The sequence below is a fragment of the Corylus avellana genome, chromosome 7 (assembly GCF_965113065.1).
Source record: "Corylus avellana chromosome 7, dhCorAvel1.hap1.2, whole genome shotgun sequence".
Classification (NCBI taxonomy): Eukaryota; Viridiplantae; Streptophyta; class Magnoliopsida; order Fagales; family Betulaceae; genus Corylus; species Corylus avellana.
The window spans coordinates 5,825,412-5,897,500 of NC_142496.1; the positions used below are offsets into that span (position 1 = coordinate 5,825,412).

At 34.2% G+C, this 72,089-nt stretch overlaps 2 protein-coding genes and 1 long non-coding RNA gene across 4 annotated transcripts; 2 read left to right on the forward strand and 1 right to left on the reverse strand.

The window, feature by feature from the left end:
* Positions 1-22,696: 22,696 nt before the first annotated feature.
* Positions 22,697-24,240, reverse strand: LOC132185739 (uncharacterized). Of its 2 annotated transcripts, none has more exons than XR_015912919.1 (3): positions 24,169-24,240; positions 23,720-23,823; positions 22,697-22,993 (listed from the first exon to the last, which is right to left on the reverse strand). It is a non-coding gene; the product is annotated as an uncharacterized LOC132185739 (long non-coding RNA). The 2 variants fall into 2 exon arrangements; XR_015912920.1 differs by lacking the exon at positions 22,697-22,993 and adding an exon at positions 23,012-23,163.
* A 5,241-nt stretch (positions 24,241-29,481) lies between these two features.
* On the forward strand, positions 29,482-33,861 carry LOC132185392 (wall-associated receptor kinase 2-like). The gene is made up of 3 exons (XM_088517984.1): positions 29,482-30,417; positions 31,172-31,336; positions 32,538-33,861. Exons 1-3 carry the CDS (start codon positions 29,547-29,549, stop codon positions 33,755-33,757), a joined length of 2,256 nt encoding a protein of 751 aa, XP_088374110.1. The 5' UTR covers positions 29,482-29,546; the 3' UTR covers positions 33,758-33,861.
* Positions 33,862-54,758: 20,897 nt separating this feature from the next.
* LOC148584377 (uncharacterized) lies at positions 54,759-55,295 on the forward strand. The gene has a single exon (XM_088518419.1). The coding sequence runs from the start codon at positions 54,759-54,761 to the stop codon at positions 55,293-55,295; it is 537 nt and encodes a 178-aa protein (XP_088374545.1).
* Positions 55,296-72,089: the final 16,794 nt, after the last annotated feature.

The window sequence follows — 72,089 nt, forward strand, 5'->3', positions numbered from 1 at the left end:
GAGAGTCGACCCTAATAGTTAGGCATTAGGGTCGACAAAAGTCGACCCTAAAGAGTGCGTAGAAGAATTAAAAAAAAATTAAAAAAAAAATTTGATGACCAATAGCGTCCACTAAGAGTGGACGCTATTGACCTATTATTAGGGTCGACTTTGAGAGTCGACCCTAATAGTTAGGCATTAGGGTTGACAAAAGTCGACCCTCAAGAGTGCGTAGAAGAATTAAAAAAAAAAATTAAAAAAATAAATTTGATGACCAATAGCGTCCACTAAGAGTGGACGCTATTGACCTATTATTAGGGTCGACTTTGAGAGTCGACCCTAATAGTTAGGCATTAGGGTCGACAAAAGTCGACCCTAAATAGTGCGTAGAAGAATTAAAAAAAAAATTTGATGACCAATAGCGTCCACTAAGAGTGGACGCTATTGACCTATTATTAGGGTCGACTTTGAGAGTCGACCCTAATAGTTAGGCATTAAGGTCGACAAAAGTCGAGCCTAAAGAGTGCGTAGAAGAATTAAAAAAAAATTAAAAAAATAAATTTGATGACCAATAGCGTCCACTACGAGTGGACGCTATTGACCTATTATTAGGGTCGACTTTAAGAGTCGACCCTAATAGTTAGGCATTAGGGTCGACAAAAGTCGACCCTAAAGAGTGCGTAGAAGAATTAAAAAAAAATTAAAAAAATAATATTGATGGCTGATAGCGTCCACTTTTAGTGGACGCTGAAGACATATTATTAGGGTCGACTTTCAAAGTCGACCCTAAAGAGTACGTAGAAGAATTAAAAAAAAATTAAAAAAATAATATTGATGGCCAATAGCGTCCACTTTTAGTGGACGCTGAAGACATATTATTAGGGTCGACTTTCAAAGTCGACCCTAATAGTTAGGTATTAGGGGCAACTTTGTCGACCCTAAAGAGTACGTAGAAGAATATACGATCGATCGATCGCACCCAAAGTGCGATCGATCGCAGTCACAAAATATACGAAGGTGTACATCCTGTGACTGCGATCGATCGCACCCAATGTGCGATCGATCACAGTCACAGAATGTTAAAAGATATTACACACACACACACACACACACACACACACACACACACACATATATATATATATATATATATATATATATATATATATATATATATATTTTATTTTTATTTTATTTTAATTTTTATTGCATAATGTACAACAACTTTGATAGTGATACAATGAAATGATAGGATCAAGTGACAATCAAAATTGAAACAATTGAAATTAAAGGTTCGTTCAAACATCTGTTTGATCATAGTACATTTGTTCAATCAATCATGATAGGATCAAATGATCGATTAAACTTGAAACAATTAAAATTGAAGGTTTGATCGAATATCCGATCAATTATAATGAATTAGTTCGATTGATCGTGATAAGATCAAATAATTGAAACAATTGAAATTGAAGGTTTGATCAAATATCCGATTGGTGCTACCTAGTGCATTCGTTCGATCGATCGTGATAAGATCAAATGATCGAACAAAATTCAAACAAATTAAATGTTTGATCGAACATTGAATTGAAGTCTAAGCATTTTATATTATATTAGTGCATTACTTAAATTGATCGGGATACAATCAATAAAACTTGACATGATTGAAGGTTCAATCGAACATCTGATAAAATCAATTCCGATCGATACTATTACATATTAGTCTGATCGATCGTAATGGGATCAAATGTTCGATCAAACATCCGATCGATCATAATGAATTAGTTCGGTTGATCGTGATATGATTAAATGATCAATCAAACATCCGATCGATCCTAATAGATTAGTTCGATTGATCGTGATAGGATCAATCGTTTGATCAAACATCTGATCGATCATAATGAATTAGTTCGATTGATCATGATAGAATCAAATGTCCGATCGATCCTACTGAATTAGTTCGATTGATCGTGATAGGATTAAATGTTTAATCGAACATCCGATCAATCCTAGTCAATTAGTTTGATTTATTGTGATAGGATCAAATGATCAATCAAACTTGAAAAAATTGATGGCTCGATCGAACATCTGATCGATCCTAGTGAATTAGTTTGATTGATTGTGATAAGATTAATTGATCGATCCAACCGTATACAATTGAAGGTTCAATCGAACATGTGCATCTTACATGTTCAATAAATACATGTAATTTTTATAGATTAGGTGAAAAGAAATTCTTCCAACCCATTTTGGAGAAAAACTTTGTATATATATATATATGTGTGTGTGTGTGTGTGTGAGAAAACTACAAAATGATGTATATATATTAACAAATAACAAATAGAAAACTTTACTAATTATGACCCAAAAAATTAGATTATTTTTTTTTTCAATCAATTTTGACTTAAAATAAAATTAATAAGCTAATATAATTGTCTAAATAAGTTCAAATAAAAAAAAATTAAAAAGTGGACAATCAGCGTCAACATTATAGGTTGACGCTGATAGTATGGTTATCAGCGTCGACTAAGTCGACGCTGATATAAAACTATGTCAGTTTCGTACAAATTAGAAGGCGGGATCCATTGGCGCGGCGGGTGAAATTTTCGGAAAATTTGTGTTGTATCTCCCCCTTTTTTCTTCTTCGCCTCTCTAACCCATTCTTCTCATGTTATCCCCTACCTTCTGCTTGCCTTCTGCAGTTCTGCACAATACCAGGAGAGAGAGCTAGAGCGAGAGAGAGAGATCGACACAAGAGAGAGAGAGAGAGTGACGGACAAACGGAGAGAGACAAATGAGACTGCGAGAGAGAAAGAGAGATGCGATTCAAAGTTGCAGACGCACAACCATGTATTTTCTCCTTCTAGTTGCAGACGCATAGCCAGGTTCTCTCTCATTCGGTCCTCTTTCTCGCTCTCCTCTCTCTCTCTCTCTCTCTCTATATATATATTTGTAGGAGGATTGCCAGGTGCTTGTGTTATGGTTTATTTTCCATCGATGAAACGAACACCTTTTTTTAAAAGAAAGAAAATTACTTATCTTCATTTTTTTCCTCCCTATTTAGGGTATCCCATGTATCTTTTAGGTTGCTGCTGGTTCTTATCCATCTCTAGCTTGTCCTCAATTATAATGGAGTTGAGCTTACTCATAATAACCCTGTGTTTTGAGATCATTGTTTGATTGGATGCCTGCCCTAGAAAGTCTTGCTTTTTTTTCTTTTTTTTCGGACTTCCTTGACCTTTTGGAATTTTCGATTGTAACTTTTGGGAGAATTTTGTACAATCTCCATGTACTTGAGTGCTCTCTTTTTATCTTAGTAAATGTATTACTTATAAACAGAGTAAGTCCATTTGTGATGCAACTTATTAACTAATTGTTTTTGTTTTCTCAATTCAAAAGAAGAAGAAGAAAATGCTTGTGAGTATGATTTTGGTATGCGCTGGTTTTGAAATAAGCCAAAGAATCAATTAAACCTCTCAATAAAAGATTAAGAAGTATCAAATTTTGTGATTATATTATGTCAGTCGTGTTTAGTAGAGTTGTTTCCTTCCAAGTAATTTTGACTTTAGGTATCTGGTATAATGCTGATATCATTCATATGAACTACTCTTTTTGTTTGTTTGTTTGTTTTTTTATTTTTTATTTTTTTTCAGTATTTGGATGACCTTGGGATGTGTATATTTTTGCAATTTCAACTTCAAGTACCACAAACAGTTTTCCTCGTTGAAACTTTCCTTTATCTCTCTAATGGTATTTTGTAGTGATTGTTTTCATTTGCCTTTTAGTATCATCATCCTGAGGATGCAAGGTCTAAGTGTTTGTGGGAAATAGTAACATGATAAAATTGATCAACAATCAGAAGATTTGAAGCAAAGGGTAAAATTAAAAGAGTGGCGGTTCTGTATAAGGAGATGTCAGCATTGCATAGGAACAAGAGGAAAAAGAGAATGAAGAAGAAAAAGAAGAGAGTAGTGGAGAGGAAGCAAAAAAAGAGGGTGAGTTTTACTTTCATTATTTTTTAAGAGAATTTTTGTGTCTATCTTTAGATGGATCATGCATTTGAGCTGTAAATATGGCTACTTCATTTTATTCATGTGTGGTTGTTAGTAAGTTTGTAGTTCATATTTTTTTCAAAATTGTTCTTCTTGTTGCCATGTAAACCTGATAGAGTGGGTATGCTGCCAGTATTTGGGATGCAAGGAGAACCTTCATATTCTTGCAACTAAACAACTCCTACTGATTTTGAATTGCATGGAAGGGGATAAAGCTGTATTTCTTTTGGTTGCACTGTCACATGTGATAGATGGATGGCCCACAAAATTAAACATCATCGGTTCTGTGGTAAACTTGAGGTGGGAATGAAAGTTATTCTTTATGTCATTATTAATCAATTGTGACTGTGGCAATTCATATGCTAAGTTGAGAACTAAAGAAGTTGAATAGACTCCTAGTAGACACCTTTCGCCGCACATTGTATATTCTTGTGTCTAAAAAATTTACCAAAAGAGTTTAAGAATCATTCATACGGCAATTCACAATAAGCTAAAGAAATGTTTCAGAACGCAATGCAATTTTGTTTTCAATATGTGGTGTATATATATAATGCATTTGCAACTTAGAGGTTTATGCTTATATAGTAATTTGCGTCCAAGAATAAAATGCATCTTTCAACTTATATATATATATAAAAGCAAATGCATCTTTTAGTATAATTACATTGATTTATTGATTACAAAGTCCAAATACAATACTAAGACAAAGTAGAATGTGTGTTCCCTCTGCTACAGCTACTGAGGCAGATTTGAAGGACCATAAAAAAAATGAGAGAGAGAGAGAGAGAAAGAAAGAGAAGATTTAATCTAGGAAATGTGCTGAAATTGGTGAAATCAAAGGGCATTACTTGAATGTTGGTGGTAACAAGTTGCTTTGATTCAAAATCTGATTAGCTGTTCTCCAATTACTATAATTAGAACATTCCTACCTGTTTCTATTAGTATTTTATGTGCAGAATTGACTACACTTTCTAAACTTTATTGAGCTAATTCAGTTATTGGACAAATGGAATTCAATTAGAAAATATGAATGTTATCTTCTGTCTTGTGGTGGATAAATTTCAAATAAGGGTTCGATTTTATTCTTGAGCCTTGAATTGATAAATTTCAAATAAGCATTTTCATACTTCAGCCTTTAAATTTTGGTCGATCAGCTCTTTTTGGCATTTAGATGTATATATATATATGTAAATATCTAAATGCCAAAAAGATATATATATATATGTTACTCATACCAATGTTCCCTGGTTCTGCGATCGATCGCACTCCAAGTGCGATCGATCGCAGTACCAGAGGGTTTTCTAAGTGCGATCGATCTCAAAATCTCAAAAACCTACTGACGTTGCGATCGATCGCACTTGGAGTGCGATCGATCGCATAATTTTTTTTTTTTTTTGATTTTTTAGGACCATTAGGGTCGACTTTTTGGACGCTAATGGTTAAACTATCAGCGTCCACTTTGGTTTGGACGCTGATAGTTATTATTATTATATTTTTTTAAAGGACCATTAGGGTCGACAAAGTGGACACTAATGGTTAACTAATAGTGGACGCTAATGCTTGACTATCAGCGTCGACTAATTCTTTCGTTTACATCATCTTTAGGGTCAAAACATTGCGCCTTTTAGAGTCGATAAAGTGGACACTAAAAGTGATCATTAGGGTCGACTCTAAGTGGACGCTGATAGTTAATTTTTTTAAAAAATTTTTTAGGACCATTAGGGTCGACTTTGTGGACGCTAATGGTTAACTATCAGCGTCCACTTTGGTTTGGACGCTGATAGTTATTATTATTATTTTTTTTAAAAGGACCATTAGGGTCGACAAAGTGGACCCTAATGGTTAACTAAAAGTGGACGCTAATGCTTGATTATTAGGGTCGACTTTCGCTTCCGTTTACATCATCTTTAGGGTCAAAACATTGCGACTTTTAGGGTCGATAAAGTGGACGCTAAAAGTGATCATTAGGGTCGGACTATTAGTGTCGACACCTTTAGGGTCGAAAAGTCGACGCTGTTGGCAACAACGTCCACTTTAGGACCTTTAGGGGCGACTCAAAGTCGCCCCTAAAGACCTAATTTCTTGTAGTGGGAGTCGCCCCTAAAGACCTAGTTTCTTGTAGTGTATGCTAATAGTTTATGCCTACATCTTTTCTTTTCGTGCAAGTAGATAAAAAATTGCACTCCTTATACATCAAAAGCCTTGAGTGGGTCAAAAAAAAAAAAAAAAAAAAAGCCTTGAGTGGGAAGATATGATTTTATAAGAGTGATTAGGCGACTTATAAGAGATATTATTTTTGTACTATTAGCCATGACCAAATGGAAATCCCATGTTTTGCTTATAACTAGACAGATCAGAAATATGTTTACGAAAAAGAAAAATAGATTTTTCTAACCTTTCTGGTTTAGTAGGAAAAGATTGCCAAGTGACTATTTCCATAGTTAATTATAAGGGGTAATTATCTTTTACCCCTATGAACTACAGCGCCTTGACACTTTCTCCTCATGAACTACCAACTGTGATACTTGACTCTATCAAACTACCATCTTATGACAAAAAGCTCAATTTCATTAGTCAAAAAAGTTAAAATTGATAGTCAACGGTCATGTGCAAGTCATGTGACATTTAAAATTTTTTTTCTTCCACTTTTGCCCTCATGAAAAGATATTTTCATGTGTTGGATTAGGGTTTAGGAGGGTATAAGCATCATTTTCTCTGTCTGAAGTGAGGGCAAAAGTGGAAGAAAAAAAATATTTAAAATGGCACATGATTTGCACTTGACCGTTGACCATCAATTTTAATCATTTTGATTGACGGAAGGGGGCCTTTTGTCATAAGATGGTAGTTTGATGGGGTCAAGTGTCATAGTTCGTAGTTCATTGGGAAAAGTGTCAATGTGCTGTAGTTCACGGGAGCAAAAGATAATTACCCCTAATTATAAGATGAAAGGAAGATGAGTATAGCCCACATCGAGAGTTAATGGTATGTTTATAAGAAATGCTCATGGGTACTATATATGTTTCATATTGCTTACTTACTAGGTAAAACTGTGCTTTATTTAGGGAAACTTTAAATTGACTAATCCATTTGGAGTAATAGTAAAGATATAACTAGCGTTTTCTCCTAAATCATTATATATGGTATTAACAGGATTTATGTTTAGGGGGTCAAGATTTTTTTTTTTATTGAATGAAAAAAAAAACCTAAAATTGAATTAAAACTAATTAAAAAATATAACTAAGCACTCCATGTTAAGTTGTTAACTCGGAGCTAGCACTCGAAAGAAAAAACAAGAAAAAAAAGAAAAAGAAAAAGAAAAACAAATAGTACTTGGTGTACGTTAACTCGAAGCTTGAAGAAATTATGACGAAATTTTTATCAACTTGACATTTTGATTAGGTGCGTGATTTTTTATATTTATATTTTCTGTGTTAAAAATTGTGAATATTTCAAAAGAGAATTTGAACTTATATTTGTATGGTTAACTCAAGTTACTGTTGAAAAAATTTGCCCCCTTAAGGATGGGCAACAGAATATATGAAGTAATCCTACGAGAACTAAGTGAACTCTTTGAGAGGTGAGGGGGGCAATTACCACCTCATCGAAGTCACCTTTTTCTTTTTTTCTTTTTTTTTTTTTTTTTGAAAGGAATTGATCATTATCATTGATAATAGATTAGAAGTGGAGCACGAAAGAAACTCTACCAACAATCATGAGATAGAGCTAATTGCTCCATCAAAACAATATCACTAATAAAATTTGTAGTATCCCTCCATATTCTATCACTAGCATGAAAGAAACTCTATCTACAAGCCGGTGAGCTGCCTCATTTGCTTCACGGTGGGCAAAAATACACTTCCATCTTCAAAAGGAAGGAAGAATGCGTCGTGCGTCGCTTATTATGTGACCGAAATGACTCCATGTTCTCGTATGTGAGTTAATAGCCTCTACGACCTGTTTCGCATCTCCCTCTAGTAATATGTTCTGCACACCCACGTCCCTGCAAAGGCAAGCTGCATGATAGGCAGCATAGGCTTCCCCAGTTGTTGGCTCCAACAGACTCATTCGTGTCTTACTCATGGCTGCTATAACCTGCCCTTTCTCCTCTCTTATCACGACACCTATCCCCACCTGTCCATGAGATTTGTCAATTGCTACGTCCCAATTCGCCTTATACCATCCTTGAGAAGGGGCCCTCCACTTTTTAACACAATCCGGATTCCGCATGCTATGTCCAGGTGATCTCTTCTCGTGGAGGTGGGAGTAGTTTGCAATCAGCTCAAAGGATTTCTGAATAATAACATTTGGGCTTGTAAATACTCCATCAAATGCCCACTTGTTTCTACGGAACCAAATCTGTCGAGCTAACTGCACAAAGAGAGCACAATCCTTCGTATCAAATCTCCAGAAAATAATTTCCGAAATTTACATGAAGTTCGAACCTTCCGTAACACATTTTTGGAATATCCTCTTGTTACATCCCCACGCATCCATGGCTGCAACCCCACAAAGCATGAGTGAAAGTTTCCGGCTCCCTCTCACAAGTTGGGCAGAATGGCTCCTTCACCACCTTCTGCCGAAGAAGATTATCCTTTGTAGGCAACAAGTTGTGACAAGCTCGCCAGAAAAAAAACTCTTTGCTACATTTGGAATAGATAATTTCCACATTGTCTTCCATAAAATACTCTCCTCTCTCCTTGTTGAACCCGCTGGACTCTTCCTCATCTCCAACTCTTTTTCTAGGTGATAGGCACTTTTAACCAAGAAAATATCCGAGTTTGTGCACCGCCAAATCTGGAGACCCGGTTGATGCGTTTGGCTAATTCGTTTGGTATTAATGGCGGCTATCTCCTCTGATGTGAAGATGCTCCGCAACAAGTTCTTGTCCCACCCCACCATTTCCTGATCAAAAAGTTGAAACACCTTGCTACTCGGGTCCAACACTTTCGGACGAGATTGGACTCTATATGTTGTTGGGATTTGAATCCAATTATCACCCCAAATATTTATCGATTGACGATTACCAATTCTCCAAATAGTTCCAGCCTCAATAAGATCTCTAGCGCCTTGGATACTTCTCCATGCAAAAGATGGCTTTGTTTCCAACTTTGCGTCCATGAAAGAGGTATTCGGATAATATTTGGCCTTTATTATTGTTGTCGTAAGGCTCTTGGGAGACTGAAACAACCGCCAACATTGTTTTGCCAAAAGAGCCTTATTGAAGCTCACCAAGTCTCTGAAACCCATACCGCCTTTATCTTTGGACAGCCACATTTGACTCCATCTCATCCAATGAATGCGCGAGTCATTTTCTTGATGTCCCCACCCAAATTTTTGCATTAATGAATTGATCTCGGAACATAGGCTCTTTGGAAGAATTGCTTGGAACAAATGCTCATACTATATGTCGGAATTCCTTGGATCTCGAAATTGATCTCAGAACAAATGCTCATACTATATGTCGGAATTGCTTAGATCACTGCTTTCAACAAGATCTCCTTCCCCGCTTGTGACAAAAATTTCAGTTTTCAATCACCAATTCGCCTCCAAACTCTGTCCTTGATACTCTTAAAAGCCTGCTTACGGGATTTATGTTGTTCACAATTACCTACCTAAATTAATAGGCAAATAATTGGATGTTTTACCCGCAAGTGCACGAGGTCAACATAGTAGTATAGTGTGCAAATACTTGGTCATTCCCACGAGGATTGCTGAATCTTGTCTAAAATAAGTTCCCAAATTAAAATAAAACAAAAGATTGGATTTGAGTTGATAATGATAAAAAGGTGGGGCTTTGATATCCACCATTAATTATATTTAGCTAATATATCAATATGCCAATGTTTTGATCATGTTATGAATATCTAATGTTTGTCAACCTAAGAGTATTGGTGTCTACCCCTTAGGCTATTGATTTTCCTAAACAATGAATTAGGTATGTTTGTCTACTCTAATTCTTTTCTTTCTTAAAGGATTTAGCATGGGTGTCTACTAAGTTGTTCTTTAAGAAAGCATATACTGTGAAAATCGACAAACACATAAGGCCTAGGGCATGGGTGTCTACTCCTGGTTCCCCATGTTGATTAACCCAAGAACCCGGTGTGGATTTCTTTTGTTACTTATGTTAAACCCAAGACTCGGTCATCCAAATTGATTTAACTAACTAGTCTATACTACATGCACATGTTGATCAGGTACACACATATAAGGAATTCATGAAATCAGGAATTAATCAATTTAGATATCACAACAAGATCATCACAAGGGCGCTAATATTGAATATCAACTAAACATAACTAGGGCTTTAATCTATCGCTACTAATTAAATTAGTTACACATGAAGTTGATGTTAAACATCTTCATAAAATAAAAGAAAAGAAAGGAAAAGACTAAACCCGAAACTTGAACTTGAGAACTCCAATTCTTCTCCTTCCCAAGCCTCTTATTCTAGAGGCTTAAGGATCTATTTATAGGCTTTAGAAGTCTTTGACAAACTAGTAAACCTAGGAATTTTGTACGGTTTCAAACCTATTACAATTGGAAGTTGGAAAACCCTAATATGGAAATACTATTATTCTGGCCGCAGCTTTGATGTGTCTTTTGCTCACGGGTGCGATCGATCACAACTCGTGTGCGCTCGATCGCACAACAGCGATCGAGCCGCTTCTGTTGTGCGCTCGAGCGCTCGTGGCCGCTTCATGCTTTGTCTTCTCTAGTACTGCGCTCGATCGCAAGGAACCTGTGATCGATCGCAGTGTTAGGGGCTCCCACTTTTCCCATTTTCTCTCTTTGAGCCCAAATCTTTTAGATTTACTTCATTTTCTTCCAAAAGCCTACAAAAGTATGAAAAACACAAAAAGTAATTAAAATGGCCTAATTAACTAAAACTAAAGGATTAAAACATGTAAGTTAAGGGCTGAAAATATGAATATTTTAACACTTAACACACTCCAAAACTTACATATTGCTAGTCCCTTAGCAATACAAAACTAAAAACAAAAGTGAAAAATAGAGAACAAAAAGATAAATCCATCTTTCATGGGATATACGATTATATTTAGCATATGCAACAAGTTTTTTAAACCTTTAGGAGTTCTCTAGAGGACGAGTGAAGTCTTGTGAGGGTTTTCCAAAAATGTTATCCACAAACATCATGCACAGTTCATGTTATCTTAGAAATTAAAGTATCACTTCAAGATCATGATTTTCATTCATTAGCAAGCTTAAAAAGATGAACTTCATCTTCACAATGAATTAGAATCTCAAAGTGCAATTACTTACAAAGGACATGCTAAATCATCACAAGTTTGAAAATTGTGTTCTGTGAATTTGCACAAAATTATGAGGCTTCCAAATCTTTCCAATATGTAATGTCTCCATATCTCAAAATTCATTGAAATTCCTATTAGAATGAACAACCATGGCATATTTATTTATTTATTTTGGTCAGGTTGTATAATGTTTGGTTTCCTTAAGTTTTCTAATTGACCCATGTAGCAGGTGTTAATTCAATGACTCCCAAACAATATGGTTTTAGGGCATTAGGTGTAGAAACACGCCTAAGGACCTACAAACTTGAGTCAAAGAGGCTACAAAACCAAACTAACCATGACATTGATCAAATCTAAAATTTTCACCTTTTGACGTAAACACTCAATGCCTTGGAACAAGAGGTCCAGTTACTCAGTGAAAAGCCCATCAATGATCATTTATTTTATTTTATTTATTTTATGTATATGTAACAATGTTCATCTAAAAAGTCATCCAATTTCATCCAAAATACAGAAGCACACATATCAGACCTCACAAATTATGTGCTAATGTGCATGTGTGCTCAAATCAAACATGTTATTTTTTAACTGTCCTAAACAAGTCATCAAACTAACAGATTCACTCATTAGATCATGTGTTCAAAATTTTAAGCTTACTAATGAATTCAAGCCACAATTCTTTTAGATTAACTTAAAATTTTATGGCAAACATAAACATGCATAATAATTTTTTTATTTTTTTATTTTTTCAAATAAATAAACAAGCGCACAAACAAATAACTTGAAATTGGGACAAAGTGTGTGACCAATCATGTGTGCCCATACCCCCAAACTTAAATGACACATTGTCCCCAATATGTCTAAGTAAAGGAAAGAGTTTACCCGGGAGATGGTCGACATCATCTTGGAAAGCATGGCTCATAGCACACCCCCAAACTTGAAGTGAAGCACACTTGTCCCTACAAAATAAGAAAACACAAAAACAAGTTAAAAGGAACAAAACTAAAGATAAATAAAAAGATTAACTTAAAACACACTTAAAGAAAACAAAATAAAATGATAAACTATGGGATGCCTCCTATGAGCGCTAAGTTTTACGTCTTCAGCCAGACGGTGGTCCCATCTCAGTGCTTTCCAGAAGTAGATGCTCCAGATGGTGGTGGCAAATAGCTAAGTATGGACCGCATCAATTCTTCCAAGGCAGATAATCGTTGATCCATCAGTGCTTTATCTTCCCGAGCCTCCCTTCTTTGATCAGCCAATTCTCTTCGAAGACCCGCCATTTCTTCATTAAGTGAGCGGTACTCTACGGCTTGAAAAATGATCGGGGCCTCCTCCTTTACTGCTGCTGGTTCATCTTCGACCATCGGCTCGGCCTCACTCTCCTCTCCACTAGCCACTAGTACTGGTGGTACCCGGGGCATATCGGAGCAGCTCTTGTTCCATTGGCGAATGCCAAATATGGGAGTAGTAGTAACTAACTCATAAGCTACGGTGCCCTTGAGGCCTTTCTTCCGAAGAATGTGAGTGATTAAGTATGGGAAAGGCAACCCCCATGAGTGTGTGGACTCCGCTCCTCCAATGTGCACTCCATTCCAAAATTTATGAATTTGGTTCCAAATGATGTCGGGAATGGAGTACCAGGCATCTTTGTGGAAGGCGTAGAGGGTCTGGAGAAATTGATCAAGCATCTGAGTTTTGTGTCCCACGGGGAAGGCATTATGGTGCAATATGGAGTCCACAAACCAAAGCCGTTGAGGTAGCTTGGATCGGCTGCCAGCATGATGATGGGCATCGGCATATTGCCCTTGGCACATGTCCTCAATGATTTCCGCCACATAGTATCAGGGCGGCTGCTCGGCAAGATGTGTGGTTTCTGGAGGATGCTCATCATTGCATTGAAGAGCAGCGGCAATGATGGCCCGTGTCACGTCAACAACTTGGCCTTGCACCTTGGAAGAGAGGACAGCTGGCCTGTCGCAATCATGGGATAGGCAGGCATAGAACACAATCACCAACTTCCGGTAAGCAGTGGAGGTGACCAGCTTGAACAGCTTCTTGAGCCCCCGATGCTTGAACTCGACGACTGCCCATTGAGTTACCTCATGGATTTGAAAGTCTTCGCGAATGGCGAAGGTGGTCTCAAACGGCAGCTCTCGCTTTTCAAAAGTGGGCGGAGGAGAAATAGCTTGGGCCTCGGACCCCCGGGAGGATGAAGCACAGGTTCTTAGCATTTTGTGCTTGATTAGGGACTTTTGTCGAACACCTGGTGTGCGCTGAAGATGGCCAAACTTGCAACACAAGGCAACACCGCACAAAACTCCCTGCAAAAATACGAAATCCAACACAGAGTGACAATATGAGTGGATAAACACCCACACTGTCCTAAAAATTCAGAAGAAAAGTGAAGGTGGGGGGGTGTCGGAGTCGAGGAGGTCGATGGAAATGGAGAACGTGATATGTGATGAAGGTGGTGGCCGTAGGGTTGAATAGGGTCGTACAAGTGTAGATATGGTGTGGTGGTGGTGGTTCAAGGCCGGTGGAGATGAGGGAAAGAGGTGGTGCTCCGATGACGGGTGAGTGTAGGTGATGGGGACTTGTACAACGCAGGAGAGTTTGAGGGAGAATAGGGGGGAAAGTGACCTAAAATAGGTCATGTGCCCTGCTGTCTGAGTGTGCTCGATCGCATTCATGGTACACTCGATCGCATTTGTCCAAGGGTGTGCGTGTGTGGTTGAGGTGTGCTCGAGCGCACCCAAGGTGCGTTCGATCGCACTAACAGAATGTTTAAAGCCAACATTCGGTTGCTGCGCTCGATCGCATACTTGTTGCGATCGATCGTAGTAACAGAAAGTACTTTTTTTTTTTTTTTTTAATAAACTTAATGTACAACAATGAGAAAGAAACACTAAGGATAAGTGAGACACATGTAAAGTAAAGAAATTGATATGATGAAAAACATGAGGGGAAAAAATGTACCGCCTTCAGTGGCCTCAGTACCACTGTGTTAAGTAGATGCGTTCGAGCTCCTGGATTGCTCAAACGCTTCTACTTGTGATTGTAATGTCTCTAGTGTGGAGAGCTGCACTTGAGCTCCACAGAATATGGCTCAAGTGCCTTTGGTGGTGCATGAACAAGACCTTCTTTATAGGTTGATAATTTTAATTCCACATAGGACGCCTTCTTGGTATGCTTTCTATGATAATGGTCCTTGGGTCTTTTTCTTGTGGAGCTTATTGGCGTCCCATTCATCCAGCTGCAGCATTCTTTTGGTACTTGGGTATGGTGGACTGGCTTGAAGAGGTTGCTTTGCTCCATTGATATCCTCAGCAACATATGCATAGGCTGGCCCAATGTCTTGACTTGTGGACTTATGAGTGAGGGGGGTCCTTATTGGATCTTCCTGTGAATTTAGCAAAACTGACTCACTAACACATTGGATCATACAAGCATCAAAACACTCCAAATCATCATGAGGTAACTTCATTGCATCAAATATTTTAAATTCTATTGTCTCACCATTCACCTTCATACTTGCTGTACCCTTTTTCACACCTATTGTAGTATCAGCAGTTCTCATAAAGGGTCTTCCTAAGATGATTGGCAAGGGTGATGGCATATGAGATTCTTCCATATCTAACATAATGAAGTCAGCAGGTAAAATAAATGTACCTACCTTTACCAACACATCCTCAAGTATACCTCTTAGCCTTTTGATGCTTTTGTCTGCCAATTGCTAGGGCTGTAAACGAGCCGAGCTTAGGCGAGCTTTGGCTGTCCAGGCTCAGCTCGTTTATTTTGGAGTCAGGCTCGAGCTCGACTCGAGCCCGACTATGCTGCTCGAGCTCGGCTCGACAGGCTATGTACCCTGCTCGAGCTCGAGCTCGAGCTCGACTATTTTGCTCGATCTCGAGCCAGGCTCGAGCTCGAGCTCGACTTTGTTTTTTTTTGTTTTTTGTAATTTAGATGTATGAGATTATAAAAATCATCCATAATAATTTGCACCTTAAAATACTAAAGAATATTAAACAAACATATCAGATTAATGTCAACCTTACAATTAAAACTAACAAAATCAACTAAAATGCTAAAGAACATTAAACAAATATAATAGATTAATCCCAACATCACAATCATCCATACAAAATCAACTAAAATGTTAAAGAACATTAAACAAACATAAGACAGACGCAATCCAATGCATAGGTAGCGCAAATTCCTCTTCAACCCAAAAGCCAGGATGAAGTTCATGTCCACAACTCGAAGGTTTGGACTAAAATTCACATCTACGACCTAAAAGATCTGGATCAAAGTTCAGTACTTCAGTTCACATCCAAGTAAGCAGATCGAGTGGCCAAGCCTTATTACAAAACAGAAGTAAGAAAACCGAAATACTCAAACTCTAAGCAATAAATTCATATGATCTAATGGTCGTATACTCATACTTAAATTTTATGATCATATTATCTCACAATTAATATTAATATTCTCTTAGATCTAAGATTATCTGATACATCATATATGTTTTATAAGAATAAAGTATATAATTATAATGTATTGATTAAATAACACAATAACTTATGCAGATATACCATATGATTATATAATGATTAATGATTATGTGATATATACGATTCCAATTTCCAAAGTATAAACTATCTAATTATAATATTTGTATTAAATGACACAATAACTTGTGCGGTTGTACTATATGATTATATCATATGATAAAATGATTAATGACAATATATATATATATATATATATATATATATATATATATATATATATATATATATATATATATTTCTTATATGTTTTTATATTAATATATACATATATTATATATATAATATATATACACACATATACATAAATAACAAAAAAAAAAACAAAGGTATATAATATATTTGTTATTATTAAGTAAATGAGTAATGTTAATTATATATTGTTATTTGTTACTTAATAAAAAATATACGAGCCGAGCTTAATAAGCGAGGCGAGCCTTATACGAGCCGAGCTCACGAGCTGCTCACGAGTTAGCCGAGTCGAGCCGAGCTTGTTTCGTTTAATATTCGAGCTAGGATTTGTGTTCACGAAGTGCTTCATATAATATTCGAGTCGAGCACGAGTCGATCTTATGCGAGCCGAGCCCGAGCTTGCTCGCGAGACGCTTCGCTCACTTAACAGCCCTACCAATTGCAAGGTGACAGAGGTTGGTTGAAGCTCCCCCAAACCCAGCTTTTCATATACCATGTAAGGCAGCAAATTGACCCCTGCTCCCAGATCCAGCAATGCATGCTCAAAAAGGTGGTCTCCTATCCTGCAAGGAATGGTCAAATCGCCCGGATCTGTTAGCTTTGGTGGTAATTTTCTCAACAAAACTGCACTTTCCTCTTCTGTTAGAGCCACAGTTTATTGCTCATGAAATCTCCTTTTGTTAGTGCAACAGTCTTTTAAAAATTTAACATAAGAAGGAATCTGTTTAATTGCATCTAACAAGGGAATATTGATTTCTACTTTCCTCAAAGTCTCAAAAATATCCATAAGTTGCTTTTCTTTTTTTGGTTTGACTAACCTTTGAGGAAAGGGTAGTGCATTCACCTTCTCCATTTTGTTTACCTTAGAAGTTGATGCTTCCTCTGGAGATGCTTGAGGTGGCTCTTCAATTCCAATGACTTTGCCATTCCTAAGCACTGCGACTGCTTTCAGCTGCTGGTGACTCCCTGGGTTAGGTATTGTTTGGGCTGAAAATTCTCCCTGCTTTCTTTCACTCAGCTCCTTTGCCATTTGCCCCATTTGCACTTCCAGTCTTTAAATGGCTTGATCAGTCTTTTTGTTGAATTGTTTTTGATTAGTCGAGAATTGCTGTTGTGAGGTCACCAGTTTGTATATCATATTTTCCAGTTGGTTCAACTTTGACTCTTGAGTTGGTTGGCTTACTTGTTGGGACCCCTTCTGTTGTCCTTGGTTGTTACTTCAAGAAAAATTGGGATGGTTGCGCCATCTTAGATTGTAAGTGTTGGAGTACGGATTGTTCTTGTGCAGGTAATTGTTTTGTCCCACATAATTCACTTCTTCTTGTTCTGCAAATGGAGATAAAGGACACATCTTAGTAATGTGTTCTAGATGGGAACAAATAGCACATACCTGGATTGGTGTGTCCTGTTGCAGAGGTGAAATTTTCTGAGCAATCATGGCCTTGCCAAACATGTCCAACTTCTTTTCCACAGCGGCCATCAGATTGGGAGACCCCTATTGAAGTTCACTTCATACATGCCCTTGCTCTTAACTCCTCGCCTTCCTCTAGAGCAGAATTGCTTAGAATACCCACTCAACATTTCAAAAATCTCCATTGCTTCCTCGCTATTCTTCTCCATAAGTGCTCCTTCACAAGCTGAGTCAACCATCCATTTGTTAGTATCATCTAAACTTTTCTAAAAAATTTGTACCTGATCATCTTGAGGGATGTTGTGGTGTGGGCACTTTAGAAGCAATGAATTGAAGTGATCCCATGCCTCAAAGAACAAATCTCCATCTCGTTGTTGGAACATTTGAAGTTTCCTTTAAGTTGTCTTGTCTTTCGAGCTAGGAAAAACTTCTTTAGAAACTTGGTGGCTAATTCCTCCCAAGTATGGATAGAATCTGCTGGCAAAGAATTATACTATAGTTTAGCATTATCTTTCAAAGAGAAAGGAAAGAGAACTAATCTTAGTATTTTTGGAGTTTTGTCTTGGACATGTTGTAACTTGCATAAATCAAAAATTCTTTAAGATGCAAGTTGGGATCCTCAGTAGCTGTGCGCCTGAAGTGAGTCAATGCAATGAGGATTTAAGGAGAAATATAATAGCTACCTTCTACCTCTGGTTGATATGCTATGCATGAGGGTTGAAGGAGGTTTACTGGAACAAATGTCTGTTTCATCGGTCTCCGCACCGGTGGTGGATTTGCCTCTAGTGGTCTTGGCCCTATTGGATTCTCTTGTAAATCTTCCATCTCAATTTCTTCCTCTTCTTTTTTGTCTCTAGGTCTTTATCGAATTGTCCGCCCAATTTCAGGATCGAGTGGAATAACGGTTGAATCTTGAGATCAACGACCTTGCATCAATTGAGTTGCTTCTTTAGTCAAAGCAGCTTCAGTGTTGCTGGTCCGGATGCTCCCTAGAACTGCACTGGATCGCAGGTTGGTGCGCTTGATCGCACTCGGCTGATGTTCGATCGCAATCACAAACTGCTACTCCGCAACCTTAAATAGAAAACAAAAAAAATTAAGCATCAACAGAAAATAATTTTGATAAAAACAAAATTAAAAATTAAAAATTAAAATAACACAACTAAAGGAAAATATTTTAAAACAAAATTGCTGCAATCCCAGTAACAGCATCCAAAACTTGTTGTTCACAATTACCTACCTAAATTAGTAGGCAAATAACTGGATGTTTTACCTGCAAGTGCACGAGGTCAACATAGTAGTATAGTGTGCAAATATGAGGTCATTCCCACGAGGATTGCTGAATCTTGTCTAAAATAAGTTCTCAGAGTAAAATAAAACAAAAGATTGGATTTAAGTTGATAATGATAAAAAGGTAGGGCCTTGATATCCACCACTAATTATATTTAGCTAATATATAAATATGTCAATGTTTTGATCATGTTATGAATATGTAATGTTTGTCAACGTAAGGGCATTGATGTCTACTCCTTAGACTATTGATTTCCCTAAGCAATGAATTAGGCATGGGTGTCTACTCTAATTCTTTTCTTTCTTAAAGGATTTAGCATGGGTGTCTACTAAGTTGTTCTTTAAGAAAGCATAAAGCTGTAGAAATCGACAAACACATGATGAGGCCTAGGGCATGGGTGTCTACTCCCGGTTCCCTATGTTGATTAACCCAGGAACCCGGTGTGGATTTCTTTTGTTACTTATGTTAAACCTAGGACTCAGTCATCCAAATTGATTTAACTAACTAATCCATACCTCATGCACATGTTGATCAGGCACACACATATGAGGAATTCATGAAATCATGAATTAATCAATTTAGATATCACAACACGATCATTACAAGGGCGCCAATATTGAATATCAACTCAACATAATTAGGGCTTCAATCTAGCCCTACTAATTAAATTAGTTACACATGTAGATGTTAAACATCTTCATAAAATAAAAGAAAAAAAAAATGAAAAGAATAAACCCGAAACTTGGACTTGAGAGCTCCAATTCTTCTCCTTCTCAAGTTTCTTATTCTAGAGGCTTAAGGATCTATTTATAGGCTTTGGAAGTCCTTGACAAACTAGTAAACCCAGAAATTTCGTAGGGTTTCAAACCTATTACAATTGGGAGTTGGAAATCCTTAATATGGAAATACTACTATTCTGGCTGTAGCTTTGATGTGTCTTCTGCGCACGGGTGCGATCGATCGCAATCCGTGTGTGCTCAATCGCACATCTGCGATCGAGCCTATTCTGTTGTGCGCTCGAGCGCTCGTGACCGCTTCATGGTTTGTCTTATCTAGTATTGCGCTTGATCGCAGGGAACCTGTGATCGAACGCAGTGTCAGGGGCTCCCACTTTTCCCATTTTCTCTCTTTGAGCCCAAATCTTCTAGATTTACTTCATTTTCTTCCAAAAGCCTACAAAAGTATGGAAAACACAAAAAAGAATTAAAATGACCTAATTAACTAAAACTAAAGGATTAAAACATGTAAGTTAAGGGCTGAAAATATGAATATTTTAGCATTTAACAATTTACCATCAAGAGCTGGCAATCCAAGGTTTTTGTCGTATCTCTGAGTGGAGGGAATACATGACAACCTCAATATTTCCTGCTGTGTATCTAGGAGTGTATTGCGACTGAAAAAAATAGATGTTTTGCTTGGTTTAATTGCTGTCCTGAAGCCAACTCCTAAATCTTCAGAATTTTTGTCAGTTTGTGCCAATACAAGGGAGAGGCTTTGCAGAACAGTAAGCTATCGTAGGCAGAAAATAAGTTACTTAAATGGGGCCCCTTCTTTGAAGTTGCAACTCCAGGTAGTTGATGACCATTGCTGTCCACCCGAGTCAAAAGGGAACTCAGAGCTTCTGCACACAACAAAAAAAGGTAAGGTGGGATTGGATCCCCTTGTCGGATGCCCCTAGTGGGGGTAACCCGACCCGTAGGATCACCGTTGATTAGAACCTTGTATGTTTTCGTCTTTACACACATCATTATCATTTCGATCCACCTATGAGCGAAACCCATGCAATCCAACACAGCTTCTAGAAAATCCCATTTTACCCTGTCATAGGCTTTACTCATATCGAGTTTCACTGCCATATGTCCCACCATTCCCAACATCCTCAATTGCAAGGTATGTAAAGTCTCATAGGCCACCAAGATATTGTTTGATATAAGCCGACCCGGTATGAATGTGCTTTGGTTAGGGGAAATAATCTCAGGGAGCACTGATTTTAATATATGGGTAAAGATATAGAGCACGCCCGGCGTGCTTCAACAGTGAAGCACGCCGGCCGTGATTTTTTTTTTTTTTTATTATTTTAATTTTTTTTTTTTTTAAAAAAAAAAAAATTTAGCCTAGCGTGCTTCACTGTTGAAGCACGCCGGGCGTGCTCTGAATCATGACTCTTAATATATTGGTGAGGGTTGAAACCAACTTGTAAAGCATGTTGCACAGACTAATGGGGCGAAATTCAAAGACACAAGTTGGGTTCGCCAATTTTGGGATTAAAGTAATATAGGTTAAATTGAGCTCTTTATTCATGCACCCATTATTCACAGTATAAATTACAGCATGGCTAACCTCATCTCCAATGGCAGACCAATTTTTTTTGAAAAAAACATGCGGAAAACCCATTCGGGCCGGGCGCTTTCAAGGGATCCATCTGATTTAGGGGAGCCCCCACTTCTTCAATTGTAAAAGCTTTCAACAGAGAATCATTCATACTTTGAGACACACGTACATCCACTGCCTCCAAAACATTCTCCATACTTCTAGGCCCCCTTGAAGTACATAAGCATTGGAAGTATTAAACAAACGCATCTCTAATACAATCATGAGTCTCCCACCGTTGCCCTTGCTCGTCAGTAATGCCAGTAATCAAATTGGCCTTTTTTTTTCCTGATTTGCGCATGCATGAAAATACCGGGTGTTTTGATCCTGAAACCTCATCCAATTCTCATTCGCTCTCTATCTCCAATAGAGATCATCCTCATTTTGTTTGTTAAGAAAATCTGTTTTCAACCTTTAGAGTAGGGCTGAGTCCATGCCCTCTTGAATAGATTGGGCCTCAAGCAACTGTTTGGACAGCTTATGAATTTGCTATCCCACACACCTGCCATTCACCTGTTGCCATTCCTTCAAACACCTTTTACTAGCTTTTAGTTTCTTTTCCACTGACTTGTAACTCCCATGATCCGTGGCCTTAACCTTCCATATTTGTCTGATAGCTTCTTTTCAATTCTGGCTTTCTGCTCGCATAGCCTCAAATTTGAACCCACGTCCCCTTTAATCTTATGACTCCCATCAAGATTAATAGAAAGAGGAAGATGATCAGAGAAAACAGCCACATCTAGGGATGCTACCACGTTAGGAAATCGAACCTGCCATGCATGATTAGCAACCACATGGTCTAATTTCTCCATCGTGAAGTTACACCCATCTCTCCCATTATTCCACGTGCATATAGGGCCCCTACAATCAATTTCATATAATCCACAGAATTCCAGAGTTGATTGGAAATTCTCCATTAAATAATTGGGTCTTCGTCTTCCCCCAACCTTTCCGGAATGGTCGAGAATTTCATCAAAATCGCCGGCACACATCCAAGGACCAGATTCCATAGATTTTAGATGTCTCAACGAATCCCATGCTGCACATCTTTTATGTGTCTCCAGGTGACCATAGAAGCCAATAAAAAAACATGGAGTTGAATTAAGAGGAGAAACTACAGTACTAATGTGCCTGTGACTGTAGTTGTAGAGTTCAATCCCCAAACCCTCCTTCCATAGCAATGCTAAGCCTCAGCTTCTTCCAACTCAATCAACGACTATCATATTATTGAAACCCATTCTTCATTTAATCACCAACATTTATTGCTTCGTAATTTGGTTTTCATGAGAAAAATCAAATCGGGACACTTCTCATTTACCTTGCGGCAAAGTTCTCGAATTGTCTCAAGGTTCCCATACCCTCAACGGTGAGATGGTGTTCATACCTTCCAATTCAATCATATAACTAACTTAATAAACAAAAGGGAGGCCTGCGTAAACCATCACTTTAAAGCAAAAACTAACAGAATGCTCACCATACGCCAGCAGCCTCAAACTTTGATTTCCAGTTGGCCTCAAACAAGAATATGTCCAACTAACAGTTGGACATATTCTTGTAATATGTCCTTGAATCTTCATTGAATGAATTCATAAGATCAAACATACATTGATGGAACAAGAGGCCAGGAACATGGGTTTAACAAAATTCCCACGGATTAAAATGTAAAAGAAATATATTAAATTTCTCTAATGAGAAAAATAAAAATAATATTAATTTAAAAATAGAGTAAAAAGTAACAAGCTGAGAAGGTCACATACCTTCCATCATACTTCTTAAGAATGATATTCTTTGTGCTAAGATAAAGTGGCCACTTTTTCTCATAGGCAGATTTACAAAGAATGATTTTGAGCATCCAAAGGAAGCTACAATGATTATAACCCAGATTTACAAATAGAGTAAAAAGTAACAAGCTGAGAAGGTCACATACCTTCCATCATACTTCTTAAGAATGATATTCTTTGTGCTAAGATAAAGTGGCCACTTTTTCTCATAAGCAAATTTACAAAGAATGTTTTTGAGCATCCAAAGCAAGCTACAATGATTATAACCCAGATTTACAAATAGCACAAAATCATTGTCTTTTTCCTAGCCTAGGAAAAAATGGTAATATTTGCATCTCTCTCTCAAGGCATGTTCATTAACAATTTCTCAGTATGGGATAAAAAGGGGCACATAGGCTTGCTCCCTCACTCACTCTTAGCCGACGATTAGGCATTAATCTAAAACACTTTGGAAACACCTAATATGATTCCTCCATGATTGTAAAGATGATGCCACTGAAAGTTAGACCAATCATTGATCTTCGCATGCAATATCTAAGCATATATTTGAACTAAGGTAATATAAAAAATTAAAAAGGAAGAAAGAGAAAAAAAAAAAAAAAATCTTCCTTTTTCTTTTCTTTTTTTTATTCTTTCAAATTATCTTTTTTTGATAAATAAGTTGAATTGAAGAATTCAGTCATTGGTGAATGTCCTCACCTAACAGTTAACGAAAAAAATCAGTTTGTTTTTTTTGACCTAAATAAACCATCCATACCACCGCAATACCGCTAAAACCAAGAAGTGAATCATCTCTAACTGTCATACCTTGGACAAAATTCAAGGATTTGTAGCCCCTCCAATGTAGTTCAAAAGCATAACCCTTCCAGCTGGTGCTCGATTGGGGAAAAGTGATGAGCTATATATAGTTCCTGCAACACCAAAGAAAATCCACATGCTGAATTTGGTAGGAAATTTTCAAAGCATCCTTAACAGAATATTAGTTCTTACTATCAAACTTTTGACTGTTACAACGAATTGCAAATTGCAAAAACTTTAAAAACCTCCACAAATATTTTGATTTTAGATAAAGTCACTGAACAAGCCTTTTCTTTTCCTTCAATTTCTCAGCAACCAAACAAGAAATGCACTAAAGACCAGTCACCACGAGACATCGATTTGTAATAACCCAACCCAAGCATCTCTACAAAACCTCATATCTTCAAGAACCCATACAGAAAATCACAACAAGGAAAGAGAGAGTGTGAGAGAATTACCTCATACCACATCCTTGGTTTCGTAATCCCTTCCTTTTTTGCAAAGACGTACATAAACTCGTGTTGGAGAGAAGAGAGACAAGAGAGAAAGGCGTGAGAGAGAAGAGAGATAAGAGAGAAAGAGAGAAAGGCGTGAGAATGGGTTTGGGGAAAATTTTGGGGGGAAATGAAATGTGTGGTAGGAGGGAATGGTTTTGGGGAAAACACGGCGCCGGCGCCGGTGCCGGTGGAGAGAGAATCTGGGTGGAGGAAGAATGGGGTGGAGGGAAAATGGGTTTGGGGGGAAATTTTTTGGGATGGGGGAATGAAATGGTCTGAAAGTGTTTGAGATTTTGATTTTTTTCTTTTTTAAATTGGGGCAAACGACGTGGCACACGCCACATCAACGGAGCGCGTTACTGTTTATGCACGCCACGTAACCTGTATCACTACTCACAGATAGAGATGCTTGTTGCCTTCTCTATAAAGACGAGGCCATTCAATGTTGTCAGGTCACAGTGAAAACCATAATCGTGATTGAGACTTTTGCAAATGACCAAACGTAAATATCATAATCATGACTAATCAAAGATACCAATTTTGATAGCAACATCTTTTGCATACTTTTTTGGTTTACATGTCCACACAAGAGGGGGAGGGGGGATTCGAACTAGTGACCTCCTTTTCATAAGGCGTGGTTTCTAACCAATTGAGCTACCTCTTGGGGACATCTTTTGCATACTTAAAAGGTGGATTCATGCATTTCAATAATTCGATGACTAATTTCACAAGAGTAATGTTTTACATTTCTACCCTCAAACTTTTTGACGTAAATTTTAAAATTAGTATTAAATTTGAGATTGATTACTATTAAAGTTTGAACCGATATTAAATTTAAAGGGTAAAGTTCATATATTCTCTTCAAACTATCATCCAATTGACGATGTATCCCCCAAACTTTTAATTGTGACAATGCCTCCTTTAAGATTAGCAAAAAGATAAAAATGCCCTTATATATTTCTCATTAAGATAAAAATATTCTTATAAATTCAAAAAATAAATATTTATTTAAAAAAAAAACGAAAATTTTAATTAAAAAAAAAGATTTTTAAAAAAAATTATTATTATTTTTTAAACGAATTTTTTTTATACAAAAAAAAAAAAATTTAAACGATTTTTTCTTTAAACAGAAAATTTTATTTAAAAGAAACAGAAATTTTTATTTTCTTAAACGAAAATTGTTAATTTTTTTTTAAAAAAAAAACAGAAATTTTTATTTTAAAAAGTTATAAAAAAAATTTCCTAACAAAAAAAAAAAAAAAGAAAATTTTTAATTTTTTTCTTATACAATGGATTTTTTTTTTTTTTAATTTTAAATTTGCCACCCTCTGAATTTATTTATTTATTTTAGTTTTAGTTTTTTTCTAGAAGTTTTAGTATTTTTTTTTGTTTTTATTTTACTAAGGGTAGTTTCGTCATTGAGGGAATATTGGCAATTTTTGGTAGTTTGTGAGAGAAATTGTCACAATTAAAAGTTTAGGAGGGACATTATCAATTGAATAGTAATTTGAGGGGAGTATATAAATTTTCCCCAAATTTAAATGTCACGTTAAAAGGTATAAAAATGATCGATGATTATATGTATATCATTTTTCTTGAAACAAACCAACAATATAAAGTATTGAGCCTTGAATGCTTATAAAGAGTAATATTTGTAGCGTCATCAGAAGTATTTTTTTTTTTAGTTATTTTGGTGAGCCAATTTGATGTAAAAGCTTTAAAATCTTCATTTTCTGCCTCACCAATTTGATCCCAAAAAAAAAAAAAAAATAGTGAGTAACCAGTACTCATCACTATTCACCCACCAAATGATTAAAAAAATTGTTTGTCTTTCATTTTATTCTTTTTTTGCTTTTATCTCTTCTTTAATAGTTAAAGAAATAATTAACAAATCTTTGAAAAATAATATTTGAATAAGATAGTAAAAGTAAATTGTTAAAATAATAATATCATTAAGGATGTTATAAAAAAATAAATAATTAAATTAAAAAAATTATATTTTTATTTATTTTAATGAGTAAATTTGGTAAACCTGCTAATAGCGATACCAGGTAACATAAAACCATCGAAAGGCAGGGCTGCTTAAATTGCCTTTCGAGCTTGAAAAAAGATAATAAAAGACTTAAAAGACCTTTGGAAGTCAAAAATGGCAGTTTATTAAAGACTAGAAAGACTGGATTAAAAAAAAAAAGAGTAGAAAGACTTTGAATTGTGCTTAGGCATCGTCAGAAAAGACGTCCACCAGTTAACAAGCTGACTAAAATTCAGTGGGCGTACGCGGTATGCGTTGCAGCACTTGACTAATCACATCAATTTTTTTTTAAAAAAAATTTTTAATTTATTTTTTTGTATTTTTTTTGTATTATTTTTTTAATTTATTTTTTTGTATTAGCTTTAAAATCTTTATTTTTTGCCTCACCAATTTGATAAAAAAAAAGAAAAAAATAGTAAGTAAACAGTATTCATCACTATTCACTCACCAAATGATTAAAAAAATAGTTTATCTTTCCTTTTTTTGTTTTTTTTTTTTTTTCTATCTCTTTCATTAATAGTTAAAGAAAGAATAAACAAATACTTGAAAAATAATATATAAATAAAATACTAAAAGTGAATTGTTAAAATAATAATATCATTAAGGATGTTATAAAAAAATAAATAATTAAAATTAAAAAAATATATATATTTTTATTTATTTTAATGAGTAAATTTGGTAAATCAGCTAATAATGCTACCAGCTGGTAACATAAAACCATCGAAAGGCAGGGCTGCTTAAATTGCCTTTCGACCTTGAAAAAAGATAATAAAAGACTTAAAAGACTTTTGGAAGTCAAAAATGGCCGCTTATTAAAGACTAGAAAGTAGAAAGACTGGATTAAAAAAAAAAAAGAGTGAAGTAAAATAGCATGTCGGTGCAAAAAAAAAAAAAAAAAAAAAAAAGACTAGAAAGACTTTGAATTGTGCTTAGGCATCGTCAGAAAAGACGTCCACCAGTTAACAAGCTGACTAAAATCAGTGGGCGTACGCGGTATGCGTTGCAGCACTTGACTAATCACATCAATTTTTTTTTTTTTTTTTTTTTATTTATTTTTTTTGTATTATTTACCATATATATCGATCCCAAATTACATTTAGTACTTAAATAAGATTTTAAGTTAATAAATTTATTTATTTTTCTCTTTCATCTACTAAAAAAAATAAAATAAAATAAAAAATATATATATATAATTGAATTAAAAAAAGATATAAAAAAATTATTGTGGGGTTCCTTTTAAAAATGACATTCTAAAAAAATAATTTTTTTTCTTTAAATTTAACTTCTATTTAAAAAGTTCAATAAAAATACTATCAAACAATAATGTAGCAATCAGCAAAATTAGACCAAGTCCAACTCCGCTGGCCTTACCAATTGGAGATTTGATGATCATAACATTTTATTAAGAGCAATACTGCAAACTTACCTCTTATATAATTTTTGTACAATTAGGTTGACATAGAATCTTTATAAATCATTGGAACAACTTTAATTAAAAAACAAAACTAATAAATATAATGATTTATGAACACTCTAAATCTACCCAATTTTTAAATTTTACTTTTTTAATTTTTTTTTGTTTTTTCACATTTACAAACAACCTTTTTTTTTTCATTTTTTACTCAGAAAATTTAAAAATAATTTTACTCACATCAACCCACATTTATGTCTTATCAATCTATTTCTTTATCATTTCTATATTGACTGGCCTTTTTGCTTGTGGTAGCTTGATAGAGACTACAAAATTTTTATACAATTAGAGCTTCTAGGTTTGAATGGGTAAGGACCAAAAGATTTATTGAGTAGTGGCTACAAAATTTTATACAATTAGGACTTTTAGGTTTGAATGGGTAGTAAAAAAATAAAAATAAAAAGTGAATAGGGCCAAAATATTTTGTTGGTAGGACCAATAGCGTAAAAAGTAAAAAACCTATACCAGCCACCCCCCAACTCCGTCACTGCTCATAGGTGCTAATTTTCATGTTGCTTACTTACGGATTATATAAAACGGGGGGAGGGGGACTTCGTCTATACTAGCCACCCCCCTCCTCCGTCATTGCTTATAGGTGCTAATTTTCAGATTGTTTAGTTACAGATTATATATATAAAATTGAACTTTTTAAGTGATTTGAAGGAAACTGTAAATTGAGAATTTTTTTTAGGGTGATAGTAGAGATGCGCTAAATGAATATATACTTAACTCTTTTTCTTGACCATTACAAATGGTATTGCACTATATGATACTGTCAATTAACATTGTATGACATATGCGGAACAAGACGGGGTTGACGGGAAGAGTTGATTTTTAAAGCTTGTCACAAACACTACAAAAATTTTCACATTTAATGATATTTGAATAATACCGTTTTTAAAAAATATAACTAAAATGCAACTTTTTAACTCTTCAAACGAATTAGCATTTTAGTGACATTTTCAAAAAAATTACTATTCAAATGTGAAAATTTTTGTAGTGAAACCAACAATATGTAGTGTTGAGCCTTGAATGCTTATAACGCGTAATGAAAGGATTGGCTGCTTAAGTTTCCTTTCGAGGTTGACATAAAAGATTAAAAAAGATTAAATGGCTGCTTAAATAAAATAATAACACGTAAAAGACTTCCTTGCTAGGAAGACTTGATTGACTTGTGAATAGCTATATATCGTAACAAAAGACGTATTATATTTGAATTGTGTTATCGATGCCGGTTTGCATTTTACTGCCTTCGCTTCGTTTGGCAATAATCATTTATTATTCATCAAAATTCTTAATATTTTTATTTTTTATGTTATATCAATTATCTTTTGTTATTATTTATATAAAAATATTATAGAAATAATAGGATAAAATTTTCACTTTTTTATTATATATATATATATATATATATATATATATATATATATCAATTTTTACTACAAATTTCAAGTCATTAAACAATTTCTTGCTAATGAGCGGTACTTATGGCCTCAAACTACAACGTGGCAATTAGCGGAAAGTAGACCAAGTCCAACTCGGTGTCTCCTTCTATTTGTTTATTTTTTTTTCAAAAGTAGACCAAGTTCAACTCGATGTCTCCTTCTATTTATTTATTTATTTTTTTCATGCATATACGTCACCAATGACATATTACATCAATGATTAAACTATCAAGTGGGAGTCGGTGGATTATTTTAATTCACAATATTACTCCTTGCAAGTGAGTTCATCCAGTACTGAGTTTCGCTACAGAGACACTTACCTTTGTTTAAGGAGGAGGCCATTTAAGGTTGTCAGGGCACAAAGAAATTTTACAAGAAGAGAAGGCAAGTGATGGGTTTGCGTAGAATACTATTGCAACAACAGCTGCCGCTTGCGGCCATAATTTTAGCAGCAATAGCAGCAGCAGCAGCATCGGAACCCAATTCGAGCTGCATCAGAAGATGTGGATCGCTTCAAATCCCCTACCCATTTGGAACAAGCGAGGGGTGTTACCTTGATCGATCTTTTCTCATCACCTGTAACAACTCAACACCATTTCTGGCCGACAGTAACGACTTAAAGGTCCTAGACGTATCAATGGATGGTGAAATGCGAGTCTCAAGCAAAATAGCCCGTTATTGCCCCAACGAGCCGGGCTATAACGCCAGCAAAAGCGCTTACGGGGTCGCATTGCTAGACCACTTTCTCATCTCATCTACGAAGAACAAGTTCACTGCAGTCGGTTGCGACACTCTTTCCGTTATTGTTGGTGTTATAGTGGGAGACGAGAATTACACGACTGGATGCTTGTCGCTCTGTAACCGTATTGAGAGTGTTCGCAACGGATCTTGCGATGGCATTGGCTGTTGCCAGACTTCTATTCCACAAGGAATGAGTACTTTTGGTCTGGCTGTTAGCAGCTTGAACAAACACTCCACAGTAGCCGACTTCAATCCATGTGGTTTCGGTTTTGTGTCGGAAGAAGAAGCATACAACTTTTCCTCCTTGGATCTTATGAATTTACAGAACAGAGAGACTGTTCCTGTGGTGCTTGATTGGAAAGTTGGGAATGAGACATGCACAGATGCTAAGACAAATTTGACAAGCTATGGATGTAAGGCAAAACAGAGTGAATGTTACAATTCCATCAACGGTCCTGGATACTTTTGCAATTGCTCCTCAGGCTATGAAGGGAACCCATACCTTCATGATGGTTGTCAAGGTAATCATATTCATCTGCTTTTCTATGTCTTTTTTATCTTTTTTCTTTTTTGAGAAAGTTCAGGCCCATTTGAAATTGTAATTTCAATAAGTGCAATTTTAAAAATTATAAATCATAAAAAAAATTAAAATACCCCTAATTTTCGTTTTTTTTTTTTAAATTTTTTTAAAAATTTTTTAAAGCAAAAATTAAAAAGAAAAAAGAGCACGCGGGTTAGGCCAGACCCAAGCGGGTCTGGCCGTGACCCACTCTGTGTCTCAGCTAGATTTTTTGTTTTTGTTTATTTGTTTGTTTTATTTATTTATTTTTTTTTGTTTTTAAATTTGGAAGTACGGATAAATTTAGAATTGTTTTAAAAAGGTCAGGAGTATAAATGTCATTGTCTTATTTTTTTAACGTTTTAACTTACGGATTGGTCCAAATTGAGAGCAATTGAAAGTTAAGGGGTCCAAATTGAGAGATTTTAAAGTTTGGAGGAGGGAGGAATTTGTCAAATCAGGTGAAAGTTCAGGAGTCTTTAATAAAATTACTATTTTTTGTTTTTTTTTTTTTCATTTTTCTTAATTGAATTGGGAAAATGTTACAAAGAAGGGTCTTTCTTATTTTTAATCCTAATAAAAGAAAGAATGAGAAATTTTATGAAAATGCTACCAAATACGTATAAAGTGGATCCGACCCATTTTACTAAAGCATAGTGCTCAAACATATATATTACTAAGTTGGTTAATTGTATTGCTACTGTTCTTTGTTTCAGATATTAATGAGTGCGAAATTTTAAAGCCCTGCAATACGACATGCACCAATACTCCGGGCAGTTATAAATGTGGTTGTTCCAAGGGGTACGAAGGTGATGGGATGAAAAACGGGACAGGGTGTCGTCCTATCGTCAGTAATTCTAGGAGGTTAGCTATTGAACTGGGTAAGTATATACATATATAAGAATTGTATTATAATTATTTAGGAAAAAATCATACCCAATTCATACGTTTTTATCTTATTTGAATTTAATCATTGGCTTTTCAATTTCAAGAATATCATCTTTAGATTTTGGCCAAGTTTAAAATAGGTCATTCTGTCACTTCATTGTCCAAATTAACAATTTGTCATTTACCACATGTCTCATCTGATAAGTCAAAAACACTCCAATACAAAGCCAAGTCAATGAGTGTTGAGTCATTCATTCATAAAGAAATTAATTTTTTTTTTTTTTTTTTTTTTAAAAAAAAACTATTGATTTGACACATAGAACTTAGATAAACAAAATATTGAAAACCTAAAGAACAAACTCATGGTAAGCAAGACTTTAGTTTCGTAGATTTGACATTACATTTGGGTGTTGAGATAGAAGTTGACGTGTCGAATGAGACACATGTCACATAAAACAAATTATTAATTTTGATGGTAAAGTGTGATAGAGGGACTTATTTTAAACTTAGGCAAAATTTAAGAACCTTATTCTTGAAATTGAAAATCCAAGGACTAAATACCAAATTAGATGAAAGCGTAAGGACTAAAAATGATTTTTCCCTAATTTTTAAGACCAATTCTTTTTTTTTTTCCTTTTTTTTTTTTTTTTTTTTTTTGCCTAGAGTAAAAAACTCATCCCAAAACTAAAATATTAATAAACAACTTAAAATACATAATATTTAATACTATTTTTACAAATATGTCACTTCAATTTTTTTTTTAATTAAAAATAAATAAATAAACGCCACCCACTACACATTATTCAACATTTTGTATATTTTAACACGAAACTGCATATAAATATTTTGACATTTGATCCGCTTTTAAAAAAAGTCACTCAATTTTAATAATAATAATCCTAGGGAATTAGTCGTTTTTCACTCGTTAATTTCTTCCGTTACATTTTCTATCAGGATTCTAATATAAGCCACTTGAAATATCAGCTATATATATATATATATATATATATATATATATATATATATTAAAAAATTGTTTAAAAGTTGATTGAAACGGATATGTATGAGCATTGTGAAATAGTTATGAGATAACAATGTAGTATATAACATTACTTATTAATCTTGTCAAAGTATATGTTGTAACAAAGACAATGGTATTGATTTTGATCCAAATGCATGTTTTAACATTTGTAGGCGTTGGCATAGGCCTCTCAGTATTCCTCGTGGGAGGGTTTTTGATATACTGGGGACGGAAAAGAAGAAATCTCATCAAGCTCAAGGAGAAATTATTCCGACAAAATGGTGGCTTAATATTACAACAACAACTCTCAAATCACAGAGGCTCTATAGAGCCAACAAAAATCTTTAGCATAGAAGAGCTTAAAAGGGCCACTAACAACTACGATGAGAGAAGGATTCTTGGCCAAGGTGGTAACGGAACTGTTTATAAAGGAGTATTACCAGGTAACAAAGTAGTTGCCATTAAGAAGTCTAAAGGGTTTGATCATAACCAAGCTAAGCAATTCATAAACGAGGTGTTTTTACTTACCCAAATTAACCATAGGAATGTGGTTAAGCTATTAGGATGTTGCCTTGAAACAGAAGTACCCTTATTAGTTTATGAATTCATTGGAAATGGGACACTTTTTTACCACATTCATGATAAAAGTCCCTCGTCCTCACTTACATGGGAAAATCGTTTGAAGATAGCAGGAGAAACTGCAGGTGCACTTGCATACTTACACTCTGAAGCTTCTATGCCAATTATTCATAGAGATGTAAAAACTGCAAATATACTTCTAGATGATAACCTCATTGCAAAAGTGGCTGACTTCGGAGCTTCAAGGCAAATTTCTCTTGATCAAACAAAAGTAACCACTTTAGTTCAAGGAACTTTTGGGTACTTGGACCCAGAGTATTTCCATACTGGCCAACTAACAGAGAAAAGTGATGTCTACAGCTTTGGTGTTGTTTTGGCAGAGCTATTGACAGGTAGGAAGGTAATTTTTTCCGATGAGACAGGAAGTGATAGAAATCTTTCTATGTCATTTGTTTCTACAGTGAAAGAGGATCGCCTATTGCAAATTCTTGACGATCACATTATAAACGAGGACAATATTGAGGACCTAAGGGAAGTGGCTATTCTTGTAAAGAGGTGCTTAAGTGTAAGAGGAGAGGATAGACCCTCTATGAAGGAAGTGGCAATGAAGCTGGAGGGTTTGAGAATTATGAAAAAGCGTCAACGGGAAAAGGCCGATCTCAATGCAGAAGAGACCGAGTACTTGCTCACTGAACCAAAACACTATTTTAGCATTGATGTTGGCACTGGCACAGGTTGTTCTTCTACCGACACAACTACTGGGTACGATAGCATAAGAAACCATCCATTGCAACCACCGGATGACGGCAGATAGAATAGCTGAGACAGAAGATCATTTAGTAAATGTGTTAGTGTGTAAGATGCCATGTGTCTGTGCACCTACTACCTAGCTGTTATATAAAAATATGTGTTACCTGCTTTCTTTTTTGCTCTAATGATCAACATTTGCATCATTTGATAAAATCAATTATTTATATATCTAATTTTTGTACTATATATTAGGCATATGACTATAAATGGAAATCCCATGTTTTGCTTAGACCATTTCAAGCTGATGCTCAAAAACTCGTAGATATATTGTATATATAAAAACATTGGCCGAATTGGAAATTTTTTGCCAAGTTGTTTCGATTTGTTCAAATTAAATTTTGTTAAGGGAAGGTTGAGATTTTTTAAATTTTAAATTTTTGTATATATATATATATATATATATATATATATAATTTTTTTTTTTTATTATGGATAATATCTATTATAATTTGATAGATATTAACGTGGCATTCGATGATTTCGTCAAAAAATTAGATGGATCATAGAAGCAAGGTGCATGGATCTATTTGTTATTTTTGCGTGCAACAAAAAATTTTGTGTACAGTTTTATACTACAGAAAGCTTGATGCAAATCGGTATAAACACGTAGGTTGATGTTTCATATTTTGCTAAATAAAAATCACTTGGAAAGAGAAACAAATAAATGGAAAATAGTTAATATTAATTACACATTTACTTGCTCTGTTTTTTCCGATCTTATGAAAATTGAATAGGCCCTACCCTTGCGGTGGTTTCAAGAAAATCAGTAATGCCTCTTATGAAAATTGAATAGGCCCTACCCTTGCGGTGGTTTCAAGAAAATCAGTAATGCCTCACTACAAACTTATTCTAGAGGGTGATTCTCTGGAGGTTGTAAAAGCGCTGCGCAAAGATTCTAGCTGTTGGGGCGATATGGCCACTACGTGGATGATGCGAAAGCTTTACTCAACACAACCACCCAATGGGAGGTCCAGCATGTGAGGAGAGCAGCCAATGCAGCGACCCATTCTTTAGCAAAACTTGTAAGAATTCAATATATAATTAAATGCTGATTGACAATAAAATTAGCAGCGGAATGAATAATTATATAAATACTTCTAGCAATGCTTTGCTCAAGCCAATTGAAGAACAGCTTCATAGAAACAAAATTTGGAAAATTAAAAATATTGAGAGGTTCTTCTGACCTATGCCTACCAGTGAGTGTCAATTGATAGAATACACAGACTTTATTTATAGGTAGGTCATGGACCCTCAATTAGAGCTGGTACCTTAATTATTCCTCCCATCAAGGAATAAAAATCAAATAAATAATCAATACAGCTAATTGATTCCATAAAATAAAATCAGTAATGAAATCAAATACTTGTTCCACAAGAATTAAATCGACAATTTAATTCAAAATATTTGATTTCATAGAATAAGCTTGATTTTTATTTTTATTTTTATTTATTTTTTATGAAAAAAATAAATTTGGAGTTGCAAAAATGGCCAGATGGCCATAGCCACCCCGAATTTTATTTTTAATTTTTTATTAAAAAAAAAAAATAGAGGCAATATGGTAAGTTTCGGATACAATTGGTCAAATTGCAAAAATTTGAAACTTTGGGAGGGTGGATTGCAAAAAATTGAAACTTTGGTGTTTGAATTGAAAAACGCTGTCAACTTTGGGGGGGTAAACTGTAATTTTCTTTTTTAAAAAAAAGCTGAATGGATTATCGGGTGGGCTTCCTTATTGGGTCAGCCTTTGGTTTCTGCATTGGGTTGGCCTAATCAGGTTAGCCCACTTAATAAGCCAATTTTTTTTTGTATTGGGCTTGGGTTAAAATAAAGCCCATACCCATTGGCCCAAACCCACTAGACCCGGTTTCCTTATGGGTTAGAAACCCTACCTGGATCATCATATTCCCTAACCCGAAAATACCCAAAACCCTAGCCGCCGCCCCTCATGCCCCGCTCCCTTAATGCGCCGCTGCCGTTCCCCATGCACCGGCCAGACGACAGGTAGGCCGTGTAGGGCATTGCCGTTCGTCCTTTATGGCGACCCGGTTGTGAGTGATTTTTGTTAATGACCAGGCAGATCTCATCGACATCATTCAAGTTTTGTCTTGTGGTCATGAAAGATGATGATGATCTTTTAACTTCAATTCCTGGCTCTAAAATTTGTTACCTTGGGATGGGAAGTTCCACGGTTAATTAAGAAAAGTGAGTTTTGACTTTTCAATTATACTCATTTGAAAAGCTGTCTTATTTAGTGTATTTCAAAAATTTTCATTGGATCAAAATTCAAGTATTATTCATCTAAAATTTAATGATGATTTTAAAAACTACATCAACTTTAGGAGGATAAAAAGATAGTCCATAACATCACTCTTATTTTTCTTTAGCCATTAATTATTTTATTACTTTCATTGTTTTCTCACTCCATATGATATGTGAATTGAAAGTCCTTTTTTTTTTTTTTTTTTTTTTGTTCTCTTTGGGGTTAGTTTTAGCCAACTAACAATCAATAAAAAAAAATTTAGTTAAAGTAAAGAAATATTTAGAGAACTTGATATTTGGTGCTTGTAAAATGTAGTAGATAAACTAACAAAAGTAGAATTTTTAGCTAAAATTTGGCTAAAGTTTAGAGGGCTCATTGATGATGCTCTAAGAGATCTTGATCTCCTACAATTTTAAAGAAATTATAAATTCTCAAATTATGAAATTTAAGCTATTTCTTGCATTGAACAACTTGAAAAATGAAACCTATTAAAAATGTGGCATATTACTGATGAGAATTGAATATAATTTTATTGGATTTTTGCTCTCTATGTTATATAACAATTATGAACCAAAAATGTATTTTAGGTACGTACCCATCTGCAATCTGTAAGAAATTCTATTTAAAGTATGTCCTTTATGTCACATATATTATTGTAATTATAAAATTACGGTGTTCAATAATTTATTCCAATTAAAACTTATTGTGTAAATCAAATATTCTGAATTAAATTACAGATTTAATTCTTGTGGAACAAACAGAGGCTTGAGGAGAAACCCTAAGCCTTGTGAAACCCTAAGCCCCCCTCCAGAGCGCCGCCGCCCCAGGGGAGGAGGGATGCCCGTTGCCTGCATCCCTCCTCCCTTCCTTGCTTCCCGATTTTTGTTTTAAGTTTGTTTCTGTCTTAGGTGTTTTCTGTTATGTTGTGCTTGTGTTCTCTCTCAGTGGGTACTACTTTTGGGGGTTTTTACTCAAACTCTCTCCCTCCCTGTTTGTTTGTGTGTGCCGCCGATCTCCTCCGTGCTCGCTTCGCTGCTCACCACTCGCTGTTGGGTCTTTTCACGCGCCCTTCCCGCGCCAAGCTTTTTGTGCCACCTTCTGCGGCGGTTTCAAGCCAGCTCGTGATCGGCCTCCTCCGGCTATCGTGACCCGCTTTGAGTGTTTTTCGCATTTATTTTCCTGTTTTGTTGTTTTTCTGTTTTGTATTTCCTTTGAGTTCCCCTGTATTTGGTTTTATTTGCTGTAATTTATTTTCCTGCATTAGTTTTATTGTTCCCTTTATTTTCCTGTATGGTTTTATTTATGATTGTAATAAGACTTTCTCCTCTTGCTTTGTTGCGCCCGGTTGCTGCCCGATATTACTGATCCAAACCTTTGGGTTGTGGATGTAAAATTTATCCTGGCTTTCGAGTCGAGGAGGATAAGTATCGGCTTGTGGGTTTTGCTCTCAAGACCGAGGAATAAGTGATACCTATGCATTAGATGATGTCTGTTTGATGCAGATTTGAGTTTTCAACCTGATATTTAGTCATAGGTTAGCGGATGCTGTGTTTTGGTTGATTTGGTCTGTTGTTAATGACTGTATCTTTAGCTTCGGCTATGATTTATTTCAGAGCTTTTTGCTCTGTTTGTAAGAGATTTAGGCTCACAACTTTTATCAATGAATGAGTATGGTATGTTTCCAAAAAAAAAAATTCTTGTGGAACAAGTATTTGATTTTATTAATGATTTTATTTTGTGGAATCAATTAGCTGTATTGATTTGATTTTTATTCCTTAATGGGAGGGATAATTAAAATAACAGCTTTAATTGAGGGTCCCCTGACCTACCTATAAATAAGGCCTGTGTATTCCATCAATTGGCATTCACTGGTAGGCATAGGTCAGAAGAACCTCTTAATATTTTTTGTTTTCTAGATTTGTTTCTGTGAAGCTGTTCTTCAATTGGTTTGAGCAAAGCATGGCTAGAGGTATTTATATAATTATTCATTCCGCTGCTAACTTTATTGTCAATTAGCATTTAATTATATATTGTATTCTTACATGTGGTATTAGAGCCTTCTCTAGGCTATATTGCTCAGCATTAAGTTAATGTTGGTTATTATGAACATGGTTTAGTTTTATTTTATTTTATGTTAATTTATATTATGAACATACATACGGTTAAAACAAGGCTGCAATTCTAACACTGTCTAGTGTTTTATTTCTGAATTGTTTCGTACAGGTTCTGTTTTGGACTAAACCAATGTCTTTTGTGGCGAGAGTTCTGGAGAAACTAACCCGATACGAAACCCACGCCAAACTGCACCGTGAACCTACCTTGAGCCGTGGTTGGGTAGATGGAGTGGCGGCCAAATCTCTGGCCATCAGCGCAGGGGCCATCGGCAAGCTCCGGTGACTAGGCATCCTGGCTGGAACGTTTTTTCCCCTGCCGTCGGTGGCGTTCTGCCGCATGCAGTGAGGAGCGGCCCATCACGGGGGGCCGCCCATGAAGAAAGGCGGTGGGCAGACGTTTCGGGCCCGGCGTTTGTAAGGATGCCGCTCCAGGCTGAGACCACGGATCTGCACAGGCTTTCCCCAACTGCAGCGCCGGTCTCCCCCCCCCCCCCCCCCACCTGGAGCGGTTTTGGCTGCATAAAGGGTGCAGCGGCCCCTTGCCGGGGACAATGGCCGTTTGCCGTTGGGCGAAGGCTCTGCTTGGCCGGCGCATTAAGGAAGTGGCGCCGGTGGCCGGCAAATGGGGAAGGGGCGGCGGCGCTAGGGATTGGGTATTTTTCGGGTTGGGGAACATGATGAACCGGGTAGGGTTTTTCAAACCCATATGGAACCGGGTCTAGTGTTTTGGGCTATTGGGTATGGGTTTATTTTAACCCAAGCCCGATCCAGTTATGAAAAAAAAAAAAAAAAAAAAAAAAAAAAAAAGGAGCTGGGTCATTAAGTGGGCTGACCCGTAACCCAATAAAGTGGCCCAACCCGATAAAGAAAGACCCAATACAATAGCCCATTCGGATTTTTTTTTTTATTTAAAAAAAGGGAAAACGGTTTGGGTCACTGTGGGTTTTGAACTTGGGTTCTTGAGGGATAAAGGGCCTAAGGTCACTTCAAGACCATTAGGCTATTCAGTTTATGATGCTTTAATGTTACATTTTTATTTATCTTATCATTTAAATTGTTCAGTATTAAATTATTGTTTCTTTAATACATGAATTGAAGGATATATTTATTATTTTAATTGTTTAAATATAAATTGTTTGATGCCTGGACCTGAGAATAATTAACTAAGCCTCATGTGTTGGTGAATGTTTATGGTACTATCCAAAATTGCAATCGGAAAGCTCTGGCAAGGCAAGTCTTGGGACTTAAGTGTGCCGTTGTGCGCCCCCTCACTTACCTAGGACACTGTCCAGTTGTACTTTGGAAAAATACTGTTTACTCACCGACATGTTGGCTTTGTCTTTTATTCTTGGAAACTTTAGTTTTGGCATCTATACAGTTATTGGATGTTAATGAAGTCGTGATTATCATAATAATTTTGGGAGAGCCACAACATCCTGATTTTATAATGATAATTGCATCAAGATCATATATGTGGACTTCATAAAGAAAATTAACATCCTGTTGTAATTAATTCATAAATTTAATTACTAATCCCCACAGGGACGTTATTATTTTTATGACTTAATTCGAGTAAGATAATAAATTTAACTTTAAAAATAAAATTTCTCTTAGGCCCACAGGTATGGAGAATTTTATTCATTAATGTTAAATTTATTAGTCCTATTACAGAGTAAATTTCATGCGTGATGCAACCTTTGCCCACAGGTAAGTTGAAATTTACTATTAAATTAGCATTGGTTAATTTAAATAAATTCAAGGTTAATGAAGTCGTAATTGTCATAATAATTTTTGGGAGAGCCACAGCATCCCGATTTTATAATGATAATTGCATCAAGATTATATATATGAACTTCATAAAGAAAATTAACATCGTGTTGTAATTAATTCATAAATTTAATTTGCCAATCCCCACAGGGACGTTTTTATTTTTATGAGTTAATTAAAATAAGATAGTAAATTTAACATTGAAAATAAAATTTCTCTTAGGCCCACAGTTACGGAAAATTTTATTTATTAATGCTAAATTTATTAGTCTTATTAATAAAGAGTAAATTTCATGCGTGATGCAACTTTGCCCACAGGTAGGTTGAAATTTACTATTACATTAACATTGGTTAATTTAAATAAGGTTATTTCCTAGTATTAAAGTATATTATTTTTCTTGGTTATTGGATGTATTCCTACTGCTTTAATTATTAGTATTTTATGTTCTAATAATTCCTAGTGGTAATTTTTTCTTACTGAAAAGAAAATGTGCTTTTCACTTTGGGGTATTTGGAAACTGAATTGACGTTTCGTATGGATGAAATCAAGTACGCCACATGAGATTATTAAACATGAACGGTTGAAGTGATTTAAATCGCTTAAGTTTCAGCGTTCATGAAATCTCATATCAAAGAAAGAATTAGGGTTTTATTCCTTAATGTTTTAGGGCCAAAGAAAGGTCATTGAGGAACATTTAATGAGTTCCAATAAGGCTTTGGCCTGCACCCTAATAGAAAAGCTTTAAAGTAAAATATTTTACAGTTTCAAAATGTGCTTAAGCACGTTATGGAAATGAAGGACATAATAGCTCATTATAAAGTCCCAAAAGGTTGAGTTTTTGAGTCATTGTGGTCAATTTTATTTTAAATTCTCTCATCTAAATATGGTATTTTTCAAATATCTTGTGACACATATAAGGATAACTGATCAATAAAGAAACTTCTGATCATGTGTGTTCAAGAAGATGAGAAATTAAGACATGAGAATCCAGAAGTTACTCATGTTATAGAAAAGACCTTGATAGGCAATCATGTCCAATAGTTGATGAATGAGAACAAGGTGCCAACAAAGTGTTATGGCAATTAAGATACTTGTTTCTCTTACACTAAGGAAAATTATGGGCATATAAAGAATGATTGCATAAAGTATCATAAAAGACTTGAAATAAAGGTAATCTCATACATTTACTGTGTCATGAATCTCTTTTATTGACTCTCCTAAATATTGTGTGGATTGAATTTGGTTTAGCGGTCCACATTGTCAACATAATGCAAGGTTTTCTAAATAATACTTGTTTACAATTGGAGGTTGTTGGGATCTATAGATTAATTTAAAAAATTCAGTTATATTATTTTGACCTTAATAATGTTTTTATATATTCCATAAGGTTTTTAGAAATTTAATTTCTATTTTAGTTTGTTAAAATCAAGTTTGAATATTATTAAAAATTTTGGGTGGAATATTAAATTAATGGTCTATTTAAAATTAGTCTAGATCCTAATTTTTTGAAAAATGAATCCCTGCATATAAATGTTGACATAAAGCAGAGTCTTATGAATGAGAAAATCTTCTATGTTATGGCATTGGAGATTGGAATACATCTCTATAAAGAATAAAATGTCGATAAATGATAGAGTTTTTACGACTCTTGAAATTTACTTTCTTTGGTATTTATGTGGACTGCATTAAGGAAAGGCAGACCAACTATACCACTAAAGGTGCCAACAAAAGGATTTTTGAAATTCTTGAGATCATGTACAAGTGTAACCTTTTCCATTCTTCTTGCCTAAATGGTTAGAGGTATCCTATCTCTTTCGGTAATAACCATATAAGGTTTATGTATCTCTATCTTCTAAGTCATAAGGTTGGGGCATTAAGTGCTTTCAGTACCTATAAGGTAGAAGTAGAGAAACAGAACAAAACAAAAGTCAAGATCGTAAGATCTGATAGAGGCAGATAGTATTATGGTATGTACAGGAAAAGGGGACATGAAAGGGAGTGTTCTATTCTCCTAATGGAGTGAAGCCTTGAAAACCGTTGTGTATACATTTAACTGGGTTCCATTCAAGGTTGTCCATAAGATACATAAATTAAGGAATGAATGGAACCAAGTTTAAATTGTTTACACATATGAGGTTGTCTTGCTATAGTGAAGATTTATAATCCACACCTAAGGTAATTAGATTCAAGGACAACTATCGGAATTTTATAGGTTATACAGTAAACTCCAAGGGGTTTAGGCTTTGTTGTTCTTCATTTAGTCCTAGAATTGTTGAGTCTAATATTCAAACTTTCTAGAGGACGCTGAACTTAGTGAGAATGCTTATCCTCAAGGGATTGAATTATAAGAAGCACAAGAGTTGACTGAAGCCCCTTCACATGAAGGGTGTTTGATTGTACTTAAGAAAAATCAAATTTATTATCTTCAAGCACAATTGGTTTCAGAACAGTCAACTCATAAGGAACAAGTTCAGAATGAACCTACTCAGAATTTGTCAAAAGTAAATGAAGTAGGATTGAGAAGATTCTCTAGAATAAGGCGACCAACAATCCCTAGTGATTATGTTGTATACTTCCAAGAGTCTGATTTTTATGTCGGACTTAAGGACGATCCAAAATTTGTTTCACATCTTTTTGGGTGGAGATAACTTCACATTGTGTTTCAATACCATTAAGGAGGAGATGAAATCTTTGGCTAAAATTCAAATCTGCAATTTTGTTGACTTACCAAAGGAAGTTGTAGCTATAGGCTGCAAATGGGTTTATAAAACCTAAAAGGATGCTTCCGGGTAATGTTGAACGATATAAAGTTAGACTAGTACCCAATGATCTTACTCAAAAGGAAGGCATTGATTATCATGGTATGAGTAGCTCATTTTGGTTTAGAGCTATATCAAAAGGATGTGAAAAACAATTTTCCTAAATGAGGATCTTAAGGAGGAGGTGTACATAAGACAACTTAAAGGTTTTATTGATAATAGTCAGAAAGCTTGCAAATTAAGGATATCTATGGACTAAGATAGGCTTCTCACTAGTTGTATATAATTTTTTACAAGGTTATTGCCTCATATGGTTTTATTGAGAACCTTGTTAATCATTGTATATACCTTAAGGGCAGTGGGAGTAAAGTTATATTTCTTTTAGTCCTATATATAGATAATATTTTGCTTGCAAGCACTAATTTAGGTTTGCTACATAAAGTTCCTCTCACTAAAGTTTTGGGAAAGATTCAGAATGAAGAACGATGAATCTTTAGTAGCACCTATTATTAAAGTGGATAATGTCCCAAAATATATTGGAACAAAGGCAGATATTCCATGTGTATGCACAGGTCTACATTAGACTTGGCATTGAAATAGCAGTTGGACTATTGGGTCAATATAGTATTGTGGAATATGCAAAATGAACCAAGAACTACAGTTTAACCTAAAGATACATTTACCATTTGGTGGTGTTTGTTCAGGTTTGATTTTTGCTAAATGTGTAGATAGTAGAGAATCAACTTCAGTATATATGTATTGAAGATGCAGTAAGCAAATTACAGTTGCTACATCTACCATGAAAGCAAAAGTCATTACATGTTGTGAATTAATTACACAGGCATTATGGTTGAGACATTTTTGTTAAAGGTCTCAAGATTGTCGCTTTTATAGTTAGACTCATAAAGATTTTCTGAGTTAATTCTACTACAGTTATCTTTTTTAAGAATAAACTGAGTAGAAACAGAAGTATGTATATCGACATAAAGTATCATTATGAAAGAGAACATTAAGTGACAATAAGTGTCTATTGAGCATATAAGTATTGAATTAATGATTGGGGATCCCATGACTAAAGGTTTACCGGTAAAGAAAGTATAAAGTCATGTGGAATCTATGAGATTCATTAATTCATTTGTGCTCAGTTTCTCTTTAATTGGTCTATAGACATAAAGATAATGTTATAAAGATTTTTGTGCGCATATATATTATTCTTATCCGTTGGGATAAAATTAAAGTTGGACCCGAATGACTTATAGAAAATTCATTCATAAAGTACATTATCCATAAGGTACTCATTTAGGGAGGTATTGCACATCGTGATACATGAAAGGGACGGCTTATCATATAAAAGCTTTACCGCCATGATTCGTGTGTAGTATTCCTTGAGTGAGTGGGAGGATTCCATGAATGGTTGGAATAAATAAAGTATTGGCCATATTATAGAATTGAACACCATAACGAATTTATGTGTCATAAGGGCCAAGTGGGAGAATGTAAGAAATTTCATTTAAAGTATGTCCCTTATGTCACATATATTATTGTAATTATAAAATTACGGTGTTCAATAATTTATTCCAATTAAAGCTTATTGTGTAAATCAAATATTCTGAATTAAATTACTAATTTAATTCTTGTGGAACAAGTATTTGATTTTATTAATGATTTTATTTTTGTGGAATCAATTAGCTGTATTGATTTGATTTTTATTCCTTGATGGGAGGAATAATTAAGGTAACAGCTTTAATTGAGAGTTTCCTGACCTACCTATAAATAAGGCCTGTGTATTCCATCAATTGGCACTCACTGGTAGGCATAAGTCAGAAGAACCTCTCAATATTTTTTGTTTTCCAGATTTGTTTCTGTAAAGCTGTTCTTCAATTGGTTTGAGTAAAGCATGGCTAAAGGTATTTATATAATTATTCATTCCGCTGCTAATTTTATTGTTAATTAGCATTTAATTATATATTGAATTCCTACACAATCTGCTATACATTATCTTTGACTCTGTTATTGAGCTTGTTCTTATCCTCTTCTAATCCAATAAGGCCCCCAACAGTCACCATATGAGCTTGTTGTTATCCTTATACTTGGGAGCATATACTTACGTTTAATAGCTGTGCAAAAATTGTAGTTTTATTCGATCCACCCAACAGTCATCATATGACAAAAATCAACGGTACTTGTTTAAATTTACTGTGGAAAGTTTATCTCTTTAATCAATATTTTGTAATAATTCTAATCCTGAATTTTCTTTCACTTTTGTTGTTGAGAATTTGTGGGAAATAGTAAAGCTATAAATTCTTTTTCTTGACTTTTTTTTTTTTTTTTTTTTTTTTTTTTTTTTATAGAAAAAATAGAAAGAAATAATTTACATTATTATTATTATTATTATTATTATCAAAAAAAAAATTGAAAATTAAATTATAATGAACCCGAGCTATTTTAAATTAAATTAAACTATAAGCTAGATTTTTTTTTTTTTTTTTTTTTCTTTGGGGGGGGGGGGGGGGGGGGGGGGGTTATTGGAGGTAGAGAATGAGGCTGGAACTGATGAGCACAATGTAATTGATCGAGCTTCACCAAAGCCGTGGCACTTAAAGTTTTAGCATGAGAAAAAGCAAATTTTCATGTTATGGCATTTATGCCATGTTTCAATTGTGAATCGTATTCAATTTTATTTGATATTCAGGGAAGACCTTATTGATGATGAGATGTATATGGAGGTGGAACTTAGAAGGTTGACATGGTTGGAGCCTAGCAGCACTTTGCGGAGCTTGACAATCTATCTCAAGGCGATGAACTCGTAGGCTTTGTTTCAACAAGGTATTTCAAACATTTGCATTTAGTGCCTTCTAATTGTATACTCTATTTCAACACTAATTATGTAAAAAGGTTGCATTAGACAGATTGAATTTGATCTTATTAATAGGCACAAGAGCATATACTTCATACTTAGGGTTGTCAACAGCAGAAATTTTTACATAGTCTCATGTTTTTTGCATTGTACTCTAAATACTAGATTGCATTTAATTGGCTTCAATCTGTATGCAATGTGAAAAACGCAATGCCGACTCCAAAAACTTGTTTATCACAATTTATGCAGAATTAATACTATGAAGCAATAAACAATTCAATCACCCAAAATATATAAAGCAATAAAGATATAGACATAGATATTTTGGTGACGAAGATGAAACTTTTTAGAAATCGATCTAAAAGGAAAACCTCTCCAAGGCAGCCAAACCCAGGAAATCACTATCAAAAGATTATCCAGAGATTACAGACATTAGGAACACTTACAATCCTTTACAAGACCTTGGCTCTGTAAGATCGACAAGCCTACAACTCGTCTCCTTGCTCACAATCTTTTTTAACGTGATTCTCCTTTACCGGACCATTCCGATAGACTTCTTAACTATAGATTTATAAAAAGAATAACTAAAACTCTAAGAGATTCAATTTAACGCTCACCACATATGATCTCTCAGCCTCCGACGAACTCTCTGGGGGTGAAAATTCGTATTTCCATCTCTCTACGGAATGCCTAGGGGTTTAAAAGGCTTGTTGCATACGCTAAATGCAATTGTACATCCCACGAAAGATGGATTTATCTTTTTTGTTTTTCAGTTTATTTTATATTTTGTATTGCTAAGGGACTAGCAATATGTAAGTTTGGGGGTGTGATAAGCGCCGAATGTTGCACATTCAAGCCCCTTAATTTGCATATGTTAATTCCTTAGCATTGTTATTTGTTTGATTTTGTTTTGTTTTTATTGTTTTCAGGTTATAAATAAAGATGCAATTAATTCCATTGATTTTAGGCTTAAAAGCACACTTTTAGAAGACCCAGAAGATATGGTTAAACTTAACCAATCAAGGTTAAGTTTAATCAAATAAAGAAAATGATTAATTCGGAATTTCATAAATTGGAGTCAAAATTGGATTGGATTCAAATTTGGATTCTGCATACGTCTCAGTATTTTGTCCATAACTTTCAGCTCAAATATCCTATTGAGGTGATTTAAGCAGCACGGGAAATCTAACTCAAATTTCTACAAATCATTGTGAAATATAATTTTCCTAATTTGGAGCGCCGCAATGCCAAAATCGCCCCGCAAGATAGGAACGCAATTCTGGGCGAATCCTATTCCGATTTGGACTTAGGTTTTCTTTATCCTAATTGGACTTGGACTTAAATCTCCAAAATTTCTAGGTTTCCTAGGGCTTCTAGGACTGGCTTGCTCCCTATAAATATACTCTTAGCCTTCAAGAGAAGGTGTGCTTAGTTTTAGATACAAAAATCTTCTTGGAGGCTTGACAAGTTGAAGAGGAGATAATCCATGGCAGGAGGCCATCCTAGCACCCCGATGAGCGGCTAATTCTGTAATAGGGTGTTGATGTAGCTCTTTCCAAGTAACAATGGTTTAATTGTATTTCTAGATTTTCAATTTATGCATGTTGATTGTATAACTATGAGAATTGCTACCTTTTGATTATGTTCTTAATTATTAAATACAATTGTTCTTAAATTCCAAAATCAATATTTGTGAAATTATTCTCTTGCCTTAGAAAGTATTTTACTTTTATTGATCTCAAATCATTCTTATTTTCTGTGATCATGAGAATGATGGTAATACAATGGGTTTAATTGACATATGATCAATAGGATTTGATAGGTCATGCCTAGGGAAGACGGATTGTACTACACCCTAGTTTAGTGTAATTTAGGTAGACAGTCCGTGCCAACCGAAGATGGGTTACACTTATTCATTGATTGTATGTATCCTGTTATAGAATTTGATAATTCATACATAGGGAAGACAGGTCGTACCGCATCTTAGTGGTTAGGTGGACGATCCGTGCCAACCGAAGATGGATTATACTTATTCTTTAATAAGGTAGTTTCTTGTTTATTTATAACATGCATAGAATGAATTTTTGGATTAAATCTGATTGACCACTGTTATGCGGTTAGTGGTAAAATCAACCCCCTATTCTATCTCTCATACTTTTTATCTTTATTTTCATGCACTTTACTTTTAAAGAAAATCAAATCAATTCTCTTTTTAATTAAGTTAATTTTAATCTTTTGAATTTTGATAATGAAACCCCTGCAGTCCTTGAGGTTCGACACCCTCTCTATAGCCGTATCCTACAAAGATTCATCCTATTGCGAGTGGTTATTTTTATAATTGATATTTTTTGTCACAAAAATATCACATCAAGACCTGATTTAAGACTTGAAACTACTTTTTTGTGGGACTTTGAGCTCTGCACTCTACATAGCATCATGTCAACTTGTCAAAGCAGCGAGTCATTACGCTTAAGAAATTAAATAGCATTTCTTTGTTGGGTCCAATACACTAGATTTGCTATTTGAGGTGATTTTTTTTTTGTTCAAAACTGAACCTACCATAATTAAGAAGATGTCAAGCTCACAGCTGATTTTTTAGGGATCCAATCCAATGATATAGTTCAAGTCCCACAAAATTTCTAATTTTTTTTTTTTTTAAAAAAAAAAATTACAAAATCAATTGCTGTGGTTTACTTGATTTGCAATTATTAACTCTATGTGGTATCAAAATTAATTTATAGGTCCTTAAGATATCCAAAAAATAATAATTTAGTTCCTACTGTTAAATTCTGTTGACTGACTTAATAGATTCTGATAGCGTAAAACATTAGAATTAATGAAATTGTAATACTTGTCTTATTTAAGTCAGTGTTACACTAACATAATATGTTAAATTAGTGGACGGAATTTGATTGTAGGGACTAAATTTTTTTTTTGGCATACTTTTTCGGACACTATATGTAGTTTTTTTAAAAAATTCAAAATATAAAAATTGGTAACGTGCCACGTGTGGCATGTTACCAATTAGTAACGTGCCACATGTGGCACGTTACTAAATGGGCTTCACTTTTTCACGATTCCCAGCTTGTTTTCCCCCAATTTCTCTCCTCTTCTCTTTATTCGTCTTCTTTTTCTTCTTCCTCTTCTTTCCCTCCAGCATGCCAGTACCAGACCCCTCCCAAACAGTGATTTTTCTCTCTTCCTCCTCCGTCCGTTTGGGTCTCCTCCGGCGTTATCTCTTTCTGCTTCTAGCTCCTCCGGCCATGAGCACGTACGCCCTCCTCTCTCCGTCGCTCATTTTTCTCTCTTCTACTTTGACCGGCATTGTCTCCCTCCCGGCGGCGTCAAACCCAGGTGACTCTCCGACACTCTCTCCCTCTCCAATATTATACTGCAGGTATATATATACTCAAATTTAGAAAAATTTGATGTTTGAGAAATTTGATATACGAGTGAAAAAAAAAATCCATTTTAATTTCTCAAATTTGTTTAGAAATGGCCTTTAGGCATTTGAATGGCATATTCAATGTTTGAATGGCACATATATATATATATATATATATATATATATATAGTTTGATTTCCTGATATTATTGTTTGAATGGCATATTAATCGTTAATTTTTAGGCTTTTGAATGGCATATATATATATTGATTTCCTGATATACACAATTTATTTTGCTGAAGAAAAAAAAGAAAGAAAGAAGAGAAGCCTATGTATGTGTATCTGCTACAAATGCCATACCAGGTAGCTCCAGCAGTAGACCATTCGCCTGTAATTGATGATGAGTCTAGGTTTTTTGGATTTAAGCAAAAGCACAAATTAGAGAAGAAAAAGAAAGCTAGAATGCAGGATATGTGAACTCTGGCCATGGATGATGAAATATTAGCAGAGAAGGAAGGAACATAAATGGAGAAAATAATTCTTTTCTGTATATATAAGCCACTAATGTTGATTGGACTTGCCATTCTTATGTTGTAATAACATATTTAACTACACCTAAGTCTTCTCTATAGGTTCCCTTGGGTTCCAAACCAAAATCCCTCGGGATTTGCTATAGGAGAAGGTTTGTCTCCATCTGTTTGGACAGAAGTGGAGTGGATAACAACTACTGCTCTGTAAGAAATATCTGATGGCGAATCGGGAAGGAAAAACAAAGGTTGGTGACGGCCGTACAGAAGGAGAAAAGGTGGGGATTGCCATTACCGACGAGGATGTTTTTGAGGTTCGGACTAGAGGAGAAACCAGTCTGGTAGGAAGGCTCTGGGCGGAAAAGAAATTCAATAAGGAATCCTTCAATTCCGTGCTCACTCGAATCTGGAAAGCAGAGGGACGTGTGAAATTTACAGAGATCCAAGAAAATATATGGATCTTTGAATTCACAGATAGCATGATAAAGGATCGAGTAATGGCAGGACGACCGTGGTCCTTTGAGCGGCAGATCCTGGTGTTGAATGACTTCCATGGCCTTGTAGCCCCTTCTCGAATGGATTTCATACACACCTTTTTGGATCCAAGTTCATGACATGCCCCTCCTATGTATGTCTAGAGCAGTGGGAACCAAAATAGGCAACACATTGGGTGTGCTTGAGGATGTAGACGTGAGAGAGGATGGTGCAGGATGGGGGAGGAGCCTCAGATTGAGGGTTACCATAGACCAAATCCGTCCTCTTGAACGGGGAAGAACACTAATACTAGGAGGAGAGTTTGTATGGGTGGATTTTAAGTATGAAAAACTCCCGAACTTTTGTTTCCATTGTGGCCGAATCCTTCATGGGATCGATGGCTGTCCAGAAAATAAAGGTAGAAGGAGAAACTTGGTGATAGGAGAGAAACAATGGGGAGTTGCGTTACGCGCAGAGGAAACAAGGAAGAATGTAGGCACAAACCTCCCTAAACCAGATATGGCCGACGAAGAACCCACGGCGGAGACGGGCAAGAGGGCGGAGGATCACCCAGTCCCTACCCAAACGTGTGACGTGGAAAGTAGCGGATCTAACGGTAGCCCCAGGAGCGGCAGTACCCCCAAATCAGGAAAGAATTGATGAAGATCTGAGGAGGGAATCACGGAATAGGCTCCCAGACAGGATCCATGATTTTGGGAGAGGACACAATCGAGCTGTGGAAAAAGGAAAGACAACCAGTCAACTAAGGGGTATTATGGGGAAAGAAGCTGTGAGGTCTTCTAGGGGGGAGTATCAATCGCATGAGGTGGGCCAGAACTGGAATCCGGGAGGGAAAAGGGGCAGGCCACGGATTTGGGTAGCAATAAAAGCCCAAAAGCTAGTTAGTGGGCTAAGGGCCATGTGGAAGCGGGTGGGCCGAAAAGAAAGAGGGAAACTTCACCGGTGAATACAGAAAAGAGCATAACAGCCAGGGAGAGCACCCCTACAAGCAGCAACTTACGAGTATGGAAGAAAAAAGCTTGAGAAAGCCCTAGTGAAGCACAGGTACAGCGGCCTGAAATACCAAAACTGGTAGATGGGGGATATGAGGTGACAATGAAGATTGGGAAACATGACCCAACAATCATGGAATTGGCGGAGGCTGTCTTTCAGCCCCGCCAACAGGCATGAAACTCCTCAGTTGGAACTGCCGGGGGCTTAGGAACCCCACGGCCGTTCGAGACCTCTGCCTATTGGCAAAGGAGAAGCAACCCAACATTCTTTTTCTCATTGAGACAAAAAGAACTCAAGGTGAAATGGAATGGATACGAGTAAAGCTTGGTTTTGAGAATTTATTTGCAGTGGATCCATTAAGGAGGTGCGGAGGCCTAGCTCTTTTTTGGCAGGAGGACTGTTGTTTGACCATCCAAAATTTTTCCAAAAATCATATTCACACAGAAATCACAACACATGAGGGGGTTTGGTTTTTCACTGGCTTTTACGGTAACCCGGAGGTGTCTCACAGACATGAAACTTGGATGTTGTTCAAACACCTCCATCAGTTGACTCCAGGGGGTTTGGTTTTTCACTGGCTTTTACGGTAACCCGGAGGTGTCTTACAGACACGAAACTTGGATGTTGTTAAAACACCTCCATCAGTTGACTCTAGGACCGTGGCTTAGTGCTAGGGATTATAACGAAATAGTGGATATGTCAGAAAAATGGGGCGGAGCTAGAAAGAGAGACGGTCAAATGGAATTGGTTCGGGCTAGTTTAGAGGAATGCGGCCTCAGTGACTTAGGATATGTTGGATCAAAATTTACTTGGTCTAACGCATGGGAAGACGGAGGTTTTACTAAGGAACGTCTGGACAGGGCGTTAGCAAATAAAGAATGGTGCTCACTATTCCAAGAGGTGGAGGTGAAAGTCTTGGCAGCCAGGTCGTCCGATCATTCACCTCTTTTGCTTCAGTTTACAAGAGCAAAGCAGAAGTACTCTCTGCGAGAAGGGGATTCCGGTTTGAAGCGAAATGGACGTTGGATGAAGAATTCTAGGAGGTTATATGGGGTGCATGGTCAGGAGGAGAATCTTCTGGAAATGGAGTTGAGACTGTTATTCACAAGATAAATTACTGTCGTAGATTGCTACTTCAATAGAGCAGAAAATTTGGCTATTCAGCTAAACTTCTAGAACAAAAATCAAAGCAACTCCACAATCTACAGAAGAACGAGGGGCCACATAATCAGAGCCAGATTAAAGAGCTCAAAAAAGACATAGCAGTAATGCTTGATGAGGAAGACCTTCAATGGCAGCAAAGGGCAAAACCGGCTTGGTATACAAAAGGAGATCGCAACACACCCTACTTTCATTCTTGGGTGAACCAAAGACGGAAACGCAACAAAATTTCTTGCATCAAGGATGAGAAGGGTGCAGAATGGCAAAAACCTCATGACGTGAGGAGAGTTTTCGAGAATTACTTCCAGAAGTTATTCACTTCTGGTGGTTCAGAGAGACTCGACGAATGTCTGGAGGGCATGGAAACTTGGGTAACCCATGATATGAACTCTATGTTGCTAGCCCCATACACACGACTGGAGGTGGAGAATGCATTGAAGGGGATGGCTCCTCTAAAGTCCCCAGGACCAGACGGGTATGCTGCATGCTTCTATCAAAAAGCCTGGTCCACAGTGCAAAATGAAGTGTGTGCAGCAGTCCTAGGCTTCCTGAATGAAGGTACTTTCCATCCTAGCATTAACCATACTCATATTGTGTTGATTCCAAAAAAAAAGACACCATTATATGTCACAGAATATAGACCTATCAATCTTTGTAATGTAATTTACAAAATTATTGCAAAAGTCATTGCTAATAGATTGAAAAAGGTGCTGTCAGATATAATCTCCCCCTATCAAAGTGCTTTTGTTCCAGGTCGACTCATATCAGATAATGTTCTAGTGGCCTTCGAAGCATTGCATACCATGAATGGTAGAATGAAGGGAAGCAAGGGTTATATGGCACTGAAGCTCGACATGAGCAAGGAGTATGACAGAGTGGAGTGGGGCTTCCTAGAAGGGATCATGCTCAAATTGGGCTTTGATCCGAGATGGATAAAAATAGTGATGAATTGTGTGGAAACGGTGTCGTATTCGGTGATGATCAATGGTCATGCACATGGTCACATACGGCCATCTAGGGGTCTGAGACAAGGCGACCCACTCTCCCCATATCTTTTTATCCTATGTGTAGAGGGACTTGGTCATATTCTTAACAGGGCGGAGAGGAATAAATACATCTCCGATTTGCCCATCACAAGGGAAGGCCCGAAAATAAACCATCTATTGTTTGCCGACGATAGTCTCCTTTTTTGCAGGGCAAATATAGATGAATGGAATGCGATGCAGGCACTTCTCGACTTGTATGAGAGAAGCTCTGGGCAATGCCTAAACAAGGACAAGACATCAATATTTTTCAGTCGCAATACCAAGCCGGAGGTTAGGGCCCACTTGAAGTCTATTGCAGGTGTTGGAAGCCCACGGAATTATGAAACTTATCGTGGTCTCCCAGCCTTGATCGGTAGATCCTGATTACATTCTTTCAATAATATCCAAGGACGTATTTGGGAGCGCCTCAATGGGTGGAAGGAGCGCTTTTTGACCCATGCAGGCAAGGAAATTTTGTTGAAGGCAGTAATTCAAGCTATGCCCACATACACAATGAGTGTGTTCAAACTCCCAAAGTCTCTTAATCGGCGAATTAACTCGATGATGGCTCGATTTTGGTGGGGCCACAAGGAGAATATTTCGAGAGTAGCTTGGATGGGTTGGGACAAGATGGGCTTGAACAAAGATAGAGGAGGACTAGGTTTTCGAGACCTTGAGAGTTTTAATGAGGCTCTATTGGCAAAGCAAGGGTGGAGATTGGTTCAAAACCCTGCTTCTCTTGTCGCACAAATTTTACAAGCCAAATATTTCAAAAATAAATCTTTTTTGGATTCAAACTTGGGTCATAGGCCGTCCTTCGCTTGGAGGAGTATTTGGGAGGCTAAGAAATTACTGGAGGTGGGTTTGATATGGAGAGTGGGAAACGGTCAATCTATTAACATTTGGGGAGATCGTTGGCTTCCAACACCCACCACACATATGATACAATCTCCTCACAGGGTCCTTCCACATAATGCAATGGTAAAGGAATTAATTGATGACGATACTCAATGGTGGAACATTCCATTGATAAACGAAGTCTTTATGAAGGATGAGGCCGAGACTATATGCAACATGGTGATTAGTCCAAGCACACAACGTGACAGACTAATTTGGGAGGGGATGAAGAATGGGAATTTCTCAATACGAAGTGCTTATGATTTAGCACACACTATGGGCGTCCTAAGGAAGGGTTCAAGCTCGGCAGTGGGTTATGGGGAAAATATATGGAGAAAAATTTGGTCCATTAAAGGACCCCGAGTCCTGCAGATTTTTCTGTGGAAGGCCTGCCAAAATGTGCTACCAACGAAGGGCAATCTATTTCGTCGTCGGATTACGCTTGACTCACTGTGTCCTTTATGTGAACAGACAGAGGAAAACCCAGGTCACATTCTTTGGAGTTGCCCTTCAGCCCAAGATGTTTGGCTGGAATGCAACAGGAGTATACAGAAGTGCTCGAGTTATGCTAGTGACTTTTGTACGCTATTTGAATACTTGCTGGGAAAGTTGGAGGAGGAAGAAATTCTTTTATTTGCTGCAGTGGCACGGCAGATTTGGTTTAGGCGTAACCAGTTGATTCATAGCGGGGAGATGTTATCACCATCGGCAGTTCTTCACAAAGCCTGAACCCAATTACGAGACTATGAGCAGGTGCAAATTAGTATGGGTCACGAAATAACCCGGACTTCTCCAACACGACCAGTGTTGCAGTGTCAGCCCCTTCCCGGTGGCTGCATAAAGCTGAATTGGGATGCATCCATTGATGCAGTGGGGAGGAAAATGGAGATGGGAATAGTGGCTCGGGACTATGCAGGACGAGTATTGGCAACGGTCTGTAACTCAAAACCCCACATTCGGGACTCTTCTTCAGCTAAGGCTTTGGCGATGAGGCAAGCTGTGGAGTTGACTGTTGATATGGGGTGGCAACAGATTATCTTGGAGGGTGACGCGTTGGAGATCATCCAACTCATGCAACGCAATGAAGACTGGTGGGGTATTTATGGCTCAATCATCCGAGATGCCAAGGTAAAGCTGCACAGCGTAGCAGATTGGAAGGTGGAACATGTCTCTCGTGAAGCCAATAAAGTAGCACATAGTCTTGCTCAATTAGCTTTATCCCTCCAGGGGAAGAATGTCTGGGTAGGTGCCTACCCCACTAGTATCCAAACATTGGTTTATTTTGAGCAAGTTTCTCTATAATCAATAAAGCTGATTGATTCTAAAAATAAAATAAAATAAAATAACATACTTAACTCTTAATTATTTTTTTGAACATTACTTAACTCTTAATTAATTATTAAACAAAAAGAGATTTAGGAGTAGAACAGCACGTGTATATCATTTTTAAAAAATTAAGTTCACGTTTTTTTAATTCAAACTCTCTCTCTCTCTCTCTCTCTCTCTCTCACATTTGCTTTTCTTACCAAAGACTAAGAGAGAACGAACTTTAGTAATCAAGATGGAAAAGTCCCACACAGAAATCCTCAAATCCCCATTTACAATTCTGCCGACCGACACCAACCAAGCTAATTAACACTAAGCACGTACTGCACAATTAACATTATACTAGCATGTAACCCGTGCTATGCACGGGATTCTTCATTATAATTTAATTTTAAAAGTTAAACGCATCTCATCTTACTTTTTATTATAAGTTAAAATATATGTGTAAAAATACATACTAAAGGTTATGCACCAGTAAATTACTGTACTAAACATGTTTTTTTTTTTTTTTTGAAATATACCAAACATTTACTTAATGAAAAGTATAAAATAAAAAATAAAAATAGCAAAAAGGACACTTGAATTCTGATGATCAAAATATTAATAGAAAGTTAGTAGGAAACTCTGATATTGTTGATGTGATATTTATTATATTGTAATACAAATAAAATCCATAAAGTTCTAATGATTTCAGAAAAAATACAGAGTATAATAAACAAAATCTTCTCTCTTCTTTTTAATACAAAATAAAACACACATTTCACTCAATATTTAATGCAATCAAATAAATTTCTTTCAATACTTCCAAAAAATGCTAGAAAATTTGAGTAAATCACAAAACGAAGAAAAAAAAAATCTAATAAAATATTCAAATGAATTAAAACATAAAATCTTATTGGTGTGATACCTATTATATTTCAAAACAATGAAACTTTCTAGAGAAACAAACATAAAAATAATTAATTTACACTCGTGAAGAATTTATACATAGATACACAAAGATAAAACCAAAAATGATATGATAAGTGTTCTACAAAAATGAAGAAGAAGCATTTTGGAAGGAAAATTCTTTTTGGTTACCTCTACAAAAGTGAAGAAAAAGTATCTATGTATCTATTTATACATATATACCCTAGCATATAACTCGCGTTATGCGCAGGGTTTTTTATGATCTTTGATTTTAAAATTTAAATACATCTTCATTTTTTTTTTATTAATTACAGGCTAAAATAATCATGTTAAAAAATCAATTATCACTCTTTCAATAAAAAGACATGCTAAAGGTTATATTTAAATACAAATAAAATTCACATAATTCTCAATATTTGAGAGAGAAAAAATTTATGAACACAAAATAAAATAAAATCTTTCAATCAAGATTTAATGCAATCAAATACATCATCTATCTTATTTCAATACAAATAAAACCTATATAATTATGAATATTAAAAATAAAAGGCAAAATAATATTGCTTTCAAAAGTAAAAAAAAAAAAAAAAAAAACCTTAAAAATATGCTTGAAAATCCGAGTAAATTACACAAAAAAAAAAAACAAATCTATAAACATTCAAATGAATTAAAACATAAGACCTTTAATTTTAGTTTAATTTATATAAATTAGAATATGTTAAAACATTATTGGTCTGAAAAAAAAAAAAAAAAAAAAAAAAAAGGTTAAGAAGAATAATTACCTCCAATTTGAATTTTTAGGCCAATAGATTATGTTTTTGTTAATGTTGGAGAGTGGAGAAAGAGAAAGATAGAGATGGAGAGAAAAAAGAGGAGAGATATTAATGTTGGAGAGTGGAGGTAGAAAGATGTCTTTTTTTTTTTTGAAATTAAGAGAGAGAGAGATGTTGAATGAGAGTGAAAGACTTGGAGAGAAAAAAAGAGAAAGAGACGTGGAGAGAGAGGAAAAAAAGGAGAGAGAGAGAGAGAGAGAGAGAGAGAGAGATGAACCGGCTCAAGAGAGAGATGTAGAATGAGAGTGCTTGGAGAGAAAAAATAAAAAAAATAAAAAAATAAAATAAAAGAGTGAGAGAGAGAGAGAGAGAGAGAGAGGAAAAAAAGAGAGATAGAGAGAGAGAAAAAAAAATGAACCGTTCACTTTTTAAAATAATAAGTTAAAAAATCAGTTTACTCTTTAAAAAAGTTGGTCTTTCAATCAAGATTTAATGCAATCAAATAAATCATCTATCTTATTTCAATACAAATAAAACCTATATAATTCCAAATATTAAAAAAAAAAAAAAAAAGCAAAATAATATTGCTTTCAAAAGTAGAGAAAAAATGCTTGAAAATTCGAGTAAATTAGACAAAAAAAAAAAAAAATCCATAAACATTCAAATGAATTAAAAGATAAGACCTTTAATTTTAGTTTAATTTATATAAATTAGAATATGTTAAAAGTTTGTTGGTTTGGAAAGAAAAAAAAAAGGTTAAGAAGAATAATTACCTCCAATTTGAATTTTTAGGCCAATAGATTATGTTTTTGTTAATGTTGGAGAGTGGAGGGAGAGAGATGTCTTTTTCTTTGAAATTACGAGAGAGGGAGACGTGGAGAGAGAGCAAAAAAAAGGAGAGAGAGAGAGAGAGATATGAACCGGTGAGAGAGATGTGGAATGAGAGTGAATGACTTGTAGAGAGAAAAGAGAGAGAGAGAGAGAGGAAAAAAAGAGAGATAGAGAGAGAGGAAAAATATGAACCGTTCAATTTTTAAAATAATGAGTTAAAAAATCGGTTTACTCTTTAAAAAAATTGGTCTTTCAATCAAGATTTAATGTAATCAAATAAATCATCTATCTTATTTCAATACAAATAATATTTCTTCATTAAGACAATTAAATATATTACAAATAAAATTCCTACATTTTAATTGTCTCACAATATTGATATGTAAAGAGAGAGAGAGAATTTCGGAACCTTTTGTTTTCTTCATTAAAATAATTAAATGCATTACAAATAAAACTCATGGGTTTTAAGTGCCCAAAACTTGTTCATTCTTTAAAACGCCACGTGTCGCAATTATAGGCATTCTCTAAAACATGGGTTCACGACACGTGTTATAATTCTAAGCACTCTCTACGTTAAAACTCAGTTTTTATATATATTTGAATAAAAATAATATATAAATTTGAAAAAAATATAAGGGACACAAATGAAAACAAAAGGTAAGAGAAGATAAAAAGAAAAATAGAGAGAGAAAGAGAAAATTTGGGAACCTTTTGTTTTCTTCATTAAGACAATTAAATATATTACAAATAAAGAGAGAGAGAGAGAATTTCGAAACCTTTTGTTTTCTTCATTAAAATAATTAAATGCATTACGAATAAAACCTCTTGGTTTTAAATGCCCAAAACTTGTTCATTCTTTATAATGCCACGTGTCGCAATTATATGCACTCTCTAAAACATGGGTTCAGGACACGTGTCGTAATTCTAAGCACTCTCTACGTCAAAACTCCGCTTATATATATATATATATATATATATATATATATAAATTAGAATATGTTAAAAGTTTGTTGGTTTGGAAAAAAAAAAAAAAAGGTTAAGAAGAATAATTACCTCCAATTTGAATTTTTAGGCCAATAGATTATGTTTTTGTTAATGTTGGAGAGTGGAGAAAGAGAAAGATAGAGATGGAGAGAAAAAAGAGGAGAGATATTAATGTTGGAGAGTGGAGGGAGAGATATGTCTTTTTCTTTGAAATTAAGAGAGAGGGAGACGTGGAGAGAGAGGAAAAAAAAGGAGAGAGAGAGAGAGAGATATGAACCGGTGAGAGAGACGTGGAATGAGAGTGAATGACTTTTTTTTTTTTTTTTTTTTTTGAGAATAACTAGTGTCTTGTATTTATGTTGAAACGGGCAGAGCAGAAATATCTGCTTGCAAATAGTCACGTATACATTCTGGCGGGTCATACAGCCACACCTTATTCATACAATGCACTATAGCCGAACTTGCTAAAAGGTGAGCCACATTCTGGAGAGTGAATGACTTGTAGAGAGAAAAGAGAGAGAGAGAGAGAGGAAAAAAAGAAAGATAGAGAGAGAGGAAAAATATGAACCGTTCAATTTTTAAAATAATGAGTTAAAAAATCAGTTTACTCTTTAAAAAAATTGGTCTTTCAATCAAGATTTAATGTAATCAAATAAATCATCTATCTTATTTCAATACAAATAATATTTCTTCATTAAGACAATTAAATATATTACAAATAAAATTCCTACATTTTAATTGTCTCACAATATTGATATATAAAGAGAGAGAGAGAATTTCGGAACCTTTTGTTTTCTTCATTAAAATAATTAAATGCATTACAAATAAAACTCCTGGGTTTTAAGTGCCCAAAACTTGTTCATTCTTTAAAACGCCACGTGTCGCAATTATAGGCATTCTCTAAAACATGGGTTCACGACACGTGTCATAATTCTAAGCACTCTCTACGTTAAAACTCAGTTTTTATATATATTTGAATAAAAATAATATATAAATTTGAAAAAAATATAAGGGACACAAACGAAAACAAAAAGTAAGAGAAGATAAAAAGAAAAATAGAGAGAGAAAGTGAAAATTTGGGAACTTTTTGTTTTCTTCATTAAGACAATTAAATATATTACAAATAAAGATAGAGAGAGAGAGAGAATTTCGGAACCTTTTGTTTTCTTCATTAAAATAATTAAATGCATTACGAATAAAACCTCTTGGTTTTAAATGCCCAAAACTTGTTCATTCTTTATAACGCCACGTGTCGCAATTATATGCACTCTCTAAAACATGGGTTCAGGACACGTGTCGTAATTCTAAGCACTATCTACGTCGAAACTCGGCTTATATATATATATATATATATATATATATATTTAATTTATATAAATTAGAATATGTTAAAAGTTTGTTGGTTTGGAAAGAAAAAAAAAAGGTTAAGAAGAATAATTACCTCCAATTTGAATTTTTAGGCCAATAGATTATGTTTTTGTTAATGTTGGAGAGTGGAGAAAGAGAAAGATAGAGATGGAGAGAAAAAAGAGGAGAGATATTAATGTTGGAGAGTGGAGGGAGAGAGATGTCTTTTTCTTTGAAATTAAGAGAGAGAGAGACGTGGAGAGAGAGGAAAAAAAAGGAGAGAGAGAGAGAGAGAGAGAGAGAGAGAGAGATATGAACCGGTGAGAGAGATGTGAAATGAGAGTGAATGACTTGTAGAGAGAGAGAGAGAGGAAAAAAAGAGAGAGAAAGAGAGGAAAAATATGAACCGTTCAATTTTTAAAATAATGAGTTAAAAAATCGGTTTACTCTTTAAAAAAATTGGTCTTTCAATCAAGATTTAATGTAATCAAATAAATCATCTATCTTATTTCAATACAAATAATATTTCTTCATTAAGACAATTAAATATATTACAAATAAAATTCCTACATTTTAATTGTCTCACAATATTGATATATAAAGAGAGAGAGAGAATTTCGGAACCTTTTGTTTTCTTCATTAAAATAATTAAATGCATTACAAATAAAACTCCTGGGTTTTAAGTGCCCAAAACTTGTTCATTCTTTAAAACGCCACGTGTCGCAATTATAAATATTCTCTAAAACATGGGTTCACGACACGTGTCATAAATCTAAGCACTCTCTACGTTAAAACTCAGTTTGTATCTATATTTCAATAAAAATAATATATAAATTTGAAAAAAAAATATATGAGGGACACAAACGAAAACAAAAAGCAAGAGAAGATAAAAAGAAAAATAGAGAGAGAAAGAGAAAATTTGGGAACCTTTTGTTTTCTTCATTAAGATAATTAAATACATTACAAATAAAGAGAGAGAGAGAATTTCGAAACCTTTTGTTTTCTTCATTAAAATAATTAAATGCATTACGAATAAAACCTCTTGGTTTTAAATGCCCAAAACTTGTTCATTCTTTATAACGCCACGTGTCGCAATTATATGCACTCTCTAAAACATGGGTTCAGGACACGTGTCGTAATTCTAAGCACTATCTACGTCGAAACTCGGCTTTTATATATATATATATATATATATATATATATATATATATATATATATATATATTTAATTTATATAAATTAGAATATGTTAAAAGTTTGTTGGTTTGGAAAAAAAAAGAGAGGTTAAGAAGAATAATTACCTCCAATTTGAATTTTTAGGCCAATAGATTATGTTTTTGTTAATGTTGGAGAGTGGAGAAAGAGAAAGATAGAGATGGAGAGAAAAAAGAGGAGAGATATTAATGTTGGAGAGTGGAGGGAGAGAGATGTCTTTTTCTTTGAAATTAAGAGAGAGAGAGAGACGTGGAGAGAGATGAAAAAAAAGGAGAGAGAGAGAGAGAGAGAGAGAGAGAGAGAGATATGAACCGGTGAGAGAGAAGTGGAATGAGAGTGAATGACTTGTAGAGAGAGAGAGAGAGAGGAAAAAAAGAGAGAGAAAGAGAGGAAAAATATGAACCGTTCAATTTTTAAAATAATGAGTTAAAAAATCGGTTTACTCTTTAAAAAAATTGGTCTTTCAATCAAGATTTAATGTAATCAAATAAATCATCTATCTTATTTCAATACAAATAATATTTCTTCATTAAGACAATTAAATCTATTAAAATTAAAATTCCTACATTTTAATTGTCTCACAATATTGATATATAAAGAGAGAGAGAGAGAATTTCGGAACCTTTTGTTTTCTTCATTAAAATCATTAAATGCATTACAAATAAAACTCCTGGGTTTTAAGTGCCCAAAACTTGTTCATTCTTTAAAACGCCATGTGTCGCAATTATAAATATTCTCTAAAACATGGGTTCACGATACGTGTCATAATTCTAAGCACTCTCTACGTTAAAACTCAGTTTTTATATATATTTGAATAAAAATAATATATAAATTTGAAAAAAAAATATGTGGGACACAAACGAAAACAAAAAGTAAGAGAAGATAAAAAGAAAAATAGAGAGAGAAAGAGAAAATTTGGGAACCTTTTGTTTTCTTCATTAAGATAATTAAATACATTACAAATAAAGAGAGAGAGAGAATTTCGAAACCTTTTGTTTTCTTCATTAAAATAATTAAATGCATTACGAATAAAACCTCTTGGTTTTAAATGTCCAAAACTTGTTCATTCTTTATAACGCCACGTGTCGCAATTATATGCACTCTCTAAAACATGGGTTCAGGACACGTGTCGTAATTCTAAGCACTCTCTACGTCAAAACTCGGCTTTTATATATATATATATATATATATATATATATATATATATATATATAATTTATATAAATTAGAATATGTTAAAAGTTTGTTGGTTTGGAAAGAAAAAAAAAAGGTTAAGAAGAATAATTACCTCCAATTTGAATTTTTAGGCCAATAGATTATGTTTTTGTTAATGTTGGAGAGTGGAGAAAGAGAAAGATAGAGATGGAGAGAAAAAAGAGGAGAGATATTAATGTTGGAGAGTGGAGGGAGAGAGATGTCTTTTTCTTTGAAATTAAGAGAGAGGGAGACGTGGAGAGAGAGGAAAAAAAAGGAGAGAGAGAGAGAGAGGAAAAAAAGAGAGATAGAGATAGAGGAAAAATATGAACCGTTCAATTTTTAAAATAATGAGTTAAAAAATCGGTTTACTCTTTAAAAAAATTGGTCTTTCAATCAAGATTTAATGTAATCAAATAAATCATCTATCTTATTTCAATACAAATAATATTTCTTCATTAAGACAATTAAATATATTACAAATAAAATTCCTACATTTTAATTGTCTCACAATATTGATATGTAAATAGAGAGAGAGAATTTCGGAACCTTTTGTTTTCTTCAATAAAATAATTAAATGCATTACAAATAAAACTCCTGGGTTTTAAGTGCCCAAAACTTGTTCATTCTTTAAAACGCCACGTGTCGCAATTATAGGCATTCTCTAAAACATGGGTTCACGACACGTGTCATAATTCTAAGCACTCTCTACGTTAAAACTCAGTTTTTATATATATTTGAATAAAAATAATATATAAATTTGAAAAAAATATAAGGGACACAAACGAAAACAAAAAGTAAGAGAAGATAAAAAGAAAAATAGAGAGAGAAAGTGAAATTTTGGGAACTTTTTGTTTTCTTCATTAAGACAATTAAATATATTACAAATAAAGATAGAGAGAGAGAGAGAATTTCGGAACCTTTTGTTTTCTTCATTAAAATAATTAAATGCATTACGAATAAAACCTCTTGGTTTTAAATGCCCAAAACTTGTTCATTCTTTATAACGCCACGTGTCGCAATTATATGCACTCTCTAAAACATGGGTTCAGGACACGTGTCGTAATTCTAAGCACTCTCTACGTCGAAACTCGGCTTTTATATATATATATATATATATATATATATATTTAATTTATATAAATTAGAATATGTTAAAAGTTTGTTGGTTTGGAAAAAAAAAGAGTGGTTAAGAAGAATAATTACCTCCAATTTGAATTTTTAGGCCAATAGATTATGTTTTTGTTAATGTTGGAGAGTGGAGAAAGAGAAAGATAGAGATGGAGAGAAAAAAGAGGAGAGATATTAATGTTGGAGAGTGGAGGGAGAGAGATGTCTTTTTCTTTGAAATTAAGAGAGAGAGGGACGTGGAGAGAGAGGAAAAAAAAGGAGGGAGAGAGAGAGAGAGAGAGAGAGAGAGAGATATGAACCGGTGAGAGAGATGTGGAATGAGAGTGAATGACTTGTAGAGAGAGAGAGAGAGAGGAAAAAAAGAGAGAGAAAGAGAGGAAAAATATGAACCGTTCAATTTTTAAAATAATGAGTTAAAAAATCGGTTTACTCTTTAAAAAAATTGGTCTTTCAATCAAGATTTAATGTAATAAAATAAATCATCTATCTTATTTCAATACGAATAAAACCTCTTGGTTTTAAATGTCCTAAACTTGTTCATTCTTTATAACGCCACGTGTTGCAATTATATGCACTCTCTAAAACATGGGTTCAGGACACGTGTCGTAATTCTAAGCACTCTCTACGTCAAAACTCGGCTTTTATATATGTATATGATAACATGTGCATTAAATAACAATATAAAAATGTAATAAAAACCAAGTTGTATTTACAGTTTAACTACATTATAAGTGTAATTGGGCTGCCCTTATAATGTTGCATGGACCGTAATATAAACAATGGCGAGATACTCGGCATTTTTTTGGTTGAAATATATTTTTTTTAAGTCTATTATTTTGTTTGCCAGCATGAATGCTTTCAACTATTACATTTCTTCGCATGTACCAATGTTATTGTAAGGAAAATTATCCATGTGGTTGGTTGATTTTTCAGCAGTCTTTTTTTTTTTTTTTTTTGAAACGGTAATATTAACATTTCTGTTTTGAATTGGTCTCTTTTTTATTTTAGGGGAACTGGTTGCATAAGGGGTTGCTTAATCATTGGCAGGAGTTCACTTTTAATCCCAGGTAATTGGCCTGGCTCTATGGTTCATAATATATATATATATATATATATAATTAGTCAGAATTAATTATGTCTCGCTTATCAAGACATTGTACCACTGGTTCAGCAAGCCTGTATATATGCATATGACTTATTTCAAACAAGTTATTATCGAATATTTATAAATAGTGTATATACTTAACTCAAAATACTTGAAAATTAGGAATACAAATTAATATGTGTTGTGGTTGTGGAAGTGCTGGATACGCGTAGATAATATATATGCTTCGTAATTTTAGATCATTTTCACAGTTTGAATAGATTATCATTGAAACTGTGTATATACCCTAAGGCGTGTATTGGCAGTGTAGCTATAGCGTTGAAGTTATTTATCGTCTGTTCATACACGTCACTAAACCTAAATATTGTTGAGTATGACCTTCGTATAGTTTGACGAAGCTAATCGGTTAGGACTTGATGATTCCTGATTGATTGTTCAAGTGTTTGTTTGCTGACTGATTGTTGTGTAATCATTTGCAGTGAGTGTGGAGAAGTCGACCCGTCATAAAGGTGTTCACCGAATTTTTTGTTAGGGTGTTTGTACGTAATGTATTCGCGAATCACTTAAGTTGTATGTTTAAGGTTTTGTTAATGTATATGTATATAGTTATAATTATTTGTTTATTAACAATGCTGTTGTATATAGACAATGATGTATGTCTGTTTTGTGGACATGAAACAAATATATGTCGTGGACGATGTTGGGATACGATTTTGAGAAATTGATGTATGTTGGTAGCAGTTGATGATGTATGTTGAGAAATGAATGTATGTTGATAGCAATTGATGATGTATGTTGAGAAATTGATGTATATGTTGATAGCAGTTGATGATGTATGTTGAGAAATGTATGTTGACAATCAGGTGTACAAATAATTAAATTAGTAACGTGTATTTTTTGACACGTTACTAATACTTAGTAACGTGTCTCGGAACTGACACGTTACTAAATAATAACGTGTCAGTCTTGAAACGTTAGTAAATTGGATTTAGCAACATCCAAATTAGTAACATGTCAGACACGTTACTATATATACGTTACTAAGTATTAGTAACGTGTTAACGCTAGTGACACGTTAGGGTTAACACGTTACTAAACTACCGTAACTAAACAACAAAATTTTTGTAGTGTTTGGCGAAGTAAACGAACAATCATGCAATACAATTCTTTCACTTCCTTTTCTTTTGGTCCCGGTTTTATAGAGTTCACTCAACTGATTAAGACCACTCGCTTTGCCGTTGCTAACAAGCTTGACTAGTTAAAGGATTAAGAACTTATTTAGGTGTATGTTTGAGAGATTTAAAAGTGCGTTTAACACTTAAAAAGTCTGTTTGAAGAAAAAAAATATTTGTTTATATATATATATATATATATATATATAGAGGTAAAATAGTTCGTACAATATTAAAGATACAATTTGAAACATTATATATGGCATATACAATAGCCTCTCGAACTATTGTAAGACAAAATCTACAAAAAATCATTGTCCAAATCAGTTTAAGATTTACAGCAAATTCAAATATACTGACAAATTTCCTTGATATTTTTTTGCAACTTGGAGCAAAATGGACAACTTTAATTTTCAATTCCAAAGAATTATGAGGTCAAATAAAACAACAAAAGATCAATTTTTCCTCTCATGGCATTTGGCGAAGTAAACAAACAATCATGCAATACAATTCTTTCACTTCCTTTTCTTTTGGTTCCGGTTGTGTAGAGTTCACTCAACTGATTAAGACCACTCTCTTTGCCGTTGCTAACAAGCTTGACTAGTTCAAGGATTAAGGGCTTATTTTGGTGTGTTTGATAGACTTAAAAGTGCGTTTAACACTTAAAAAGTCTGTTTGAAGAAAAAAAGTATCCGTTTAGTAAAAAAAATTATAAGCGCTCTTTTAAGGGTCTAAAAAGCCCAAAAATGGTTAAAACGCACTTTTGACAAAAGCTTAAAATAAAGCTTTGGCAAAAAAAAAATACTTTTTAACTTAAAAGCTCTATTTATCAAACACAATCCTAAATATGCTCTAAGTTGTATGAGTTTATAGCACGTAAAATTACATCATTCTTTTTTTCTTAAATACTTTATTTGTATTTGTAGTTTACTTCCAAATCAAACATACCATTTAGTTTTAAAAGCGTTGCGATGGTATTTGTAATAATATGATAAACATATATGGTACTTTCCTCTATGTTTGATCAATTTTTTTTAGGGCATACAACTCAAATCAATTAGCGACTAACAGTGTCTCAAGAAATATTATTTAAAATTTTTTAAAAAATATATAATGAAAATTAAGAACAAAACTTAAAACAAAAAATCTAAGCCAACCCCTATTGTCATCGAGGAGTGTGCGAAGCTGGATTCGGATTCCCTAGAATTCTTAAAGAATTTGAGTTTCTCAGATTCTTAAATCTAGCCGTCCATTATATCTAAGGGTTAAAATAAATGCCATCTCTTATGGTCTTATTAAGGAAACGAAATAACTCATTATATTTCCTAAATAAAAAGGCAATGCATAAATTTTTTTTTAGAAGTACCGGAAGAAAAAAAAAATTGCAGTTTCAAGAAAAAAAAATCCGAAAAAAGAGTTTAACTTCTTCCGGTAATTCTAAAAAAAATAAAAAACAAAAATTGCAGCTTCAAGAAAAAAATCCGATACAGTGTGAGTCACATCCAAGTACCCAAACAACTTAGAATTTGTTACCACGTTTATGAACTAGTTCAAAACATTACACTTAAGAAAATAAATGACAAACACATTGATGTCAACAAACAAAATTATTCGTAGGGTTAGGTGAACATGAACTTACTAGATCTAAAGTTGGACAACACTTTAGCAAATGTACATATATTTAGCTTTTTGAAGAAGAGAATTATGTAATACTCATTTATATATATATATATATATATAACACTTTAGCAAATGTACATATATTTAGCTTTTTGAAGAAGAAGATTATGTAATACTCATTTATATATATATATCCAGAATTTCTTTTGCAAAATGTATGAGATCAAAAGCTGCAATTTTGTTTTTTTTTGTTTTTGTTTTTTTTTTTTTTTAGTCTTTTTGTTTTTTTTTTTTTTTTTTCAGCATTACTGGAAAAAGTTAAAAAAAAAGAAAGAAGGATTTTCTTTCACTTTGTCATGAGGAAGAAGAAGTGTAAGTTGTTTTTGTTATGGGAGGAAAACGAGTTGTACATTATTTTTTGTTTTGAGACAGAAACAAAATAAATAAATCACTTCTAAAAAGAATAAGACCATTTATATGTTGCATTTTTATTTGGGGAATATAATAAGTTATTTCATTTCCTTAATAATACCATAAAACATAGCATTTGTCTTAAACCTTAGATATAATGGATTATCAGATTTAGGAATATGAGAAACTCAAATTCTTTAAGAACCCTACGGCATTCGGATCCTAAATAAGATGAACGCCTAAAATTTATGAATTTGAGAATCACAAATTTAAAGAAAATTCTAGGGGATTTCAATTTTCTTTAATCTATTTCAATAAGTAATGATAAGTGTCATTCAACATGTTTGGGGTTCTCAAAAATTAATGTTTAGGTTCATAGGTTAGTAGAATAACAATAAATGACTCTTAAAAATATTAAAAAAATGACAGAATTTTCCTCCAAACTGAGTTTGAGGAACTTCCTTCAACTCAGTCTATAAAAATGGCGTGTTCATTTTTTTAATAACATGTGAGATGCGCATTAGTTTTTTATATTATTTATTCCATCTTTGTTTCTACTATTAAAAAAAAATGTGCATCGATCACACATGTTCAAATGACTCATGTCATTTGTATAGACTAAATTGGAGAAAGTTCCTCCAACCTAGTTTGGAGGAAGTTCCTTCAACCCAGTTTGAAGGAAAACTCTATCATAAAAAAAATATATGATAGAAATTTCCTTCAAACCAGTATGGAGGAAATATCTTTCAACCCATTTAAACTAGTACCAAGTGTCTATGAACATTTAAAAGACACATTAAATTCTTAACGTCATTAATAGTAGTTTACTAACTTAGACTAAATTTTATGTGTATTTTAAATATTTATAAACACTTAGCACTATTTTAAATGAGTTAGAAAATATTTTCTCAGACTAGTTTGAAGGAAAATTTCTGTTTAAAAAAATATATGTGAGATAACACATTTTTCTATTGAAGTAGGTTGAAAGAAATTCCTTTCAAACTTATTTGGAGACAATTTCTATCCATATATAAATAAGTAAGAGGAAAAGCAAATCATGAAACGATTAATGGCCACACAATGACTAAGTGTCCGAGACCAGTCATATATTACACACAGACATGCATCAAAAATGAAACTAAAGTGACGAACAATAAATATATATAAAATTTTTTTAAAAAATGTAATAGTTGAAATAAAATTTTACATTTTTTTTACTAAGAATTATAACCAATGCTTAAGAAGTAATCTTGTCCAATCCAATGTACGACGACTTAATGACCAGAAATGAATGGGTCTGAACAAGTCTTCGATTGGCAAGGACAATGTTCTATCTTGTTGCCTTCTCTATAAAGACGAGGCCATTCAAGGTTGTCAGGTCACAGAGAAAACCAAAATCGTGATTGAGACTTTTGAAAGTACAAATGACCAAACGTAAATATCATAAATCATAATCATGACTAATCGAAGATTACCAATTTTGATAGCAACATCTTTTGCATACTTAAAAGGTGGAATTATGCATTTCAATAATTCCATGACTAATTTTCACAAGAGTAATGTTGTACATATTTTTACTCTCAAACTTTTTGACGTAAATTTTAAAATTAGTGGTAAATTTGAGATTAATTACTATTAAAGTTTGAACCGATATTAAATTTAAATGTCACGTTAAAAAGTGTAAAAATGATTGATGATTATATGTATATCATTTTTCTTGAAAGAAACCAACAATATAAAGTATTGAGCCTTGATGCTTATAAAGCGTATTATTTGCAGCGTCATTAGAAGTAATTTTTTGGTTATTTTGGTGAGTCAATTTGATGAAAAAGCTTTAAAATCTTTATTTTTGGCCTCACCAATTTGATAAAAAAAGAAAAAAATAATAAGTGAACAGTATTCATCACTATTCACTCACCAAATGATTAAAAAAATAGTTTATCTTTTCTTTTTTTGTTTTTTTTTTTCTATCTCTTTCGTTAATAGTTAAAGAAAGAATAAACAAATACTTAAAAAATAATATATAAATAAAATACTAAAAGTGAATTGTTAAAATAATAATATCATTAAGGATGTTATAAAAAAATAAATAATTAAAATTAAAAAAAAAATTATATTTTTATTTATTTTAATGAGTAAATTTGGTAAATCAGCTAATAATGCTACCAGCTGGTAACATAAAACCATCGAAAGGCAGGGCTGCTTAAATTGCCTTTGGAGCTTGAAAAAAGATAATAAAAGACTTAAAAGACTTTTGGAAGTCAAAAATGGCCGCTTATTAAAGACTAGAAAGTAGAAAGACTGGATTAAAAAAAAAAAAAAAAGAGTGAAGTAAAATAGCATGTCGGCGCAAAAAAAAAAAAAAAAAAAAAGACTAGAAAGACTTTGAATTGTGCTTAGGCATCGTCAGAAAAGACGTCCACCAGTTAACAAGCTGACTAAAATTCAACGACCAGTGGGCGTACGCGGTAGGCGTTGCAGCACTTGACTAATCACATCAATTTTTTTAAAATTTTATTTATTTATTTTTTGTATTAGTTACCACATATATCGATCCCAGATTGCATTTATGTACTTAAATAAGATTTTAAGTTAATATATTTATTTATTTTTCTCTTTCATCTAATAAAAACAAATAAAAAAATAATAATAATAATATTTAATGAAATTAAAAAAAGATATAAAAAAATTATTGTGGGTTCCTTTTAAAAATGACACTTTAAAAAAATATTTTTAAATTTAATTTTTATTTAAAAAGTTGAATAAAAATACTATTAAACAATAATGTAGCAATAGCAAAATTAGACCAAGTCCAACTCTGCCGGCCTTACCAATTGGAGACTTGATGATCATAACATTTTATTAAGAGCAATACAGCAAACTTAGCTCTTATATAATTTTTGTACAATTAGGTTGACATAGAATCTTTATAAATCATTGGAACAACTTTGATTAAAAAACAAAACTAATAAATATAATGATTTATGAACACTCTAAATCTACCCAATTTTTAAATTTTTTTTTAAAAAAAATTTACAAAAAAAATCATATAAGAAATTGAGTTTTTAAATTCCTCTTTTATTAATGGTCATTAAAGTCGTCGTACTTGGATTGGAGAAGTCTTGTGCATGTTACAGGATTCCAACATTTTTTCCAAGAAATGCCTGCGTTATCGAAAGTCTCCCAAGTCATTAGAAAGTCCACATACCCCCCTCAAACTACCACTAAATTGATAATGTTCCCTCCAAACTTTCAATTGTGACAATGTCCCCTCCAAACTACCAAAACATTGTCAATGTCCCATTCAAACTACCACTAAATTGACAATGTTCCCTCCAAACTTTCAATTGTGACAATGTCCCCTCCAAACTACCAAAACATTGTCAATGTCCCCCCCAAGACTAGCAATAAGACAAAAATACCCCTATAGATTTCTCAATAAGACAAAAATACCCCTATAAATTCAAATTTTTTTTTGATTTTTTTAAAAAAGGAAAAATTTTAATTTAAAAATAATATTTTTTAGAAAAAAAAATATTTTAAACAAAAAATTTTAATATTTTTTTTAAAAAACGGAAAATTTTATTTTTTTTAAAAAAACTATTTTTTATTTAGTTTTAAAAAACAAAAAATTTCATTTTATTAAACGAAAATTTTATTATTTTTTTAAACGTAAATTTTTATTTAAATAAAATTATAAAACAAAAATAAAAAAAAATGGAAATTTTCAATTTTATAAAAAAAAATCGAAATTTTTAAAATTTTTTTCTTATAAAATTGATTTTAAAAAAAAAAATCCAACGTTTGGATTTTTTTTTTTTTTTTTGTTAGTATTAGGTTTTTTCTAGAAGTTTTAGTTTTAGTTTTTTTTTTTTTTTTTTTTTTTTGTAATTTTACGAAGGGTAATTTCGTCATTGTGGGGAACATTAACAACTTTTGGTAGTTTAGGGGGGGACATTGTCACAATTGAAAGTTTGGGGGGGACATTGTCAATTGGGTGGTAGTTTGAGGGGGTTATGTGGACTTTCCCCTTTTTTTAATTTTTAATTTCTATTTTCTTCCTTTTGTCCATTATTGA

Excerpts from the sequence above, each read along its gene's own strand:
- LOC148584377 (XM_088518419.1), top strand. The coding sequence starts at position 54,759 with ATGGGTCACGAAATAACCCGGACTTCTCCAACACGACCAGTGTTGCAG.
- LOC132185392 (XM_088517984.1), top strand. The coding sequence starts at position 29,547 with ATGGGTTTGCGTAGAATACTATTGCAACAACAGCTGCCGCTTGCGGCC. Across the intron at positions 30,418-31,171 it reads CCTTCATGATGGTTGTCAAG|ATATTAATGAGTGCGAAATT; the intron begins GTAATCATATTC and ends TCTTTGTTTCAG. Across the intron at positions 31,337-32,537 it reads GAGGTTAGCTATTGAACTGG|GCGTTGGCATAGGCCTCTCA; the intron begins GTAAGTATATAC and ends TAACATTTGTAG.